At 29.5% G+C, this 72,089-nt stretch overlaps 8 protein-coding genes and 1 pseudogene across 9 annotated transcripts in view; 3 read left to right on the top strand and 6 right to left on the bottom strand.

Moving 5' to 3' along the window:
* Positions 1 to 7,871, bottom strand: part of LOC111039829 (cilia- and flagella-associated protein 20-like) — an 18,816-nt gene extending 10,945 nt beyond the window's left edge. The window contains exon 1 of the mRNA XM_022323474.1: positions 7,785 to 7,871. Coding sequence (XP_022179166.1) covers positions 7,785 to 7,871 — 87 coding nt within the window. The remainder of the gene's footprint in view (positions 1 to 7,784) is intronic.
* Positions 7,872 to 28,480: 20,609 nt separating this feature from the next.
* LOC111039832 lies at positions 28,481 to 29,414 on the top strand (annotated as a pseudogene).
* Positions 29,415 to 29,694: 280 nt separating this feature from the next.
* LOC111039826 lies at positions 29,695 to 33,268 on the top strand. 2 transcript variants are annotated; one of them, XR_002605135.1, is made up of 6 exons: positions 29,695 to 31,108; positions 31,214 to 31,396; positions 31,467 to 31,894; positions 31,975 to 32,501; positions 32,583 to 32,837; positions 32,982 to 33,268. XR_002605135.1 is itself a non-coding variant. In XM_022323472.1 (5 exons), exons 3-5 carry the CDS (start codon positions 32,424 to 32,426, stop codon positions 33,225 to 33,227), a joined length of 579 nt encoding a protein of 192 aa, XP_022179164.1. In that variant the 5' UTR covers positions 31,163 to 31,396; positions 31,467 to 31,894; positions 31,975 to 32,423; the 3' UTR covers positions 33,228 to 33,268. The 2 variants fall into 2 exon arrangements, 1 of the variants encoding a protein (XP_022179164.1); XM_022323472.1 differs by lacking the exon at positions 29,695 to 31,108 and having other exon boundaries at positions 31,163 to 31,396.
* Positions 33,269 to 34,817: 1,549 nt separating this feature from the next.
* LOC111039833 (small ubiquitin-related modifier 2-A-like) lies at positions 34,818 to 38,187 on the bottom strand. Its single transcript, XM_022323477.1, has 3 exons — positions 38,110 to 38,187; positions 36,497 to 36,646; positions 34,818 to 35,027 (listed from the first exon to the last, which is right to left on the bottom strand). Exons 1-3 carry the CDS (start codon positions 38,125 to 38,127, stop codon positions 34,908 to 34,910), a joined length of 288 nt encoding a protein of 95 aa, XP_022179169.1. The 5' UTR covers positions 38,128 to 38,187; the 3' UTR covers positions 34,818 to 34,907.
* Positions 38,188 to 42,971: 4,784 nt separating this feature from the next.
* LOC111039834 (small ubiquitin-related modifier 2-A-like) lies at positions 42,972 to 47,291 on the top strand. Its single transcript, XM_022323478.1, has 3 exons — positions 42,972 to 43,054; positions 45,463 to 45,612; positions 47,082 to 47,291. Exons 1-3 carry the CDS (start codon positions 42,986 to 42,988, stop codon positions 47,199 to 47,201), a joined length of 339 nt encoding a protein of 112 aa, XP_022179170.1. The 5' UTR covers positions 42,972 to 42,985; the 3' UTR covers positions 47,202 to 47,291.
* Positions 47,292 to 49,949: 2,658 nt separating this feature from the next.
* On the bottom strand, positions 49,950 to 51,803 carry LOC111039824. The gene is made up of 2 exons (XM_022323470.1): positions 50,307 to 51,803; positions 49,950 to 50,156 (listed from the first exon to the last, which is right to left on the bottom strand). Exons 1-2 carry the CDS (start codon positions 51,801 to 51,803, stop codon positions 49,950 to 49,952), a joined length of 1,704 nt encoding a protein of 567 aa, XP_022179162.1.
* Positions 51,804 to 52,195: 392 nt separating this feature from the next.
* On the bottom strand, positions 52,196 to 52,592 carry LOC111039823 (the record flags this gene model as incomplete). Its single annotated transcript, XM_022323469.1, has 2 exons — positions 52,196 to 52,352; positions 52,436 to 52,592. Coding segments are annotated over 2 exons (261 nt in total), but the record flags the coding sequence as incomplete, so codon positions are not given.
* Positions 52,586 to 54,993, bottom strand: LOC111039830. The gene is made up of 5 exons (XM_022323475.1): positions 54,514 to 54,993; positions 54,048 to 54,191; positions 53,509 to 53,640; positions 53,348 to 53,434; positions 52,586 to 52,912 (listed from the first exon to the last, which is right to left on the bottom strand). Exons 1-5 carry the CDS (start codon positions 54,626 to 54,628, stop codon positions 52,644 to 52,646), a joined length of 747 nt encoding a protein of 248 aa, XP_022179167.1. The 5' UTR covers positions 54,629 to 54,993; the 3' UTR covers positions 52,586 to 52,643.
* A 10,869-nt stretch (positions 54,994 to 65,862) lies between these two features.
* The window catches only part of LOC111039831 (CCR4-NOT transcription complex subunit 10-like), a 9,246-nt gene continuing 3,019 nt past the window's right edge, over positions 65,863 to 72,089 (bottom strand). Inside the window, exons 4-15 of the mRNA XM_022323476.1 lie at positions 69,190 to 69,884; positions 68,959 to 69,109; positions 68,705 to 68,889; positions 68,495 to 68,623; positions 68,316 to 68,419; positions 68,088 to 68,239; positions 67,811 to 68,016; positions 67,631 to 67,743; positions 67,298 to 67,564; positions 66,416 to 66,659; positions 66,075 to 66,153; positions 65,863 to 65,998 (exon numbers count right to left, since the gene is read on the bottom strand). Coding sequence (XP_022179168.1) covers positions 65,940 to 65,998; positions 66,075 to 66,153; positions 66,416 to 66,659; positions 67,298 to 67,564; positions 67,631 to 67,743; positions 67,811 to 68,016; positions 68,088 to 68,239; positions 68,316 to 68,419; positions 68,495 to 68,623; positions 68,705 to 68,889; positions 68,959 to 69,109; positions 69,190 to 69,447 — 1,947 coding nt within the window. The 5' untranslated portion in view covers positions 69,448 to 69,884 and the 3' untranslated portion in view covers positions 65,863 to 65,939. The remainder of the gene's footprint in view (positions 65,999 to 66,074; positions 66,154 to 66,415; positions 66,660 to 67,297; positions 67,565 to 67,630; positions 67,744 to 67,810; positions 68,017 to 68,087; positions 68,240 to 68,315; positions 68,420 to 68,494; positions 68,624 to 68,704; positions 68,890 to 68,958; positions 69,110 to 69,189; positions 69,885 to 72,089) is intronic.

Raw genomic sequence — 72,089 nt, 5'->3', positions numbered from 1 at the left:
CAAGATTAGTAATTTTTGACGACCACCAAATAGTATACGTTATCCAAATGGCATTTACATATTGATTTCTGGGACTCGGCGTGCCACTTAAAAGATTTGAACTAGTTCAGTTATTGTCGATATTGGCAATGCCGGACTATAGGACACATAGGCGCCGCCAAGAATTTTATCAGGGAATTAAGTATACACTGATTTCTAAATAATGCTTGTATACGTAATAATAATAATAATAGTAATAACAACAATAATAATTAGTAATAATAATAGTTTAATACGTAAAAATATTTTTTCAAGTTGTATAACGATACAAAGTTATTTTGGTTTTTTTTCAACGGCTACAATGTAACGCAGCCTAGTGGCACGATTTTACAATTTTAAATTCCAATGAAGAATTTGGAAAAAAATCTTTATATTATTTAAATTATATATTTATATTGTTTACCTTTATTATTTAAAAAATAAGTATTATAATACATAATATAAATAATATTTATAGACAATTATGTAAAATAAGTATAATAATAATTAATAGAAATAATGTAGGTAATTATGCAAAATAAAAGAGTTTCAATACCATGCAATTTTTTAAATTTAATTTAATTTTTATTTTTTTTTTTGGAGAGGCTAATTTTTTTTTTAAAGCCACCTCCTTGCACCCCCTCGTGGGGCCCATGTATGTGCATATAAAATATAGTAGTGGTACGTACATACCTACTGGACAATCGTTTTTTTAGTAGTATTTGTAGTCGCATTTACAACGTAATCCCGTGAACGTCTAGTTTTTAATTTTTAAAATGCCGAAAGTTGTGAAATCAAAATCGAAGTTTTATTTAAAAGTTTCCTAACGAGAAATTTTAAAGTGATGGAAAAATCTTATTCTGTTCATGCTGTGAAAAACAGTATCAATAAATCATCGTTTTTCAGTTAGGTACTCAACATATAATATCTATATCTAAGCACCAACAAAATAGAGATAATAAAAAAAAAATTATAAAAAAATTTCTTGAATTCAAAGCCATCTACGTCTTCCAATAATTTGTCTGCTTGTAATACCAATTTGCGTCGCATGTTAATTCAAGCAGATATTCCAATATTCAAACTAAAAAATCAAGAATTCACAGATTTTGTGGAGAAATATAAAGGGGAACAAATTCCAGATGAAAGTACCATCCTAAAGAATTATGATAATATAATTTACAAGGAAACATTCAAATCAATTAGACAGTTTACCTAATCATCGGTAAACTATGTTCTGAGCCATTTAATTCAAATCGTGTGAGAATACTAGAGTATTTTCCAGCCAAACCAATTTTTCATTTGCAAACCTTCAACAAAATGTTGTTTTTCATTACTTTGTCAGGATTAAGGGCGATTGTAAACTCGGCCTGAGGAAAAAAATTGTTTAAAAGGTCTATTGTAAACTAGGCCCGTGTTTTTTTCAGGTAAAAATTATTTAGGTGTAAACTCGGGCCGGATAAAATGTTTTTATATAATTTTCTTATAATATTTTTAAGAACCATTTAGCATTACCCACGAGGACACCACGAGGAGGCGATTCTCATTATCCTCCAAAAATTATTTTTATTTTCGTATTATTATTCATAGTATGAAAATTGTTATATAACTGTAAAATGTATTTATGTAAATTCGTAATTGTAAAAAGTGTAAAAATATAATGTATAAATCTATTTTTTTTAAGTAAAAAGCCATGTGTTTAACGTATTCACTTACTAATATTTATTTATTTTTATATTTTGTAAGTGTTCTTTCTAAGAGTTCTCTTTTTTTTAGTTTTCGTATTCTGAAATTGGAATGGTGCATCTAGGCTGTTGATTTTAATGTACGTTTCTGTTTGTATTTCTATTAATTTCGCAATGACGGAATACATATTGGGATGAATAGAATTGAAACTAGAATTAAAATGCGCATGAAACGATTCACATGCATTAGTTATTAAACACGTATCAACTGATGCACAGGCCCACAAATCAGATGGAAACATAGCATCTTCTCCTATGTATGTATTTTAAATATATAACGTGTGGTACTTATTATATTTTGTCGGTAAATATCATCGGGCCGAGATTACAACCGACCTTTTTTATTACCTAAAATTTTCGGGTCAAGTTTGCAACAAAAAAGGTAATCGCTTTTTCGATATCTACATTTTTAATTGTTTTTGTTACATTTTTTGATAAAAATGTTTACATATTAATGTACATATTTTTATTTGTTTATTACAATAAAATCAGTTTCCTACTTATAAATTAACTCATTATTATTATTCATTCGTACAATGCTTATATTCATATAAAATATAATTATAAAATATAAATTTGCATAATGATCCGTAATAAATATAGTATCAATATTGGTCAAAAATTCACCGATATCAATTATGATCTAAATTTTATGTACACAGAATATAACTATCATTGCATTATAATTATGTTTGTTACTAAAAGTTTGTACTCTACACTTAAGTGAATTTTTACAAATACCATTATTCCTTCATTTGGGTTTTTATTAAATGTTGAAAAATATAGTTCGTAACCAGAAATCTTATAATTACAGTAATCTAAATTATGCCAAGTTACAGTTAATACTATACATCAGGAGTATTGTAGTGAGAATCGCTATTAAAAAACAAATAAATTAATCAAAATGAGCATTCATGCTCCTAATATTACAGCAAAAAACACTTAAATACATATTAGACATAAAATTATACTCATTCAGAAATTCAGAGAGAATTTCAAAATGTTTCGTTTTTTAATCATTTAACAAGCTAAAATTATTAATAATGATGGGGGAAAATAGATTTACAATTAATAAGAAAAGATTATATTAGTTTACAAAAGTTTAGATAAATCACATTCCTCTTGTATTATTTATTTATTTATTATATATATGCGATCAATCTTAAAAAGATTTTAATAACTGTTGTACATGTTCAAAGTAATTCTAACACAATTAATATTAATACAATGATTTTATTAATTCTAAAGTCTTAAATCTTAATAGTGTATTCCTTGTGTTTCTCGTAGTCGTAGTGAATGAGGAAATGAAAAAAATCTTATTAACTATAACAAAAGCTATTGAAAAAAAAATTATTACCTCTATTAGTGCTATTATTAGGCACTACGCATAGATCTACATTTCTAGTGTTTTTACCTAGTAAACGGGAATCAAGTTCTGATAATAACTTGGGATATTCAATTAGGTTGTTCATAATATCGTAAATAAACACGATGTCTGATAATTTACGTCTGATATTAGGTGAGTCAAGGCTCAAAAAGTTTTCAACAACATCAGCAGTATCTTTTGTTATACATTGGATACATAAGAAATTCTCTTAAGAAATTTATATTGAACAATGTCAAGTTCATTGCTATATTTTGAATAATTAGTTGACCAAATGAATGAACCGAATTCAATGTTAGATCATACTCATGGCATATATAATGTTTTTAGACAAATTAGTTTTTTGAACTCTTTTGTGTTCCTATTGATAAAACCTAGCATTTTATATGATTTATTTATAATTATTCTATGTTTCAACTTAAATAATAAATCATTTTCGAAGTAAACACCTGAATCCTTAATAGAGTTAACTCTATCAAGAGAATAGTTATTAGTTTGATAAAGATATATTATTGGATTCTTACTACGTGAAAAAGCTTTTCATTTGTTTTTATATAGAGGAAGAAGATTTAGTTCTTTACATTGATAAAATGTACTGAGGCCGATTTGTAAAACATTGGTATCATTAATATTTTAAAATCAAAGAATAATGTTGCATAATCAGCGAACCACAAAATATTAACTTTGGTTAGGTTCTATAAGGAATGATAATAGTCCTAGGTGAGAGCCTCGAGGAACACCTGAGGTCATCGGGTAATCGCCAGAAGAGCTTAACAATATTTTTACTGATTGCGTAAGCTTAAGTCTCGTACGAGTAAAGCATGCTCAGAGAAGTTCCCTCAAATTCGAATGCTTTTAGTTTATAATATAAGTAAATAATAGTGTATGATTTACTTAATTGAGAGATTTTTAAAAATCAATAAAAATGGTATCTACTTGATATCCCTTATCTAAGAGTTCTGTTATTAAGTTTTGAAATAATAATACATTTGTTTGTATATAGTGTTTTGGTTAGAAACTATGCTGATGGAGAGTTATATTTTTAGAGAGTAAATTAGATATTTTTTTAGTGATTATCGCTTCAAATTCCTTAGGTATAATTGATAGTTTGAAGATATGTCTATAGTTATTGACGTTATTTTTATCACCGGCTTTAGGGGTGATTGTAGAGTATGATTTTTTCCAAACATTTGGAAACGAGGAAAACAACCAGCTAGAGAGTGATGGATTGAATAAGTAGTGTTAAGGTTTGATAAGTACAGAGAGACATGATTTTGAAAATACTGGTGGTAAACCGACCAGTCCAGCTGCAGCTGTTGCACTTAAGGAGTGAAATGTTTCCAGTTTTTCTGTTTCAGAAATAACACACGAATTTCATTTAAGGTCAGAATAATATTTAATATACGATATTTCATGTTTACCACTAATGATTTTGCTGTCAGAACACACGAGGGAAAAATAGTTGGAAATATTCTCTATATTATTAGCAATAATGCCATCCAGCATAACTAAAGACGAAATACCTGATTTATTGGACTTAAGTGTTTTTGAAGATTTTTAATTAAAGTTGATATTGTTTTCAATTTTTATAGTTCAATTTGCCTGAACACAGTAAGATAAATGTTATCATTTCGTTTGTAAATCCGAAAATTTTAAATAATCTGAATAAACATTAGTTATTTTATATTTAGTATGAGCCTTCTTTTTTAATCTAGTAAGATTTCTGAACTCTTTATTATACCAAACGATTTCATGTGATTTATTATGATTAAATTTTAGTTTTATGACAAATAGATAAGAATATGGTTTAGAATTTTGTAAAATTTTGTGATAGCTACATCTAACTTTAAATTATTCAAATTGAAGAATAGATCGAGATTAGCCAGAAACCTAAGAATATCATTAAAATCAAAAACAACGGGGATCAGTAAGTTGGTCATAAAGTAACTTTGGGTGAATTAACTGGATAAAAAAATTCCAAAGGTGGGTGATACGTATCAAAATAGAGTGTGTGAACTACCGGGGACTATTGTATCTAAATAGGAATCAGAAAAAATTAAATCTATGGTGTTTTCATTTCAGTAGTTCAGAATATTACTTCACTCATTTAAACCTATATAATTTATGTAAGAATTAATTACAATATTTGTTTATGGGTTATTAATTGAATAATTGTAATTGTTCAGAGAGAAGCCGTGCAAATGAAAATCGTTGATTATAAGAATATTATCAATAGAATAATTAGCTGCGATGTTCTCGACAACCTCACAATGCTCTAAATAAGTATTTAACTGTGTTTTGAGATTTGGGAGGTATGTAAACACATCCAATTAATACATTGAGCTCATTATATTTTATCAACATAAAAACTTGTTCAATACCAGGAATATATTTTACTTTTATTCTTGTACAATTAAAGTTTCTTTTAATAGCCAATAATACACCCCCATCACAACTAAGATTAGGATTTATATCAGATCTAAATGCAGTACAATTATCAAGACCTAACTCAAGGTCATTTATATTAAAACATAACCAAGTTTTGGATAAAAATAATAAATCACAATTAATATTTAATATAGAACTAAAAAAATAATTAGAGTTTGGTTCACTTAGGCCACGTTAATTTTGGTAAATAACATTTAATTTTTAAAAAAATTGAGAATCAACTTGGTTTTTATAAGAAAGTGGTACAATTTTAGGTGTACCTTTGAAAAACTTAATGGTGAAACTTGATTCTCCATTTGAGTCGCTAGTAGCCATTTCATCACGAAGTTTTCTCATGAAATATCTTTGGTATGGGGTTCGATCAGATCAGTACTTATGTTGATTGAAGAAAGAGGAGCGAGTTTAGACAATTTTTGTTTATTTTTAGAATTTCATAAATTTCAGATGTGGATGAAAATGTTGTATATGACGTGATTTATCTTTTTGGCAGCGACCAAAGCGGAAAGCATTAAACTGTGTTATTTAAGAATCAACTAAAATAGCATATTTTATAAAATGATTCACTTGAGCAATGTTAAACACGATCCGATCGTTAGACCGGTTTAACTCGAATTAGACTGTATTAAGGAAAATCAAATTACGTATGCGATATTACTCTCATTAATTTAATTAATAATGAAAACATAACCACTATTATTCAATTGTTTAAATGAAGAGTTTTTCAAGTTTTCCACTTCAATCAGCAATTTCTTTATAAATGCTTGTTTAGTTCAGGTATTTCTTTCAAACCTTCATCACAGCCTTCAAAAAGAATTTTAGATTTCGATTTTTCAAAGAGAGGCCTTTTAATTCCATCACCGAGAGAGACAAACGTTTAGCATGCATTGATAAAAGACAACTATCACATTTAACAGGTATGTCTAAGTCTGCAAATTTAGATTTACAAATGTGATAATTTAATTCTTGAATCATAGTAAATAGACATATAACTTAAAAACCATCAATTGGATCACAAGACACGATACACGTCAGCATTGTGCAACAGTCGACACAGTAATTGTGTAAATATTATACAAGCTTAGGGTTTTCATTCTTTTTTATAAATACTTTGCATTTATTGAACCATACAAATCTAAGTACATTATCTTTTGAAAACATCCTAGCCTTGTATAATAAATTTCTATTAAACGTTGAAAGTTAATTATTTATATAGATTTTTTCTTGTCTCCAGTTATCACTCAAATTGTTCGCATTTAATTTACTTTCCTTCATAATTGCCGTAAATTTTTCATTATTTTCTAAAGAGTTTATCTCAGCTATAATTTGTTTAGGGTTATTAGATGTTTTCTATTACAAATGGAAGCCTTGACTACTGATAACATGACATTTAATTTGGATGCAATTTATTCTTTTCATTCCACACAGTTTTCATTGGCTATCCCTGGTACCCCAGTAATTTTCACATTATTAATTTTCATTCAAATAAATTAATTGTTTTCGACAACATTTTAACATCATTATTCCGCTTACAGTTATTTTCTTTTAAGATATAAATCTTCGCTTTTAATTTTTTAATATAATTTAAAACTTCAGACAGTTGTTTTCCAAACCCATCAAATTGACTTCTCATAAAATGTACAGATTCAGTAGTTTAGAAAGGCTTTCACTGGACCCAGTGTTAGTTTTATTTAGTTTCCGAAAATTGATTTCTCTCATGCTTGTACATGAAAAATTTATGTAAATATTGTTTAAAATTTGAACATCTAATATTGTAGCTTTAAAAAATCTCATGGTCACCGACTGAACACAGCATTTTTAAATTAAATAAACTTAATTTTTATAAGAGATAAGAAAATTATCACTTTCACTTTACACTGCACAACCGTAACTGTTATAAGGATGTATTCTGTAATATTCTATTAGAAAAAAAGAAATTACAAAACTTTTAATTTAACTTAAGTTATTATTTTCCTGAAGATTTATAACTTAATTTAGTTACTGAAATTTATATTTTAATATTAACTTAGGACAGGTATGTTTTATTTTATGATAACTCAAATTAAACAAGTTAATAAAATTGGTTAGGTAACCCAGTTTCGAAAACTTTACCTATAGTGTTTTACTTATATTGAACGACTCACAGATTATGAAAATGCGTTGGAAAGTTATATCGGATGGATTGATACACTTACCTGATGAACGGCCCAATTATCCAGCGGACGGCTGCCGATGCTATAGTAGGCGGTGATTAATGGCTCTTGGAATTTCGTATGAAACATTATTCCTAGTAGATAGTCTGATGTCTATAATATTAAGAACGAGTACAATTATTGAAGTTATTGCAGCGATTATTGGTCCTCGATATTGTAGGGCACTTGAATGGAGACTGTCGAATAATCTTTATAAACATAAATAAAAGATAAATCACCTTGTTATTGTACGATCGTTGCTATAGGTACGCACGCAAAAATGTATTTCAGACACAAGAAAAAATATTACCCATACTATATATTTTGTTAAGATATTTTATCTTCTATTTTGTCGATCCATGATTCTAAGTCCAGATGGGATCTACAGGTTTTCAAAAATGCATTAATTGGTTAATTTTCTTTCAGCTGTCACTGTATTGTTTTTTGTTTGTTTAATTTACAGGGATTTTTTTTCACAAGCATATAATAATATGGAGATTAAAACAGGACTAGGTACTATCTAAAAATGTGACAAAAAGTGTCTCGTTTAAAGTTTGTAGGGCTAAGAGGACATGATTCTCATAAGAGGGATATATAGGTATATAATATTATGGTCAACTATTGTGTGTTTAAAGACAAATATTTGTAATAATTAATATACTGTTTTGATATTTCCTTTCCAAAAGTATAAGCTTTTGAAGTCGAAAAGTGTTTCTATTCATTATTATTAAGGAAGGTGTGTAAGATGAGTGCGACATTCAGTAACAAGCGGATACACAGCTAAAAACTATACCGCAATCATACAAAAAAATATTTCAGTCAATAGCGGAAAATATGTGTGTAAAATTTTTTTTATATTCTTTTACTTTCTAATGAAAATTCCATTAGACAATTTATTTTAAGTCTCCATATGTGCAAATAGCTTCATTTTTTAAGTGTACTTTAGAACCCAATTTCATAAATGATTCATGATATATTAAGTAATAACTTGTGAATAAGAGGAATTAGCATAGGTGTAACTGGTTGGGGGGGGGGGGTCAAACCACACCAACAATAATTTTAGCCCCTCTGTCATAGTTCCTAGTCCCACCAACGGTACCTACATATTTAAACTTCAATTTTAAATATAGTACCAATATCTTGGAATAATATTTATTTTTTTTTTTTATAAAACTATATTATGAAATTACCTTGTGTAAAACGTAATACGCATCATGTCGTTTAGTTTTTACTACATAAATACTACTTAAAAGTTCACCAAGTTGTCAAAAAACTAAACACAAAAGTAGTCGTAAAAGACATACGATTATTCATAATTAATAAATGGCGATAACGATTAACAAGTAACAACGACCGGACGACAATCGCTGTGCCTGCCAGCTGCACATAGGGGCTTTTTGCTAAAAATAGAATCAGATTTTATATTATCTACTCGATAAACGTCGTTAGTATTTTCATCGATATCCGCGTTTAGCTTAAATAATTAATTTTGTCCATCACGGATTTACATTTTATACGCTTGTTGTTTTCCTCGCTTGGTGGTAGTAACCTACTTAGACGTATTGAAAAAAACCATATTTATAACATTTTTGAAATTAAACTACAGGAATCAACTCCGGGTATTGTGAATCCACATGGTAAACACAATTTGTCTATTAATTAATAATAATTCATTAGTTAGGTAATAGTTAAATGTTCTAATTTTTCTATACCATTGGCTAACAGATGCTTCTAGTTTATATAGTACAATATTTGGCACAGTTACTAAACCGGTGGTACAGTCACATGAACTAAGTCATAATCCGATGAGCCCTAAAGATTTGGGTAACATAGAAACTGGACCATTTGAGCCAAAACATCAAGTAAGGAAATATTTTACTTTTCGTATTTATTTAAATATATACCACGGCAATGTTAAGGGTATTATAATTTATTGTGATATAAGAACATTTTATAATAATCATGCTTTAACTATGAGTCATTTCTAAGTTATTTTTACTATAGACATATCTAAAAAGTGTTATGGTTCCCAAAATCGTGAATTTTCTGCATCATACTTTGCTGAATATAATTGGTTGGATTATAGCTTAGAAATAGATTCAATGTATTGCTTTCCTTGTCGGATTTTTGGTACTAAACTTTCAGAAAAAAAACATTTGCCTCAAAAACTCCTCTATAAGGTACGTAATACCTTCGACAATAGCTACATGTGAGTATTATGCCTACTGTTTAAAGTAAACATGATATCTAGTATTAAACATAAATTATGTAACTTAATTTTTTTTTAGTGTCAAAAAGAAAAAAGCTAGAGCCTGTTGCATGAAGAGGACGCCACACCCGCATGTGTTGTCTCCGTCTTACAAACGCTTAACATACCAAATTTACGCTCAGCAGTTCACGTTTTATGCCGTTAGCTTAAAAATTAGAGTAAATCGACCTATTATGAAACTTGATGATAAGAACTTTATCCGTGTTTTGTTGGAAGTTTTTTTACGACAATTCAGTTTTTAAGTGAGGTATGCTTGTATAATAAATGTAAATTAAAAATGCTCATAACTCACGAAACTAACTACACCAATTAATGAAATAGAGAAAGAACTCTCAGCTCTCGGACACATGCCTCGTAACGTCACAAATGTTTTACATGGAATCACGAAACAACCTCTCCTGTTCTTTTTCGTTGATTTGGAGCCTGATATCAACAACAAAGATGTCTTTAAAATTGACCACCTTTACTATACTAAGGTAAAAATTGAAGAGCCCCGACCAAACAACCATCCAATCCAATGTCTCCGTTGCCAAGGCTTCGGCCATACAAAATCATACTGCAACCACCCGCCAAAGTGAGTTCGCTGTGGAGATTCTCAGAAAGCTGTGTAAAACCTGCTGATCAACCAGCAAATGCGCACTATGTAGTGGTGGCCACCCAGCCAATTACAGAGGATGCCCTGTGTTCAAAAAAATTCAAGCTGTCCACCATCTCAAGAGGTCAAACCCAACTCATACTAACCTGAAAGAAGTATCCTCTAATGTAAAATTCACTTATGTAAACTCTACTTCCAATATGAACACCCAACCCAAAAAATCTTATGCTCAAGCTACAACAACCGATTTACCGAGCCAAGACATTCTCACCAACGCATCCCAAAATCCCGACCACCTAGCCCACCAAATGGCGTTCTATCTCAAAAACTTCCAATCCACCATTAATCCACTGATCTCTCTACTTACTACTCTCATTGGAAACTAATTTTGTCTAATGTTAAATAGACAAAATAATATTCCTCACTCTATCTCAATCCTTCAATGGAATGCCAATGGACTAGTGCGTCAAAAAAACGAACTTCATGCCTTTCTCTCAATAAACTCCATTGATATTTTTCTCATCTGCGAAGCACACCTGACACCAAACTCTTCCTTTAATATTCCTGGTTATACTACATATCAATGTAACCATCCCGATGGTTCTTCCCACGCGGGTTCTGCAATTTTATTAAAGTCAAATATTAAACATACCATTCTTCCCCCATATCAAAATAACGTCATACAGTCCACTAACATCTCCCTAACACTAAATCATATTTTTACCACTATCTCATCGACCTACATCCGTCCAGGCACTAAATTAAATCCCAATGATTTTGAGCACTCCTTTAACTCCCTCGGTAATCACTTCCTGGTGGGTGGGGACTTCAACGCCGAACATCCCCAGTGGGGTTTTAGCCAACCTAATACTAGAGGTCGAACTCTCAACAAATTTATCCTCGAAAATAATATCTCCTCCTAACCCTACATATTGGGCCTCACATGCCAATAGACGTCCCGACGTTCTAGACTTTTTTATCACTACGCTCCCTAGCCACATAAAGTTTACTATTACCAATTCCTCAGACCTCTCTTCTGACCATACACCAATATTACTCATTCTAAACGATACTTCAACTGCTACAAAAAACTACCCAACTATCACTCACTAACAAACTGGAAAAAATTTAGTCAAACTATAGAAAATGCCATCCCTCTCAACATCTCCTCAAAGAACCCATCTGACTTAGATACCGCAGTACACTCTTTCGCAAATATCATTCAAGATTTGTTGACAACGTGTAACAGTAACATACCGCTCGCGTCCTTTGTTGTATTACTCTGGCAATAGTAGATCGTTTTTTCCGTTTTATGTTTAAACAGTAAGATAATAAGTGCGAGTGTATACCGGTGCGTTTTTGAGTCTGTCTGCCCAAAACTACTACTGTAATGGCAGTTTTTTCGATTTTTGATTAACTAGCGGCTGTCGTGCACTTCTTACCGTCTAGTCTTTAGTTTAGTTTACGTACTTTTATTTTAAATTTTATCGGTACAACGGTTACACCGACTGTGCTATCTCGTCGTCCTATAATCTTAATCACTTTTGTCGATAAGGTCCGCGCCGCACACGGTATATACATCGTGTGTTTATTGACTGACACTTCTCGGTCTTATATACACTGTGTGCCAAATAGTTATCATTTTTTTTTTCAATATGGGTTAACCAACTACTCCTAATAATACTACTACTACTACTTCAAATAAAGTCATCACAAGGTCTACTTCGTCCATACCTCCTTCAAATAGTGACATTATGGCTGCTCTTGATAAACTTCGTGGTGAAGTTTTATCTGCAAATAAAAATATTTCGTCTACTCAAACCTTATAATTTGAGGAATTGAAAAATGACCTAAAGAAACTATCTTTGCAATTTGTTGAATTAAAGGCTATACCACCTTACGCAGCGAACTAAATATTCTTAAGTCTAAAGTTACGTCTCTGGAGGATGCTGGTTCACCTAGCCAAGGCTCCCATGTTATCTTCCAGGTATTGCAGGAAAGCATTGAACGTCAAAGATGCTCTTTAAATACAATTATTTATGGTGTACCTGAGTCTTTTTCGGCTTCACCAGCCCAGCGGATTTCTGATGACATTTCTTTCATTCGCAATTTGCTCGAACCTCATAATATAGTTATTCCGGATAACTCTAAAGTTATTCGTCTTGGTAAAGTTGTTGCTGAAAAATCTCGTCCAATCAAACTGTTGTGTGGTAGCAGTGATTCCTCTAGTAAATTGATATCCAACTTTAGAGATTCGGTGAAAAATGGTGTTCAATTTCCTACGGGTTTCCGTATAGTCAGTGATAAAACATTGATGCAGCGTACTCTGCTCCGGTCCTGTCATGCTGAGCTTGAAAATCGTAAGTTAAATGGTGAAACAAATCTTGAGATTTCCTACGTCAATGGTGCACCTCAAGTACGTGTTGCCAAATCAAAAAACATTGGATCCATCATCACGCAGGTCATCGTTAACCAAGTCAGTTAGTGGTCAGCCAGTTCGTGGATTTTATCAAAATTGTCGTGGTCTCCGATCCAAATTAGTTAATTTTAGATGTAATGCTGCTGCGCTGGCCCACATTTTTATTATTTTATCTGAAACATGGCTAACTAATAGTATTTTTGGTAATGAACTTGGCTTATATAATTATAATATTTTTAGATGTGATAGATCCTCTCTTACTAGCAATTGTTCTCTCGGGGGAGGTGTCCTTATTGGCGTTCAAAAGGATATCCCTTCTTCTCTTATAACCGTCTCCGAATTAAATGTTGAACAAATATTTGTTCGGTTTTCCTTCAATAAAATTAACTTCCTAATAAGTCGTGTGTATATCCCTCCTCAATCCCCACTCAATGTCTATCAATCTCATATTAACTCTGTTGAACATGTCCTTAATCTTTACCCTAATTATAAATATTTGTTTTGTGGTGATTATAACTTACCTGAAGTCTTATGGGATAATGATGACTCTGGATTAATCTTCTCGTCCTCCCATTGTCGTGTTCCCTGTATCCCCGAGTTTTTTGCCTCTTATTGTTTTCTTCAAAATAACAGCAACCTTAATAAGCATGGATCCTTATTAGACTTAGTATTTAGTAATATTGATTCTCTTTCAGTCACTGAATCTTTGGATTCGTTAGTGCCACCTGATCCCTTCCACCCTCCTCTATCTATCAATTATTATAATAACATCCATGTTCCTGGTTTCAATAGCTCTCATTCCTTCTTCGATCTTGATAATGCAGACTATATTAATATATATAATTTTATTTCTAATTTTGATTGGCCTTCTACTTTATCTGCTCTCAGTCTTGATTCAGCTTTTAGTACCTTGTACGATGCTTTTCACCAGTCTGTACTATGTTTTGTCCCAATACGCCACTTTAAGCAGTCTACCTTCCCTATCTGGTTCACGAGTGAGTTAAAACAAATTTTATTTATGAAAAAAAGGCTCATGCAAAATTCAAATCCACTTTTAACCCTGACGATTACAGACACTTTTCACTTCTTAGGGCCCGTTATAAGTACGTATGGAAAAAATTGTATCGTGAATTTGTTGATCGAACTGAACTATCAATTAATGCCAATCCTTCCAATTTTTGGAAGTTTATAAAGAGACAACGCCAAAATTCTGATATTCCTAAAACACTAACGCTTAATGGTGCTTCCAGTTCTAATGAACAAGATGCAGCTGACATGTTCGCCTCATACTTTAAATCTGTATACTCATGTGAAGTCGTTAATGATAATGTAAATGATTTCAATATTCAATCTTTTGACCTACCTAATAATGCATACTTCACTGTTGATGACGTTTTTCATAGTCTTTCTACGTTGTCTGGTGCTAAAAATGTAGGTCCTGATGGTCTCTCCTGCGTTTTTCTATTTCAGTTGCGTTCTATTATAGCCTATCCTTTATTTTTGCTGTTCAGACGTTCTCTTGATGAGAGTATTTTTCCCTCAATTCTTAAACTCAGTTCGGTCACGCCAGTACATAAATCAGGTATCAAATCCGATATATCTAATTATAGGCCTATATCTATTCAGTCTCACCTATCAAAACTATTTTAATCTTTGGTTTTAAACAGTATTAAACCATCAGTAAATAATATTCTTATTGAAGCTCAGCATGGGTTTCGTCCAGGAAGATCAACTACTACATGCAACTTAGTTTTTTCCAATTTTGTATTTGAGTCTTTTAAAAAACGGTCTCAAGTTGATGTAGTTTATACTGACTTAGCCAAAGCGTTTGACACTGTTAATCATAAAGTCTTACTGAGAATTCTTGAAGCGTTTGGTTTTGGTGAACCTCTGCTCTCTTGGTTTGGTTCTTTTTTAACGAACAGACATCAATGGGTAAAATTATTTGGTGTCAAGTCAAACATCTATTCGTCTACGTCTGGTGTTCCCCAGGGTGGACATTTATCACCGATTCTATTTTTACTGTTTATCAATAGTGTACATAACGCCTTGCCTTTGTGTCAGCTTTTGTGTTTCGCAGATGATATGAAGCTCTTTATGGAAATCAACTCAGCTGCTGATTGTGTGAATCTCCAAAGTAGCCTTGATTGTTTTGTTAGTTGGTGTTTTAATATAGGCCTTAAAGTCAATGCTTCAAAATGCCGAGTCATGACGTTTACTCGTTCCCGTTCTACTATCCCTTTTGACTACAATATCTCTGGTTTGACAATTGCACTCGTTGATAATCTAATCGACCTGGGTTTTAAACTAGCTAGAAACCTTAGCCCAAGTCCTCATATTGCGATGATTACTAGCAGAGCATTTAAAGTTTTAGGGTTCATTATGCGTCTATCTAAAGACTTTAAATTGTCAAAATCATTAAAATCATTATATTGTGCTTTAGTTCGTTTTATTTTAGAGTACTTTTTGGTTGTTTGGGATCCGTACACTGTCTCTGATATTAATCAACTCGAACGTGTTCAACATAGATTTTTGAGATTTTGTTGTTTTGTGTTAGGCATTCCCCACTTAGCTCACGACTATACCAATATCGCAAACGTACTTGATCTGCCTACTCTTGCTGAACGAAGAAGAACTCTAAATATAAAGTTTATTCGTGGTCTAATTACTAACCATATTGATTCCCCTTGCTTGCTTTCCCAAGTTAACTTCGAAGTCCCATCGCATGTATCTCGTTCTCATGTGACATTCCATATTCCTAACGCCAACACAAATTATCTGCAAAATGAGCCTTTAAGACGAATCATGTCACTTGCAAATGAGGACCCCTCATTTGATGATAATTTGTTCTTATGTTCTTAACCACTGTTAATAACTCTTAAGTTTAATATATGCGTTTTATTGCTGACTAATAACTGTTAAATAAATTGTAATTCTGTTATTTACATTTAATATTTTATATTTCTCAATTTTCTACTATTCTAATACATTGTACTGTACATCTTAATGTTATAGGGGCAACCCGTATATTTTTGTAATAAATAAATAAATAAATAAAGATGCTGCACTCGACGCTTCTAAAAACAACTCTTCCACCACTCACACAACCAATGTTTTACCCTCACACATAACACAACTCATTACAGAAAAGCGTCGAGCCTGCCGTATATGGCAAAGAACACACTTGCCGATTGATAAAAGGCATTTCAACATTCTCAATACCTCCTTAAAAAATATTCTCCGAAAATAAAATTCTGATAAATTTCACAACTACTTGGAATCTCTCTCTAATACAGACAACTCTCTTTGGAAGACCACTAAAAATATCCTAAAGGAAAAAAGTAAAATACCTCCCCTACGGTACCCCGACAACTCCCTAGTTTCGTCAAATCTCGACAAAGCAAACTTATTCGCATCAGATCTTGAAAAAAGATTCTCAGTTCTCACCACATCCAAACTTACTCACTAGAAGTTACTACTCTAATATTGAAGCCTCACTTCTAAACACTCTCCCAATGTGCCTCCCTACAAAACATACCTCCCCTTCTGAAGTCCTAAATATCATCAAAAACTTAAAAAAATAATAAATCTCCAGGCCACGACCTGATAACCAATTCTATTGCTAAATACCTGCCCAAGGAAGCAATCTTACTTCTCACTTATATTTACAATAGCATTCTTCGTCTATCCCATATCCCCCCCACCTAGAAACACTCAGTTATCATCCTGATCTACAAGCCAGGAAAACCTCCTGCTCAACCCTCATATAGGCCTATTAGCTTACTTCCTACTTTCTCAAAAATTTTAGAAAAAATCATACTAAAAAGAATTTATCCGATTCTTAACGAGAAACAAATTATTCTAAACGCTCAATTCGGCTTTAGGAGTGAGCACTCCTCCCTACACCAACTACACAGACTAGTTGACACTATTGCTTCATCTCTTGAACAAAAAAATTTTTGTTCTGGGGTTATTCTTGATGTTGCTCAGGCGTTTGATCGGGTCTGGTTTGAAGGGCTACTGTTCAAATTATTATTTATACCCACTCCGTTATTCCTCTTACTCAAATCTTTCCAATCAAACCGTACTTTTTCAGTAAGATGTGAAGACGAAACTTCTGACCCACATCCTATTAAAGCAGGCGTCCCTCAAGGCAGTATTCTTTCCCCGACTCTCTATAATATATATACAGCAGATCTACCACAATCTATTAACACTACTCTGGTTACCTTCGCCGATGACACAGCCATAATATCAACCAACTCCGAAATAGCCACCACTACAAACAACTCCAAGACCACCTAAGTTAGGTTTTAATTGTGTGTTTAATTAATATAATTCAAGAGCATTGTTAAAGATTTTCCCACAGAATGTAAATTATCATTTGCTGCATTACATAAAACATTAATTACATCTTCTTTAGAAACATCGTTTCCAAATATAGAGATTATTTTAAGAATTATTTGTACTCTTCCTTCTTCAAATGCAAGTGGTGAAAGATCTTTTTCTGTATTAAAACGTGTAAAAAATTATTTGCGATCATCTCTTATACATGAAAAAATGTCAAACTTGTCGATATTGTGCATTGAATCAGATTTGGTGAAAAACATGAAGTGGGAAGAACTGATTCATCAATTTGCCACAATGAAATCCAGAAAAAAAGATATTTAAATTCAGAATTATTTTATTTTAACTATTTACCATAAATATGAAATGTAAAATATTTTGATATAAATACTTAGATAATAAATAAATAAATACTTACATATTACTTCATGTTTTTTTATGGTTTTTTTGGTGGTGGTGGAGGGGGGGGGTGGCTGGAGGAGCGGCAAAAAATGTTTGCTCCATGGCGGCATTGGGCCTTAATCCAGCCCTGCACCTAACCCAACTACAAGATTGGTTCAGCTTATGGAAAATTAAAATTAATGAAAATAAATCCACTCACATCACTTTTACCCTCAGGCCTACAACAATTTCTCCAGTTTACATAAATAACCAAACAATTCCCATTGTCGATTCCGTTAAATACCTAGGATTCCTTCTCGACAAAAGACTAACTTGGGCTAATCACATTAAAGCTAAAAGAACTTCACTTAATCTCAGGCTTCACTAATTAAGACCACTTCTTCGATCTAAAATCTCTTTAAATAATAAAACACTAATATATAAACAAATATTAATTCCAGCTTTGACTTACGGAATTCAACTGTGGGAATTCAACTAAAAACTCAAACCTAAACAAATTCCAAGCGTTCCAATCAATATCTCTGCGTGTCCTCTCTAATGCTCCCTGGTCAGCAACCGCACCCTACATCATGATGTCAACATACCATCAATATCCACACTTGCCTCTTATCATTATAACAAATTTCATAAAAATACCTTTAACCAAACCCACTCATATCTAAACTTTCTTCTTGTACAATTCCTGATAACCCCTCTCGTCGCCTCAAACGCAAATGGCCGAGTGATTTATTAAAAAAATGCCTAGTGCTACTTATTAAAGTTACCTCCCCCCTAAGTTTAAATTGGAAGTAGTATCACTGGACACTCCCTTCCCTCATGATTTTCGAGTCCTGTAATATTGTTCATCATATTTACTCATTATATAAATTGTATATAGATTGTAAATTTTCTTAAATAAAAAAAAATAAATAACTCACTTCAAAACTGAATTATTGTAAAAAAACTTACAACAAAACAAGTCGATAGACTATTGGAAAAAGCATGCTTTTTATCCTGTGATTGATAGTATTTTAGTTAACATGAAACACAAATGTTCACCAGAAAGTCTTAAACTGGTCATATCAATTGAAAACTTCATTAATCTAGACTGTTCGAACGCGGACCGTTTGACCACCGCCAACCCGACCGCCAGCCGCGCCGTCGGCGTCGAACTTCTGTTTGAAGCCGCCTGGTTTTGCGCGCTTCGGTCGTACGACGACGCCGAGCCAGCTTCGGGCGCTCCGGCTATCTTGTTGTCGTTCTCTGACCGTTGGCACGACAGCGCGACGCGTTCTCCGCGTCGTCGCGCCCTCCAATTGTGTGTATACTGTATCGCCTCCACGTTTGCGACGTGTGGTCTTTCCCGTTGTCGCCGCCATTAATATAATTGCGTGCCGCCGCTATATATGACGCGTCGCCTGTTGTGGGCTGCTGAGAGGATCGGTGTGTCGCCGCTGAGATAATTGCGTGCCGCCAGCTGTGTGTCGTCGTCAACCATTCGACGTTGGGGTTGTAGTCGACCAGGAGGACCTTTTCACTTCACCAGCGGATCAGGTCAATTCTATATATCGTGTGTCTATAATTTTGATTACTTGTAGTAATTTATATTAGGTATTATATTGGGGCGCCCTTTTGCGATTATCTTATGTGTGTTCAGTCTCTGAATATATTGATTTTCTTTTTTTGGCGTTTAATACGCCGCTAATGGTATATCCAGCGTTATATTTTTTGTTCACCAGTATTATTTCACCGGCGAGTCACCTTCTGTCCTCTCTACCTATTAGTCTGTACATCGCAAGTCGATACAGCCAACCACCTAAGTCGTAGGAGCATATCGGCGTCAAAATAAGACTATAAGCAATGTGACATTTTTGTAAACCAGCATAAGGTAAATTATTAAATCATGTAGCCGTATAGGTAATATTATTCATTGATATTATAATTAGTCAGATTTTGTTTTCTTATGTTTTCAGGCTTTATTAAATATTAATGAAACTCACTTAAAATCCGAAATTTTGAACATTTGAACAATTGAAAAAAGATTTTTCAAACGTTCTAAACAAAGAAGACATTTTAAATAAATTTGCCAATACTGAGTGAAGGCTTAAGATGAAATAGTAATCTATAAAATTCCTTTAACTTTCACTTACATTTTAAGAATTATTTTGTATCTAAAATAATTAGTTGGTAATATGTTAATATTTTAATTTTTACTTCAATACTTTTATTATTTGTTTTACACATGCCACACACAGTGTATAATAATAAAATAATATTATAATTGAATAATGAATGTTATTTGAGGAACGAGTATGGGGGGGGGGCTTAATTATTTATGTTGAATATGTTAGGACTGAAGCCCACCCCCCTAACTAGGTCTAGTTAAGCCTATGAATTAGACCCCCCCAACTTGCACCTTATTCATGTATTAGAAATAGAAAATACTTAACAGATAATTGATATACAGACAGGCAAGACAAAATTATAAATACCAAAATTATCCAATTCCAAATATTGAAATGAAACAAAATCTTCAAGAAACTCTGAATTGCTAAATTTAACATTTATAATTAAATAAAATGTTGAATCGAAAAAAATTGTCTGAACAGGAAATTTTAAGATCTGTTATTTAAATTATGACAATTGTTTAGTATTATTTATTAACTTCAAAGTGTTCATCTGCATAATTATTAGATTTACCAAAATTCCATAAAATAAAAAAACTGGTGAGGTTTATGATATTGATTTTTTTTATTATTAATTACAACTCTACTAACATTTTTGTCAAAAATTAATGAAAAATAAAAACTTTCTTCAAGATTTATTAAAAAGATTTATAATTTTAAAACATTTTATTGTTTTAAATCTATAAAATACTTATTTATACTATTTATTCTGTTACTGTTCAGTGATGTTGGACGCTATATGTTTTATAATACTAATACAGATGAAATTGCTGGGTTTGTGAATAATTCTAATTTAAAATCTCAAAAACTTGTCGACTATGCTTTATTTTTCATGTTAAGAGGAACAAAAAAAAAATCATGCAACCCATTTCTTATACTCTTTACAAAGGAAAGTTAAATTTGAAGTTGTATGCCAATTAAAAGAAGTAATAATACTTAAATATTTGGAAGTTCTTATCTCAAATTATTTTCTTATATTTTTTTTTTTTGAATTTGAAAGATTTTTCTATTATTTGAGAAACACAAATTGTACAAAGTATTTAGAAATAATAAAAAAATTACCTACACCTTTAAGCTAAGCTTGTGGTGGTGTAAGGAGTAACAATAAACGTCATTTCTATTATTTTAATTTGAATAACATAACAAAAAAAAAAAGAAACAACAAACATTGTATTATAAAAAACAAAAATACTCTATATTAATACTGTACTTAAAATAAACAAAGACTTAGTTGGCTAAATATAACATCGTTTACACATTTTTTAATGTTAATTGCATCGTTAATATTTTTTTTTTTATATCAATCGACAGAGAGTTAAATATGACAGGACCCAGATAATAATTACATTTTTGACCAAAACTTGTATTTGTGAATATCACTTTAATATTATATAATCTATCTTCCCCTATTGGCTTGTTATTCTGTTTGATAAAGAAAAAGCTAGAATTTTTATAAACAAACATTATAGCAGTTTTTTTGTACAGTAATTCGATCGGAAGCACATTAAACTCTCTATAGTTTGAAAAGGAAGACCCAATGAGATTTTCCTTTCTCAAACATGTACGAACTATACTATTTTGTTGTACCCTTAATGGTTGTAGAACATTTTTAGATGCACCACCCCAAATTACCATACCATATTGTAATATAGATTGGTATAAAGAAAGATAAACTATCCTCATAGTATGCGAAGAAATTAAATATTTTAATTTATGAAATTTAAACATTAAATATCGCAATTTTACTAACAAACTATTTATATGAAAGTTCCATTTGAGATTACAGTCGAATATTAATCTTAAATATTTTATTCTATTCACTATATTGATTTTTGGGCAGTTACAAATTGGTGCATTTAAACATTCATGAAAAGAAAATTCTTCAAAAGGCGGTAAAATATTTTGTATTGAAAAAACCATAAACATAATTTTGTTAAAATTCAAAGACAGTTTTTTGGAATTTAACCACTTAATTACTTTCTTAAAATTTATTTCCGTTTTTTGTCTTAGATTTTCCCAATTTGACTCTGATACTAACAAACAGGTATCATCCTCATATACGACTATTTTACCGTCGACATTCATATCACATAGACTATTTATATACATAATAAATAAAATTGGACCAAGAATTCTTCCCTAAGGTACACCATATACAACTTCACTTTCCTGCCCTAAGAACCCATTTATATTTGTAATTTGTTTCTTCTTATTAAGGTAACTTTTAAACCAGTTTAAACAAATATTATTTATACCATAACTACTGGAAGCTTTAAATAATATACTGTGATCTACAGTATCAAAAGCTTTCATCAAATCTAAAAATATGGCTAATGCTTTATCATCTTTATCGAGTGCGTTAGATAAAAATTCTGTCACAGTGTATAACGCATCTTCGGTACTTCTATTTGGTCTGAATCCATACTGGTTTTTAGAGAGAAAATTGTCTTTCTCTAGATAATCTATCAAACGAGCTTTAATTATTTTTTCAAAAATTTTTGAAAAACTACTCAACATAGAGATCGGTCGGTAATTGTTCATATTCTCTTTATCACCACCTTTATGAAGAGATTTGATTATTGCTTATATATTAAGTACCTAGTTAAACAAATCAACAAAGTTGGATTGTATGTTTCAGCATCAATTTCAGACTTAGAACGAGCAAATAAAGTTCTTATACATTTTTGAAAAAATTATGTTCTCGATATGAAATTTAAATTAATAATGATGGACATAATACAACTAGTTTATTTATTTGACATGCTGCAGTTAACGAGATTAGTACTAAATAATGTATTAACAAAAGATTCACCCTTGATGGCCAACAATTAGTCAAATTTAGTTAAAAGGTCAATTTATTATGTTTCTTTCAAGCTGTGTATTGAAATTAAATTTTTTACAATTAAAACCCTATGTATTTTATTTTCAGAAGTGTTGAAATTGATATGAAATATTAATTTTTTAATAAGTTTAAATTAAATTGTATTTAAATCATAAGTTATCAATATTGTATCAACTGGTACCCGCTCTTCAATATATTGTGTTCTACTCAAAATTGAGTCCTTAAAGCTACAATTTTTACCTTTATTTCTTGCCATGTTGTGTTGGGCCTGTATGATTCAATAATAATATTTTACAATGCTTTTTACAGGGGGGTAAACCACTAGTCAATTTTTTGTACACCAGACTTCCAACCATGTGTACTTCCATGTATTTCCGTATACTTCCAAGTACTTCCATATATTTCTGTATACTTCCAAGTACTTCCATATAATTCCAAGTATTTCCATACATTACTTTCTAATACTTCTATGTATATTTCTAAATATTTTAATTTACCTATAATTACTTCTATAAATACTTTCAACATGTTATACATAACATGTTAAAATATTTTAGTACAATTTAATTTATTAGAAGCTTAAGTAACTGTTTGAAGTATCTATAATTTCACATCAGATAATCCAAAAAACTCTTTTCATATATTATGTAATTAAAAAAAGTATTATACTTGATAGGGCAAAAAGCCAAAGAATATTAGTATATAGAATATTTTTATACAAGTACTACTATACTACAAATACATTAAACCAATGTTCATGTATAGTTAATCAAAATGTATTTTTATCAGGTTTGAACCAATAAGTTTATTAGTGTTAAATGCAAGTTTTAAGTAAGTCCAGGTTTAACACTTATATTAAAATGAATAAAATGTAGTTCTTTAAATATTAACATTTACATACTTGTGCTATAACTATAACAAAAAAAAAATGTTGAATACAAATTTAGATTCTACGATTCTACTTATAACTGAAATAAAAGTAAACAATATGTGCTAATTAAAATAATAATTATTATTATTATAGAAGAAAGAAATGTATTTTGCCTTTAGTTGTATTTTTAAATTTGTTTTTTTAATACAAAATATAAAAATTCATTACTTGTAACTATATTACTTAATATTATGTTTAGAACTAGGTATTGATTAATAATTAAATAATTTATAAAAAGAGAAAAATCAAAAACTATTTAAATGAAATAAAAATTATAAATACATATCTTATCAGTTTAAAACAAATTAAAAACATTGTAACTAACAATAATAATTACTTAAATTTTTTGTATAGTTTCATTTTATTATATTTATCTGATCTTTTAATATCGAATGGATTACAACCTATCAAAGAAATTGGTCCACAAAATATGTATTTTTGAGGTACTAATTGTAAATCGTCGACTTTAGGCCATTTAAACTTATCCAAGGTTTTAAAAAATTTTATTTTACAATTATTTTCTGTTATTTCGAGAATACGACCAAAATACCATCCACTGTCGTATATGATAGCATAATATTTTTCAGTTAGAAGTGATATTATACTATCATTTTGACTGCTTTCAGAAGATTCAGTGTCTGGAGAATCGGCATATTTTATTATTTCATTTCGTGAATCTTCCTCAGTAGTAACTTTTTTCTTTTTGGTCAGTGTATAGGCAGGTGGTATTTTATTTTCAGGGCTAGTTTTCGATGATTTTTTGTTCATTCTACATTCGTAATTACTTATAAACCGCTGCAACTGATCACTACTGACTCGATCTCTTGGTTTTTCTAAAAGCCAACAAAGTGAAGATTTTTTTATAATAGTTGACTTATTATTTGTTAAACTTATTTTCACAAAAGGTGAATCTATAGGAATATCGTTTTTGTTGTCACTACGTGAATATTTGTTTAAAATTTGTTCACTGAAATCTTGAAGATTTAGGGAATTACCACAATTCAATATCTCGCTAATATTATTAACATCTTCAGCAAAATCTAAGTAGTCTGTTTCATTAATTAAATTGCTATGTGATAAATCTGCATTAAGTTCTTCTTCAATAACTTTATCTTTTTCTCTGTTAGTTTTGCTAAAAAATAATGGCTTTTCAAAAACTAAATCTTTGTTTACGATCATTCCAATATGAGTTTCAGCGATTTCCTTTGCATCATTGGAACTTCTATGTTTAATATTTAAAATAGTATTATTAGAAAAATATGAGAAATCTGTTTCTACTGTTTTAGTTGATGTTTTCTCTCGAGTAAATTTAATGTCTATTTTTGAATTTAATAATTCAGCTTTAATCTCGTTTATTGATTCAACAGTTTAAGTCTTGACATAATGTCTTTCATAGAAAAGTTAACAACAGTTGAGTAAGTACTTGTAAGTGACCGAGTTGCTCTGAAAAATCGCTCACACGTTTGGCTGCTAAAATTCCATATCGTATACATTTCTGGACTTAAGTTTTTATCTTCTCGAAATTTTATAACAAGGCGTATCAGTGAATGGGCATTTATTTCTATGAAATTCAGACAATTAGTAGTTATAAAATTATTTCCCGCATTAAATTCACTTTTATTTTTCAGCCAAATTTTCCAAATTCGTAGAAAAAATACACTGAACCACATTTTATAAATTCGTTCTTCAGTACTTACTTCTTTATTTAAAAAAGCTGTTAAAATATAATTCATAATTTTTAGGTAGGCAATTGTTGCATGTGTATTTGGAATATTTTCTAAAATAGTCAATACGTTAGTAGAACACATTTTTTCTGCAGATGAAAAATTCATTTTGTCCTCAGGCTGAAGATCGGAAACTGTCAACAAATGCTTGTATTTGGAAAATGTTCTAGTTAACTCCATTAGATGATCTACCGTTGCAAAATAATTACCCATTGGTATGATAATATTTGATTTAAGAAATCGCGTTCGTAATTTTGTCAAAATATGAACTGTATCTTGAATGTATATTTCTTTATTTTGTTCTTGGTTAAGAATAATTGGTGGCTCTCCAATTATAAACCAAGACCAACTGCTCACCTTCGCATTCTTCTCTAACATTTCATCATTCATTGTACTAATACTTGTACCAATGCTTTGGAGTAGCATTGCTTTAAGTAATCTAGGATCACCATCTGATGAAAATCCTAATATTTCAATCCCTTGTTCAGAAGCAACAGTTTTCATGAATACCCATCTATTTATTACGTCTTCGTTAGAAAAACGGTTGTTAGTTCCAAAAATAGACAAACAAAAGGGCGCGGCAGTGTCGTTTAATGGTTTAGCCATTATTACATAAGCATAGTTGACTCTACTTTCAGAATTGAAATACTGTGCAATAGTTTTTGCAGAGATTGCTATTAATGCATTAGGCACTGGACAACCATTCATAAGAGGTAAAACAAAACCTACTATTTTATTTGATTTTACATCGTATTCAATTTTTCCCGTAATCCTAGTAGTATCTTCACTTATCCATATCTTAAGTGGTGGATTCTTCTTTATTAGATGAACTCTTAGTTCATTGAATCTAAAACTGCCTTCTATTACTTTACTTTGAGTATTGTCAAGATAACGGAATATTGTTGTTATTGATGGTAAAACTCGATCCATATTTGCATGTAAAGTTTCATACAACAGTCTACCTCCAACAATAAATATATAATCTTTAACTCTTCATCAAATCTGTTGCGGTGTTTATATTTACTGGACTTTTTATTTTTTTCAGCACATTCGTATAAACATTTTAACAAAGAATTTGATTCAAGTACGGCTGATTGAACCGACAAAACATTATCACCCTCAGTTTCCTCTATGTTATGCACTAACATATTACGCAAGTTTTCATTATTTTCCATTTATTTACTAACTTCGTCAAGCACAGGAATGTAATTTGTAATAAGTGTTTGTTTAAATTCTCCAGTAACCAATGATCGCTCTCTTCGACGTTTTTCTCTTTCACTTCTCTGGTATTTTGTACTCTTCCACTTATTTTCATTTGTATTTGACAATACTTGAGACGTTTGAAAATTTAAATCGCAAAAGTTATTCGTCTCAAACATAACTTTGCTATTCTGAAAATCTGGCTGACAATTGAGGTCTTCTTGGTCGGCAGTTTTAGTAGGGGTTTTAGTTATCGTTTCTTTAAGGATCTCTATACTTGGAGATGTTGAAGGTCCCCGAGTGTTTGTTGTGATGTTACACCCTGTGTTATTTGTATATAATTATCAAGTGTAAGTGTTTGTTTATTTTTAATTTTATTAGGAACAGATTGAGCAGATTTCTTTTTGTGTATTTTTACATGTTCGTAATAATTGGAAAATGACCATCTTTTTGAATGTCCAGGACTAAATACTTTGCATATATTAACTCGTACATTGCATTCAAAACATACAACTTTCAAAAATTCATAATTAAGTCAAAAAAGGAAACGTAGATAAGTATGTTATTTTGTCGTATAAAATTGGTCGCTAAATAGTTGTAATAGTTGCTTTTAACAGACGGCTATAATTTATAATATTAATATATATTTTTTGATATAATAATACCAGAGTTGTGCAAAATGTTGTCAACATAATAATTTAAAAAAAAATAATTCGAATAATTTGAAAACATAATTATTAATAAATTTATATAAATGTATTTATAATTGATTAATTATTCATCCAAATATTAATCATATCATAGATTCTGAGCGAAGCAATGATATGTATTGATTCTACAATGATGTGTGTTTTTTTTTTATTTGTATCTGTATACACAATAAAAGTATAGTCGAAATAAAAATTTGATTAAGTTAAAATTTAAAATTCTCAGTCGTTTTTAAAAGCACAACAGAAAAATAAGGAAAAACTGAAATTTTACACAAATTTAGATTTTGACAAAATCGATTTTGGTATTTAATTCTAAAACAAATTACCCTAAATACATGATATTTAACACTAAATGTTTATAATAACATTTTATATACACCATAAATATTTCAAAATATGTTGACTTGGTTTGAGCTGTTAACGAATATTTTAAATTAAAAATGTTTCTGTTTTTTAATACAAATGTCAATACAATTTATTTTTTCATGGACTTAAAATTTATTTATTCGTTGTGTTAAAATGCTTGAAGATTGAGATGATATTCTATAACAATTACGGTCGAACAATATTTGAAAGGTGGGTAAGTGGATGTCGCTTTGCTATACAGTAGGTTGCAAGTGGGTAACTGTTTTATGGATGGTGGTGGTATTTAATATGAACTTAATGATGTAATGTCATTGTATACGAAAAACGATTCTGAGCTGAGACGGTTTGTCATGTGGATATTTTATATTATATTTATATTGTTATTACGTATTAGTTATTATAAATACGGTAGCCAGTAAGTTTATTTAATATTATAAGATTACCTACATCAAAATAACTAAAATCGTTTTTCTTGGTTATTTAATATGTAATTCATCCAAATTTGAACGTAAAATAACTAAAAATCTAAAAAAGTTGAAAACGAAGTATATCCGTAAACAGCTCAAAACAAGTCAAAATATTTTAAAAATTGTATCATATATATAAAATACTAATAAAAACAACCAGTGAAAATTTCATGTATCTAGGAACAATTTTTTTAGAATTGCACAAGCAATTACATAAGTATATTTTATAAGACTGGATGCAGATGTTGCATTCAATTTTCAAGTTTTTTTACTAAATGGAAAAATAAATTCTACTTTTTAGTCATAGAATGCAAAAAAAAGATGGACCAGTCTTCGCGACCAATTTTGGCGAAATATTTTAAAGAAGAAAACAGTAAGTGGTCAGAGTGCAGACACACGTGTGAAATGGAGGTATGAAGACAAATTATCTTTTTTACTACCACACATGAGGGAGAGGGCTCAAAAATCAAATTTAGCTCCTGAAAATAATTCAACAGATTCGATCAACAACGAAACTTTTATTCAAGATGATGAAATAAATATATCTTTTGGAAATTTAGATCAGTTATCAGTCCCAAATAGTTCTACGAATTCGAACACATTTCCCTCATCATCTTCGTCTTCAACTGCAGCCACAACGCCTGTTTCTAGTATAACCGATTATAGAGACACTATTCCGAGTAGTAACAAAAAAAGTAATAAAGCACTTCATCCACAGCCAACGACTGCTCAAGTTCTGGAAAAATACTTAGCTTCAAAAAAAAAGCCAAATTAGAATCACCTAGTGATCATATTGTGGCATTTTTTGTTGCCATGGAAGCAACCACTAGGAGACTGCCTCCAATTCTTCAAAATTGAATCAAAGGCCAAAATAAGTGCGCTACTCTCGGATTTGGAGATGAAAGCTTATCTTTCCAATGAAAATAAAAATAATATTGCTTCGTCACTTCAAAGCACCTCTACCAACGAATATCAAGTAGGTATTACGCCAACTGCTTCTTCCAGTAGACCAGTTGATTTTTCCAATCATGGACATCGTGTTAGTTATGAAAACGTGACTGGTTATTTAACAGCCTCTTCGGTAACAGAAAATCCTAGTAGTGGCCATGAAGATTTTTTTGAAGTTAACAGCGTAGAAAATAATTACTACAACCTCTAAAATGTCACATATTAGACTTTTATTTAAATATTTTATTTTAGGTATTTTTCATAATTAAAAATGTCTCATTATTATATTAATTGTTTAAATAACTGTACCTACATTTATACTATATAATTAATAAACTTCTAAATTGTATACATCTTTTTTAATAAAATATTTTAATTAGGTTTTATAATTTTTAAAATAAATAAATTCTTTGCAGGTTATATTACAAAAAAAAATGTATAGTAATTTTTAAAACCTATCTTAATTTTTAATAGTGCTTAACACTGTTTAATAAATAGTAATATATTAATTGCTTTTGTTTAATAAATTAAAACTATGTTTACTTACTTTAGGGTGATTGCTAATCTTTCATCCGGAGGAATACAACGTCTAAAATTTGTATCTTGCTTTTGCAGTTGCGGCAGCATTTTAAGCAGTTCAAAAAATTTTTGCGAACTCATCCGGAAATATTTAAAAAAATTGGCTTCATCCTGAAGTAGGTCTAGAAATAATGTATGGAATTCTCCGTGCTCGTCACTAACTCTACAGCAGAGTGACACCCACTTAACAGCTTTTTTTTTATACATTTGAACTTTTTCAGAAGGTAGTGTATGCCTATTAAGGATTTATAACATGTAAATTTGTTATTTATTTAATTGGATTTTTAGTAATTTTATTTACTATGATATGCATCAGGAAGACGTAATATGCACTACTCCGGTAGAAACGATTCGGTTTATAATTCATTAAAAATCGAAATATTGTACTGCGACTTAGCCAATCATATCCCAGGATTCGTTAGGATGTCATCTTTTTGGGAAATGCATTTTGGATACTAACAATTTGCATAAAGTGGTGGTGAAGTCGAGTTGTCCAGAAAACGGTATATTGGTGCAGGATTACTACGGTGAAATACCACGTTTAGCTAACACTACAAGTCCAATTCGCTTACCAGGGGACTTAAAACTATTTGGGGGTATTGAGTAAGTCATGTAGAATCGAGGGATATAAGTGCCGGGCGGACACAAAATGCACTATGCCGGTAGATATCTATAGGTTTATAATCCTGTTATATATGTAATCCTGGGTATGTAGTAATCCTGTTATATATGTAATCCTGAGTATATGGTAATCCTGGGTATATAGTAATCCTGTTAAATATGTAATCCTGGGTATCATGCGGCAACTGTACGCTAAACTATAGCTTTGCACAATTATTTAAAAATAACCATCCACCCTACAGCTATAAAAAATATCTTTCCTTGGAAAGAGGAGGTAGTCTGCTATCCTGTGAATATATTTTGAGGGATAACATTTGAACTGGTTAGCGATGAGGAGATGATTACCGCAGAAAGTACGAATATCTTGCATCATACGGCAACCGTATGCTAAACTATAGTTTTGCAAAATTATTAAAAAATAACCGAAGTTCCTTAGTAAATCATCGGTTGTTAAAATAGTCGAATTTCTTCATCGCACTCTGTGCTAATCTACTACGAACCACTACTGCCTACTGTACAGCAGAGCGATATGTACTTATCAGAATTGTTTGTTTTATTTTTTTTAGTTAATTTGCTAGAGGGGATTGAAAGAAATTATGATGAACAAGAGAAGAAGTATAAATTTATTACCATGAAGTGTTTATTCTGTGTTAAAAGTTTTATGCATGAACAAACTCTTTTATCACATTTAAGTTTTGTTCATTTCAAAAAGGGTTCGGATATACCCAGGGAACGTCCAACGGTAAGCTATTCATGACTTTTTTAGATAATCCGACACTTAAATTTTACTTTACAAATTTGTTTGTAATATTATCAATACAAAATGGTATTCATTTATTTTTAATAGAATGTAATAATGGCGATTGCTTCTTCAATGTTGCACTTTCCCAGCACCACACTAATGACTTCAACTAGTTTGTACCATTACCTCAAAAGTTATGGTTCAAACATGGAAAGCGTTACTTCATTAAACGTTTTAATGATAAAAAATTGTGATTCAATTCAGTATTTTATCAATAAAAAAGTAAATGTATGTAACAATTTTTATAATATATTTACAATCACACAAATAACAATAATTACACAATATTTAATAACAGGTACTTTCAAGATACACCAACGTTGGTAATATTGTAAAATATATAAAAGATGAGGGGCTTGAAAAAAAAAATTATAACTTCACATCCTAACTCAATAAACAAAATAGCAACCGATTATGTAAATTCTAAATACGACAAAAAAATAGGGGGAAAAAAATAGCACTACTCAAAAAACAATCGAAAGATATTTTAAAAAGTCAAACAATTAAACATTACTCACAATTCTTAATAACAGTAAAACTCCCTATTCAAAAACATTCAGACACTATTTCCATAGACACAATAAATTTTTTCAATAACAGCCAACCTACATCATTCTCCCCATCTGAAACGTTTGAAGAAAATCTCAAGTACATGAACAGTATACAAGATATAGATTATATGATATCGGCTATGATATTCTATAACTCAACTCATATGCTCTATAGGTAAGTGAAATTGCGTAATATATCGCTTATATAATGACTATAATTTGAGCAAACTAATTATATTGCATCCCATTTTTCAGTGGCCAAGTCTGCGAAGTTGGCGTATTAAAAGCTCTTTGTATAAAAAAAAAATAGTTGGTGCAATTGTATATAATTGTGAATTATATTAACACCTACTCTAAACAAATCCATGGTTTTATTGATTCCTACGGCAGAAAACTGAATACTAAAACTTCAATACTGAATAACACATCGTTCATAACAACGAACAATATCTATGCTGTGGACAAGGAATTCAAGTCGTTTATATCCACTTTGGAAAGATGGTGGACCCAACCATTCATTGACATGGGATATAGTCAACCACATAAAAAACAATATTCTATCACTAAAATAATTAATTCTTCTTTAAACATTATAATTTTATATTAATTTATAAAAAAATAGATTGCCAACAACACTTGGAAATGTCAGTATTGTTGTTGATGATGAATCCATAGTTCAATTTTTCATTCCAATTAGGGTTGATATGGATTTTAACAAAAATTTGGTTTTGGCGTGCATTTATATGTACTATGAAAATGCATTAATGACAAATAAACACACAGTATGTTATAATGTTTAGAAATTTACTTACTATATAATTATTTAAAGTGTATTAATGAAATTACAATTATTTTCCTTATAGTTGTCCAATATATTTAAACACATTGAAATAGTTATGTGTATTATAAGACATAGATTCATAAACAAGTCTGGAACAAAACAAGTACTATTGCACTTAGTAAAAGAAAATTACTTAACCAGAATAAATACAAATAAATACAAAGCAGATTTATCTATGATTGATGAAGAAATTAAAAAATATAAAAATATATACATAATAAAAGACATTTTTAACATTAAAGAAGACGTGTACATGAGAACGGCAGTCTTTTACAATGTAATTATATTCGTTTGTTTTAACCTAGACTGCAATTTTTAGTATATAAATATTATTATAATATTATCATTACAAAATGCTTTCTGGGAAGGCACCAATGGTTCACAAATTTATATCATCTTTCTAATTGTGTGTTTGTTTCAGCTTCCAACAACTTTATTTTCAAAACACATTCCCAAATTTCAAGCCCCAATCAACAGAACACAACTATTTCAAAAATTCACGAAAAAAATCAACTTAATCAAAATTTTTTTAAATAATATAACTAAAATCCATAACACAAATTTCGATACAATCCATGCAACTTATGTACAAAAAACTGAAAACTACAGGCAAGATTTACAAAACCTACTGGCTACTATCAACACATCCAAAAATTACAATAAATAATTATATCACCTGTCAATTATTAGTTAATATACCTAACTACTTATCAGTCATTTAAAATAAATTATAATTTATGACGTACTTTACATAATATGTATTATATTTAAATATTGTACCAACCCATTAGTCAAATTAATAAATTCTACGTAACATTAAATGTGTCTTGATTAAATAATTATTATTACAATACTAATTTAAATAAAATATTACTTAGAACACGAATTATTAATTTTAATTTATACCTTGTCTAAAGGTAAATTTCACTATGTGCGATCGCGATCTTGTGTTCTTGGTTTAATTGGACAACACTACTTTGTGATCAATAGATTTATAATTCATACTGCACATTTGCATCGTTCTAAATTATAGTTTTGCATGTATAAAAATAAAAGACAATAGTACAGTACAGTGGAGAGTAGGGTTCTAGGGTTCTGACCCCCCTGAAATATCTTCTTTCTACAAAAAATTCTTATTTACCACCATTTCGATACACAGAGTAGATCAATTATTGTTCATTTTTAATAGATATAAAATAAATTGTTAAATATGACTAAGACATCGATAATCATGGTTTCGGTTTTTTTTTGTTGATGATATAATTGTCGTATAATATATGATTATGTTTCATCGTTCTTTGAATTCTTACCACGTTTATTACGGCCCGGAGAAGCGACCAGGTTAAACCACTTTATTAAATTACTAAATGTAGACTAAATTTGATATAACTAATTATATAAAAACTGTTAAGCAAAAAATAATGTAAATTATTTACCTGCTCAGTTAAAGCACTAATCGAACTAAAATCCTGCGTTACCTTCTGGTACAGAATAGAAGTTTTTTTACCAATGCAACTAGTATTATCAAGTCTTAAATATTAATTTTTTTTTATATCAAAATATTTTTTGTTTAAAAAATGCCTTACTCAAAATTTAGTTTAGGGAAATTTTGTAATTATTTATTATTAGCACTGTAAATTTGAAGGACAGTCCATTTTTTTTTTGGTGATTGTGAAACGTAGCTTTGTAAGTACATAATTTGAATTATTATTTTTAAAAAATGTTTCAGGTAAATAGCATTAAGTTTAGTAAATTGAAATTCATTCAACATTTTTATAAATTTTTTTTATGAAATAAATACTTTTTTATGCGTGTAATGTACTAATGTATAATATCTTGTACCTAATATTAATATAAATATTAAAATTAAATTAAAAATCATTTTAAATTAATTTTATACGGTTTAGCATTTTATTGCCATTTTTAATGCATTTTTTAAAGTCCTTTAGTGCATTAAATTCATAACCTTATTTATTATATATCTTGTGTACATTCTTTATAAGTTAAATTTGTTTAAAAGTTATAATCAATTATTGTTTATAGGTTATTAATATGTACGTAAATTTACTTATATATTTAAAATATGTAATATTTTAAAAATATTATCTTTTTTTATATAACCATAAGAACTCTTACCTCCATCTCAAGCATGGTTAAAGAAGCAGAGCAAATTTATTGTGCTAATTATGTATCTTATATATGTCCAATGATAAAGTTGCAAATAAATAAGTAAATATGAATCATTATATTATTTTCAATGAATTTATAAAAAATTACATTTTGAAATAAAATAAGGTAATTTACATAAGTAGGATGTACAAATGAAGTATAAATTAATAAGTAGTAATTAATTCGAGTGAATGGCATCGATCATGTCACCATCTATAATTGAAAATGACAAAGCAGTATCGGTACTAGAAATTCTTCTCCCATCAAACCGGAACACCACATCTGTCTCACGAATGTTCTAAAATATTAAAATTTTGAATGAATTAAAAAAATATATTGTAGTTATAAACCATTAAGCAGGCCCATAGGTATAGTTATAATACTAGCCATACAGAAAAACAAAAAATATCAATATCAAATTCAAATAATATTATTTTTTTAAATTTAATAATTATTCATCATTGACGAATCTTACACATACAATGCTCACCGTATTTTTATACTATTTAAAAGGATGCCACATCCTGTTGACAACACACACTGTTGAAAGTTATCAAGCTTATGTGTCAAGATTTATTTTTGTGACTTTTTACTTGTAGAACGGTGTATGGCAGAAGCACAAATACGTCATTTTAACATTAATACTATGTTATAGTAATACTAATAAAATAAAAGGTCTCGGTTACCCATGGAAAAATTTACTTGCTACTCCGTTCTACCAAATGTCCTTTATGTACTAGCATAGGCCAACGGGTACACATCAAGAATTGATGATCAGCAGACTTTTTTCTCTGCGTGTTGGAAATTGTACTCTCTGGAGAGTGAAATGTTTTGGTTATCATTATTGGTATAAAAATGCTAACGACTAATACTTGTCACAACTGTGCGAGTTTCATATCTCAAACGAAGTAACACTAGTTACTCATGTTAGGGCTTGGAAGTTGATGCATATTGCATTTTTTTTTTTTTGGAACTTTTTAGACGATATTGTCTTGGCTACAAATGTGTTTCATTAGCATGTTAATCTGAGCAACTAATTTTTTTTTGCACTTTCTGCATTTTTTGGCGGAAAAAATTTACTATTGAACAATATATTTCCCTTATAAAAAATAAAAATGGTATAGAACGCAAACATTTAAAACAAAGCAAAGTTTTCTTACTACGACGTCAAAAAAATCTACTTTTAATTACGATTTATGTCGAGCTCTTTTATTAGCCAATATTCCTCTACACAAAATATCAAATGAATTATTCCGTACATTTTTGGAAAAATATTATTAATTATTCCTAACGAATCACGCAAGAAAAACCTATGTTGCTGAATGTTACGATTTGTCAAAATCACTTCAGTGAACGTGAAGAGAAGTTTTTCAAAATATAAATATTTATTAGCAGATAATATTCGTAAAGTAAATCTTTTGATAACATCAAAAAAGCTCTAATTGCAATGATTTTAAATTTTAAGTAATTTGTTTTTATTTCATTTTTAAAGACATCATTTGTCATTTGTAGGTCATATTTTGAGTAATTTCAAATGTGTAAGCTTTGACAAATATATAATATACAATTGTATAGTAAAATATTTAAAATAAATATTTGCATTTTTTAATGTTTTTAAGGTGAAATACATCCTTTTTAAAAATAATTTATTATTACAAATAGACAAAATTACATGGGCATTTAGTCTATAATTCAGTGACTATAATTTTAATAATTCCAATTGCTAATACTTTTTGATAAAAAAATATTATAAAATACTATACTTACATTTATTTCACAATATGCTGTCATTATTCTTCCAAGTGGGGTTGTCATTTTAACACGGGCCAAAAATCTACTTGCATCAGGACTCAGAACTGTAATACAGATTATCCTATTCATGATGGAAGAAGGAGCATCGACATTTGTTGGAGTTTTCTATAAAATAAAACATTATTTTAGTATTTATTGGGATTTAACAATGAACACAATTAAAATTTATACCAAATAATTCACAATCAAATGTTCTAATTTTCAATAGACTCTAGTAACATTAAATTACTTAAATAAGAAGTAAGTAACACCTTTTTGTACATAATCCATATTTGATTTCTATGATTCACACAATTATTAACTAATAAAATAGGTTAGTCTTCAGAAGTCAGTCAACTTATTGTGCCAAACATAATAAACCTTAAAGGAGCACACAACACAAAAAATAAGTTTTTTTTATTTGAAAGAATGTTCAATTCTAAGGATAATGGTATAGGTTTTACGTTTCTACTCACATTATTCAATAAATTATGAGCAATTGAAAAAAGACGTGTGACGTCACTGGGCCGGAGTCATTGCAATTGCCTATCTTATACGTGTTATATATTTTTGCAATTTAATTGACGTATAAATGTGTGATTTTATGTGTTTAAGACGATGCAAGTATCAGAATTGCAATACGATGTTTAGTTTTTTAAATATTAAAAATCTTAAAAGAGACATTTTGGTTAAACCGCACGTCATGGCGAGCGGCGCATGGCGTTCGAACGGGTCCGCCATTTAACCAAAATGTCTGTTTTAAGATTTTTAATACTTAAAAAACTAAACGTCTTATTGAAATTCTGATTCTTGCATCGTCTTAAACACATAAAACCACACATTTATACGTCAATTAAATTTCAAAAAGAAAATATTTAGGTTGATAAATCGTTGTGTGAAGCAAGGAACTTTTACACGTATAAGATAGGTAATTACGATGACTCCGGCCTAGTGACGTCACGCGGCTATTCTACATCTCTTAATATCTCTTAAAGTAATATTTTTTTTTACATCGTATCTTCACAAAATCATTTCATATAACCATAACTACAATAATTTAACATTTAAAAAAAATTTAAAGAATTTTTTTATTTGTGTTGTGTGCTCCTTTAATGATGATCATAATTATCACACTATTGAGGTGGGTCCATGATGGTGACAAATTTCAGGTTCGAGGTAAATAGTCTTATGAAATGTATCACCACTTCTGGTACTTTCTACATAACGACCGTGATGTATACGTAATCCTAATGCTATTTTGAAAATGCCGAATGTTGTACGAAACGTAGGTAGGGATTTATGAAGCCAACGATCGCGTTCAAGATTGAAATAAAACACGGTAACAGACCGGATTGAAGCAGACGCCGTGAAATTCTAAATTTACCCTGAAAGAAACGGAAAATGTATTGGGAAAATTACACCAACTAGGGACGCTACTGCGAATTTCAATAAAACAATTTTATTTCGTTTCCGTAGTTTTTTCCGTTAGTATATTTCACAAATAAGTTATGTTCTCAGTTATATCAAATTATAATATTTGTAGTTTATTAATTTGCTGAATTTTATAAAATAATAGTGATAATACTTACCTTTTCAAGGATAGTCATTTTGGATTTTTTTTTCGTTTTTAATATTCTTAACACGCACAACTCGCTCACACAAAGCGCAAGAGAGAAATGACCATTGATAAGTATTATACATTTGTAACAGTTACCAATAGTGGGACAACTCTCGTGCAGTGTTGCCAGATACCTATGGTCAAAATCTCGTATCAAGCTTCCCAAAATTCTGGTATTTGAACTTCAATTCTCGTACACAAAAAAAAAAGCTCACTTGAACTTTTATCCCCATACCCAGTGTTGCGAAATTATTTATTACAAATTAATTAATTTCTCATACATTTGATAATTAAGAAATAATATTTATTAATTCATTATTATCTATGCTGCATCACAATACCTCCATATTATCATAGTTATCTAGAATGCTTTAAACACACTTTATCTTGAAAGGGATTAGTTAAGAACATGAAAAAATATAAGTATCTAAATCACTGTTTTATTGCTTAAATAAACATAATTAAACATAATATAACAAATATACAATAAAATATAAAGATTAACTGATTTTAAATATTTTTAACAATGTAATTGCAAAATAGCTGTATTAACTTAAACATAAAAACAAAAAAAGAACATAATATTTCTTCTTTAATCAATAACAATTCGAACTTAACATTTTAATATTAAAAATAAAATTGTAACAAATAATACTTATTTGTTCTGTTGGTAGGTATAGTTAACAAATTGCACATAAATAATACTTTTAACTTAGAAATAAAAATATATAGTTGCCAGTAATTAAAATAATTTTATTCGTCAGCTGAATAAAATATATCAGCAGAAATACTATCAGACGAGATTTCGTTTTTAGTATATAATGTTTTACTGGTCATTCTATTAATCATTAACTTACTAGGAACAAAGTTCACACAATTTTTTGTTTGAGATCTTCCGCCCTTTATACACTCTTTTGTTAGTATAGTACCATTTATAGTTTCGGTTATTAACTTGTTACGATGCTTTGTTTTTATAGCATTAACGCTGGAAAAAATTCGCTCACAGTCTGCGTTTGAGTGTGGTAGGCAAAGAACTGATAATGCAAAATTTGGAAGTTCTTGTCCTATTGCTTCAGTTTTCAAATCATAATCCTTGATGCTAGACCTGAAATAACGTTTTTAAAATTATTAAATATACCTACTTTACTTTAAAAAATTAAATAATTTACCAAAACATATCAGGAGATCCATTGGCATACTGTAAATCAGTAATGGAGTCAGGCATGTGCATCATTTTTAATGGAAGACTACGCCACTGGTCATCTATCTTATGAATTAATCCAACACTATTTTCTGGCACTATTCTTGTCATTAATGATATTAATGGAACTAGAGTTGGATGCAAATCATGGTACTCAATGGATAGGGCATTTTTTGCACTCAATGATGGCAGCTTACTCAATACAGAATCGTCCATGTTATACCGTTTCTTTAGTTCTAAAGCAGCGGTTTGCAAAAAATGTCTACAACTCTTGAAAAAGTGTTTTTTCTCTTCATTCTTGTTTGCTAATTCAGGTGCATTTATATATTTGAGAACTTGAGCACCTAAATACAACTGATTATCAGGAAGATGATGTTTTGTCAGGTCTCACACTACTGAGATCATTTTGTAGTACATAATTTCTTTTTAAAAAGGATAACAAAATTTCCTGATATAAAATTCGAATTTTATCATGTAGATCATTGATGACAACTTTTTGAGTTTGGAAATATTTATTAAATTCATTAAATTTGGGTAGTATCCACGCTAAAAAAAAGTAGTATAATCTTATGAATTTATCATTTAAAGAATTATAAATCTGTTTTGTTGAAAGAAGTTTTTGGTCCAAATATGTATCGTTGGAATATAGTCTTAAGGCTTCCCATAGTTCCAAAATTCTGTTTACTACAGCTTCTAAAGAATGTCATCTTGTTTGTGAAGGGTGTAAAATTTTTTTTGGTTTAAGATCCATAAACAATTGGAACTGTTTTAAACTACTTTGCCGTTTAGCACTGCTGTGTAAAAAGTTAAAAATATTCCGAGCCATATCCTCACATGATCTTGGTATTTTTTTACACGCTTCTGATGCACATCAATGTGCACTATGGCATATTCATTTTAGTATAAAAATACCTGGACACATCTGACGAAATCGAGTTGCCACTGAATTCTTAGAGCCCATCATCACGTTGCAACCGTCAGAGCCGAATCCAATTATATTGTCTAATGGAATTTTAAAACGATTCAATGTTTCAATCAGGCAATTAAATAAATGTTCAGCTGTCGCTGCTGGTTGTTGGTCATTTGGGATATCAAATACATCATGCAATTCCCAAAATTTTGATTCTACATGTTTTGTTGATTCATCATACAATCTGAAAATAGTATATTTAAAAGATTATTTAAATACTACATTATTTGTCTATTATTTTAAATTTTTTACCTCACTACCACACAAGTTGTTTTCATTGTACCACTGTCTGTAGATTCATCAGTCAGAATGCTAAATTTAGTTTTCTTTAGTTGTGTAGCTAGATCATCTTTAAAAAAAATTTAACATAACCATGTTCCTGATATCACGAAAATAGAAGTTAAACTTCCTTCTAACTTCAATAAACTAGTAATGTGACTTGCAATATTTATTACTATAATCATTTTTTTTAATAATTGTTAGGGTTTTGAATTTTGTATGACTCTAAAAATTGTTTTACTATGAAAAGTTTTATAAGTTAGTATAACTAAGTTTATAAAATGTCTGTATTTTGATTTGCTGACAATATTCCTATGCTGATAAATAGTGTGAAAAATAAGACATGTTCGATTATGTCAAATATCCAGTATAATAGGATTCCTTTAACTAGTATATTATATTATACTATTAACTATATAAATAATTATTAACAAGGACCTAAAAATTATTTCACAATTTAACACACTAGTGACAGCACAATAACTCAAAATGATGGTGTGAATCGGGCATCTGGGATGAACCGGGGTCCATTTAGCTCCTTTTTATGAAAGTAATTCAGCACTAAGCTATTACAAACTTAACTTTTGACTTTTGGATACTCACAACTGACCGTAACAATGGGTAGGCGATAAATGTTTTTAAAATTTCAATTTATTTGAGGTAGATAATATTCGTTGTTTGTTATTTTCATTTTACTTTAAATCATAAATCATAGGTAAAATATAGAGTATAATTAAGGTGATGGAGTGATTACAGATGAGTTATTTCATTTAGGTTGTAGGTGCATAATAATTGAACAGTCACGATCAGACTACCCGAGCCACGTTCTGTTTAGTTGGGTTGGGTTTGATTAGGCTTAGTGAGGTTTAATCCAATAACCTAACGTTGCCAATATTAATATTTAGCATATTAATTATTACGCCGGTATTATTATTAAGATTAAAATAAATTCGATAACAGCAGCTCTATCTATTGCCGTAAACTCTTACGCGTACGTGAAGAAGGGGCCAGCACAGCTGCTCAAATTACTAGTTAGATAGCGCTGCCATATACGATATACAATCATGATGTGAATGTGAGCGAAGCTCCATTGGATTAATTTTTAGGAAAACCCTAAAATGTTTGGGCTAGTTGAGTCACTAAATATGATAAATGGTCGGAACAAATTTTTTTAATTATTCCTAAGTAAAATGTATATAATGAATAATCAAAATCATAAAAACGACAAATAGCTGTATCTGACGAATGATAAGGATTTTTTACTTGAAAAACATGGGACTTTTTAAAAAAAATACTGCATTTTGTATTCAAATCCGAGCCCTAGTTATAAGTGTTTAAAGTGTAGTTGAGCAGAGTGGATCATGTTTGTTCATGGTTACGTATGTTATAAAATTTAAATATAATCGATATGGTTAATAGTAGAATTACTGGATATACGTCAATAGATAACGGATAATTGATAGCGCGACCACTGATAAGGTGCAATTTGTAGCGCGTAAATTGATCGCAAGCGACTTTTCACAGTTAAACAATTTTTAGCGTCATACAAAATTCAATAACCTAACAATTATTAAAAAAAATGATTATGGTAATAAATATTGCAAGTCACATTACTAGTTTATTGAAGTTAGAAGGAAGTTTAACTTCTATTTGCGTGATATCAGGAACATGGTTATGTTCAATATTTTTTGAAATGTTCTCATTATTGAGATTACTAATAACATGCAGACGGCCCTTACATTTATTTTTAAAATTTATTAATCTCCATTTTTTTTTTTTTTTTAATGGTACATAAAACCTTCATCAACTAATATATTTGATCACCTTTCACTCTTAATATATTTTAAAGACATTTTAAAATTTTAACTGCTAGGTAACTGTTAGGCGTAACACTGTTATACGGTGTTACACCGCTACTGAGCAACTAAGTCTAATATACTATACTACAATAGTAAATATATAGTATATACTATTTAAGTACATTTTATGTTAGTTTAATGATGAATAGTCTCATTATTTTAATTGCCTATTATTTAAGATAGTAATATTGAAATATTGAGTGTCCGATACGACGATACTCTATATAGGTAACATATTTTATCGGTTTTTGGTTTGTCAGTTTTATTCAGTACGCTATAATACATTTTGTCTTACTATGAAAAGTCGCTCGCCATCAATTTACGCGCTATAAATTGACCACTATCAACTGTCGCGCTATCAACAATCCGCTATCTATTAACTGGACAAAAGAATTACTATCGATTTATTAGTGTATCCCGCCATAGCGGGGAGCGCTATTTTCTGCGTCCCGTATCATTACACGTGAGTTGTCCCACTATTGGTAACTGTTACAAATGTATAATACTTATCAATGGTCATTTCTCTCTTGCGCTTTGTATGAGCGAGTTGTGCGTGTTAAGAATATTAAAAACGAAAAAAAAATCCAAAATGACTGTTCTGGAAAAAGTAAGTATTATCACCATTATTTTATAAAATTCAGCAAATTAATAAACTACAAATATTATAATTTGATATAACTAAGAACATAACTTATTTGTGTAATATACTAACGGAAAAAACTACGGAAACGAAATAAAATTGTTTTATTGAAATTCGCGGTAGCGTCCCTAGTTGGTGTAATTTTCCCAATACATTTTCCGTTTCTTTCAGGGTAAATTTAGAATTTCACGGCGTCATCCTACCTACGTTTCGTACAACATTCGGCATTTTCAAAATAGCATTAGGATTACGTATCCATCACGGTCGTTATCGAGCGATCGCTGTCGGTGCCTCTCACGTCTAGGTGTATTTAATATTACTAAATAATCCGAACCCGCACGCACACGCACCGTACGCATTGCACACGCACTCCATAGGCGACGGTTGAGGCGGCATGTAACCATTGGCTCGGCCGAAGAAAATATTAATGTACAATATAATTATTGAATTAGTGTTGGTGACACTGCGTACAAATCAGCAAAACGACGTACAATCACGGCTATATCTTAGTCCATGATTACAATACTGCAGTTATCTTCTTTTCGTACAATTTCGTCTATCTGTTGTCACTAATTCACATTTCCACTAATCACTTTTATCTCTATTATCTTTTAAGCGGAGTTAGAAGTGTTATACAGTGATACTAACTATCAAAATCCAAATCATATTTATGATCTAGTGAAAATATTTGAGCTTGAAGGGATAAACACAGTTTTACCTGAAGCATATAACCTTTTTTCTTTAATATTGACCCTACCATCTACTAGCGTCTCGGCCGAGAGAAGTTTTTCTTGTTTAAAGAGAGTTAAGACATATCTGCGTAATACTATTTCTCAAGAAAGATTGAATTCTCTTTCAATAATTTCTATCGAAAAAGAATTAATCGAAACTCTAAAAAACAAAGATGCATTTTACGATGAAATTATAAATATTTATGCAAATAAAAAAAATAGAAATATTGATCTTATATAAATCATAATATTTTAAAATGTTTGATTAAAAAATTATTTAAACTAACAGTTCAGTTGAAGCAAAAATGTAAATAAATAAAATGTAAATATCTATTCCGTGTAAAAACATGTAAATTTGTAAATATGAATAGTGTAAATAATAAATAAAAGTATGTACAGTATCAAGAAATGTACGGAAAGAACCTCTAAGTGGTACATTCTAGGCAACAGTGGGCAGTAGCTATATTTTCAAGTAACTAGTAACTAGCTACTGGCTAATCTTTTCTAGTCAAATTTTTGTATCTATAATTAGTTTGTGTTTTTATTTTTTAATTTTTCATACATAAATGACAAATGTATGTAAATTTTTAGTCGCCTCAGTCAAAATTGAATCCCAAAACCGCCACTGCTCGAACCTGAAATTTGTCACCATCATGGACCCACCTCAATAGTGTGACAATTATGATCATCATTAAAGGAGCACACAACACAAATAAAAAAATTCTTTAAATTTTTTTTAAATGTTAAATTATTGTAGTTATGGTTATATGAAATGATTTTGTGAAGATACGATGTAAAAAAAAATATTACTTTAAGAGATATTAAGAGATGTAGAATAGCCGCGTGACGTCACTAGGCCGGAGTCATCGTAATTACCTATCTTATACGTGTAAAAGTTCCTTGCTTCACACAACGATTTATCAACCTAAATATTTTCTTTTTGAAATTTAATTGACGTATAAATGTGTGGTTTTATGTGTTTAAGACGATGCAAGAATCAGAATTTCAATAAGACGTTTAGTTTTTTAAGTATTAAAAATCTTAAAACAGACATTTTGGTTAAATGGCGGACCCGTTCGAACGCCATGCGCCGCTCGCCATGACGTGCGGTTTAACCAAAATGTCTCTTTTAAGATTTTTAATATTTAAAAAACTAAACATCGTATTGCAATTCTGATACTTGCATCGTCTTAAACACATAAAATCACACATTTATACGTCAATTAAATTGCAAAAATATATAACACGTATAAGATAGGCAATTGCAATGACTCCGGCCCAGTGACGTCACACGTCTTTTTTCAATTGCTCATAATTTATTGAATAATGTGAGTTGAACATTCTTTCAAATAAAAAAAACTTATTTTTTGTGTTGTGTGCTCCTTTAAGGTTTATTATGTTTGGCACAATAAGTTGACTGACTTCTGAAGACTAACCTATTTTATTAGTTAATAATTGTGTGAATCATAGAAATCAAATATGGATTATGTACAAAAAGGTGTTACTTACTTCTTATTTAAGTAATTTAATGTTACTAGAGTCTATTGAAAATTAGAACATTTGATTGTGAATTATTTGGTATAAATTTTAATTGTGTTCATTGTTAAATCCCAATAAATACTAAAATAATGTTTTATTTTATAGAAAACTCCAACAAATGTCGATGCTCCTTCTTCCATCATGAATAGGATAATCTGTATTACAGTTCTGAGTCCTGATGCAAGTAGATTTTTGGCCCGTGTTAAAATGACAACCCCACTTGGAAGAATAATGACAGCATATTGTGAAATAAATGTAAGTATAGTATTTTATAATATTTTTTTATCAAAAAGTATTAGCAATTGGAATTATTAAATGTATAGTCACTGAATTATAGACTAAATGCCCATGTAATTTTGTCTATTTGTAATAATAAATTATTTTTAAAAAGGATGTATTTCACCTTAAAAACATTAAAAAATGCAAATATTTATTTTAAATATTTTACTATACAATTGTATATTATATATTTGTCAAAGCTTACACATTTGAAATTACTCAAAATATGACCTACAAATGACAAATGATGTCTTTAAAAATGAAATAAAAACAAATTACTTAAAATTTAAAATCATTGCAATTAGAGCTTTTTTGATGTTATCAAAAGATTTACTTTACGAATATTATCTGCTAATAAATATTTATATTTTGAAAAACTTCTCTTCACGTTCACTGAAGTGATTTTGACAAATCGTAACATTCAGCAACATAGGTTTTTCTTGCGTGATTCGTTAGGAATAATTAATAATATTTTTCCAAAAATGTACGGAATAATTCATTTGATATTTTGTGTAGAGGAATATTGGCTAATAAAAGAGCTCGACATAAATCGTAATTAAAAGTAGATTTTTTTGACGTCGTAGTAAGAAAACTTTGCTTTGTTTTAAATGTTTGCGTTCTATACCATTTTTATTTTTTATAAGGGAAATATATTGTTCAATAGTAAATTTTTTCCGCCAAAAAATGCAGAAAGTGCAAAAAAAAATTAGTTGCTCAGATTAACATGCTAATGAAACACATTTGTAGCCAAGACAATATCGTCTAAAAAGTTCCAAAAAAAAAAAAATGCAATATGCATCAACTTCCAAGCCCTAACATGAGTAACTAGTGTTACTTCGTTTGAGATATGAAACTCGCACAGTTGTGACAAGTATTAGTCGTTAGCATTTTTATACCAATAATGATAACCAAAACATTTCACTCTCCAGAGAGTACAATTTCCAACACGCAGAGAAAAAAGTCTGCTGATCATCAATTCTTGATGTGTACCCGTTGGCCTATGCTAGTACATAAAGGACATTTGGTAGAACGGAGTAGCAAGTAAATTTTTCCATGGGTAACCGAGACCTTTTATTTTATTAGTATTACTATAACATAGTATTAATGTTAAAATGACGTATTTGTGCTTCTGCCATACACCGTTCTACAAGTAAAAAGTCACAAAAATAAATCTTGACACATAAGCTTGATAACTTTCAACAGTGTGTGTTGTCAACAGGATGTGGCATCCTTTTAAATAGTATAAAAATACGGTGAGCATTGTATGTGTAAGATTCGTCAATGATGAATAATTATTAAATTTAAAAAAATAATATTATTTGAATTTGATATTGATATTTTTTGTTTTTCTGTATGGCTAGTATTATAACTATACCTATGGGCCTGCTTAATGGTTTATAACTACAATATATTTTTTTAATTCATTCAAAATTTTAATATTTTAGAACATTCGTGAGACAGATGTGGTGTTCCGGTTTGATGGGAGAAGAATTTCTAGTACCGATACTGCTTTGTCATTTTCAATTATAGATGGTGACATGATCGATGCCATTCACTCGAATTAATTACTACTTATTAATTTATACTTCATTTGTACATCCTACTTATGTAAATTACCTTATTTTATTTCAAAATGTAATTTTTTATAAATTCATTGAAAATAATATAATGATTCATATTTACTTATTTATTTGCAACTTTATCATTGGACATATATAAGATACATAATTAGCACAATAAATTTGCTCTGCTTCTTTAACCATGCTTGAGATGGAGGTAAGAGTTCTTATGGTTATATAAAAAAAGATAATGTTTTTAAAATATTACATATTTTAAATATATAAGTAAATTTACGTACATATTAATAACCTATAAACAATAATTGATTATAACTTTTAAACAAATTTAACTTATAAAGAATGTACACAAGATATATAATAAATAAGGTTATGAATTTAATGCACTAAAGGACTTTAAAAAATGCATTAAAAATGGCAATAAAATGCTAAACCGTATAAAATTAATTTAAAATGATTTTTAATTTAATTTTAATATTTATATTAATATTAGGTACAAGATATTATACATTAGTACATTACACGCATAAAAAAGTATTTATTTCATAAAAAAAATTTATAAAAATGTTGAATGAATTTCAATTTACTAAACTTAATGCTATTTACCTGAAACATTTTTTAAAAATTTTTATATATAAATAACTAACAAATAACTAATTAAGTTGTGCACATCCCGTGTTCAAAAACAAATTTTTTTCTAACATTTTTCGCCTTTTCGGTCAATAAACGGAATTTGATTAAAAATACTGGAAAATGAACGAAAAAAGGAAAATATGACCTAAAAATGGCCTAAGCAATTAAAAATGTCAACAAATGCAAAATAAAAGTCGCATAAATGGATTTGAAGGTACATAATTCAAATTATGTACTTACAAAGCTACGTTTCACAATCACCAAAAAAAAAATGGACTGTCCTTCAAATTTACAGTGCTAATAATAAATAATTACAAAATTTCCCTAAACTAAATTTTGAGTAAGGCATTTTTTAAACAAAAAATATTTTGATATAAAAAAAAATTAATATTTAAGACTTGATAATACTAGTTGCATTGGTAAAAAAACTTCTATTCTGTACCAGAAGGTAACGCAGGATTTTAGTTCGATTAGTGCTTTAACTGAGCAGGTAAATAATTTACATTATTTTTTGCTTAACAGTTTTTATATAATTAGTTATATCAAATTATATTTAGTATCAAATTTAGTCTACATTTAGTAATTTAATAAAGTGGTTTAACCTGGTCGCTTCTCCGGGCCGTAATAAACGTGGTAAAAATTCAAAGAACGATGAAACATAATCATATATTATACGACAATTATAGCATCAACAAAAAAAACCGAAACCATGATTATCGATGTCTTAGTCATATTTAACAATTTATTTTATATCTATTAAAAATGAACAATAATTGATCTACTCTGTGTATCGAAATGGTGGTAAATAAGAATTTTTTGTAGAAAGAAGATATTTCAGGGGGGTCAGAACCCTAGAACCCTACTCTCCACTGTACTGTACTATTGTCTTTTATTTTTATACATGCAAAACTATAATTTAGAACGATGCAAATGTGCAGTATGAATTATAAATCTATTGATCACAAAGTAGTGTTGTCCAATTAAACCAAGAACACAAGATCGCGATCGCACATAGTGAAACTTACCTTTAGACAAGGTAAAAATTAAAATTAATCCCTGTGTGCAAAATTTAGTTGCATAGCTTTAACTTAGTAGTCACACCGAGACATGTGAAGTTCAATATTTGAGCTCAGAGACGACACTGAGATAACCCAGAGACGCTTAATGCCCAATCTTGTGAAGTTACTGCATGCGATGTCGCAAAATAATGGTCTATGTTACGTCACATTGTAACATTCATAAGCAATCAGGTTGAGATATATGGGACTAGCCAGTTACATCGCACTGACTACGCATAGAGTACACAGCCAAAGTGGATGCTAGGAAAAAAATAAAAAAAAGCGCATTCCACATTTCTTGATGACGGATTTGAACCCGATACCCCTAACCTAATGGACCTACGCCTAACCTACAGGGACACGCTACTGAGATGTGTAATATGTAGCAGTTTGGTGTATATAAACATTATAAACAGAGATTAAAAATGTAACCCACAGTTATTGTTGGCAAAATTAAGTCACTATGCCACTGTTGACCTTAATAATAATGCAGGTTTATACTATATAATATATAGTACCTATATTATAGTATTAACCTATTCAAATATTACCTGTTAATAAGACATTAAATTAGTAGGTAGATATCTAATATTACAGCTTAAAATTATATTTTAAATAAAATAACTAATTATTTTACTTTAAAACTTATAATAACAATATTATTGAACGATCGTTAAAAACATAAAAAGTATAACTTTATTTAAAACTATTATATACATTTTACAGTTTTAATGTATATTAATATACTATAATAAATAACATAAAATTAAATTTCCATCATACAATTTAGAGAAAATAATTCAAATGTATAAAATAATAAATGTAGGCATGATAATAAAATAAAATAAAGTGGGTAGGACGGGTAGGTACACAAAAACGAATGTTTACAAGAATAATATAAATTTTAACTGATGGTACCTAGCATACCTACTTTAATTGAATATATTAAAAAAAAAAACTAGGTAACTATATTAATTTATAGACATAAGTACTCAATACTGTATAAGCAAAAGCAAACAAAAACTTATACAGATTGAAACAACAATTATGTAGAATGCAGTAATGCTAAAACAATTGACTTATGGTCATTTATTGGAAATGAAAAACACTTATATTCTATAGAGTCAACATCAATTGAAGTTAAAGGAGGCTTTGGAATAATTTCATGAGTATAAAATATTTTTATAATATCTGACGAAATGGGATTTTGAAATACTATAGATGTATTATACTTCATTACTTCAATTTTAATCTTACCATTTAAGAATTTAATTATATTGATAACTTTTACAATACCATGATCTTTAGTGCAAATTAAATTATCTTTTGAATTACTCATATTTATAGTAAAATTTTCTAAAACAATTTCTTTATAAAATGTTTCATTAATTGATTTATTTACTGAAGGATCATAATCTATTTCATTTTTGAGGATAGGATATTTTTTTACAGTACAAGTTGACGTAGTATTGATTTGTTCTATTATACGGTTATACGTATCTTGAAGAGGATATCTAGCATTTTTGCAACTTTTTTTTACAAACTGTAAATAATTTTCGTACTTGAATGCAGAAAAAGCATCCAAGTTTCCATGCAGTAACACAAAATCACAAATATGAATAAGGCCATGTACATTGTAACCTACATATTCTTTACCGTAGAGTACAGAATATTCAGTTACAAATTGTCTTAATAACATTTTAGCAAAATTATTATAAGTATATGCAGTTTTAAAGGAAATTAACAATCTTATGGCACAACTTAAAAGCATAAAATGTTTATAAAAAGAGTTTTTTATTCGTCCTTTTAAGACAATTGGTCCTGTATAAATAAGGAATGTTCTAAATTCACTAGCTTTCCAGTACTCAAATTCTTCTAAAGTCCTTGGTAAACGGTTAAACTCAACAGGAAAAAATGATTTTATTTTATTTAATTCATCAGAAATAACTTCAGGATTGTCAAGACGCACTGATTTGTTACCTTTTACCCAAAATGCCAATAACCTCTTCATAACACCCAAACAAACATTGTGCATATATTCTAATACAACAGAAGAAGTCATATCAATGGGCAAGTATTCAAGTGGGCTAACATCTTTATGATAAAATTCATCTATTTTTGTACGAAATGACTGATCTGTCCTTAAAGGTGCGTTCATATCTAAATATGCCATTCGATTATGAATAAAATCTCCTTCGACTGTACATGAATTACATCCATGATATGCATTATGGCCTTTAACGTTTAAAACAAAAGCTTTCGCTGGGGCATCACATACAACCTGAACTAATTCAAATTTAAAAATGTTATTATTTATAGTTATACCAGTAGATAAAAAGTGTTTCATCTCATCTATAAACGGTCTAAGGTAATCATTACTTGAAGTTGGCTTTTTATATTTTCCATGGTACAGTCCTACTGGAATTACAGTTTGTGATACATTTTGTACATTTACAAATGATATAAGAATGGGCCAAAGGCTTGATTTTGAACTAGACGTTAGAGGCAAACCATCAACATTCATTGCTAGTTGTATTTGGTCATTTTTAAAATGTTCCAGATGTGCAGTTATGAATTTAGACAACATAAATTCGATACCAAGATGTATATACGATCCTGGATGAATACTTATAATAGTATGATCATTTGGTTTAGGAGTTTTTATTAAAGTTCGAGTATCTTTAGGGAGATCAAGGCCTTCTGATCTTAAAATTAATAAGAGAGCATTTACACAGTTATGTGAAACATGAAAATCAACTATCCATTTACATAGTTTAACATCTAGAGAAGTTTTTTCTATTCTTTCATGGTTCAATAAAATATAATCATCAAAAAAATCTTTGCTATTAACTGTTATACTAGAATTATTGACAAATTGTTGATCTAATGGTTGTAACATACTACTTGTTGAAGTTAAATTTAAATGAACATTAGGTTGACTTGATGGTATTGGATCGGCCTGTACTTGAGGTTCCACAACCTGATGATTAGTTGATCTTGATAGCTTGTCAGTTATTTCATTTTGTACACATCTTAATAAATGTCTTCTAGATAATGAGTTTACATTTTTTTTTCTCCTAATCTAATATTACAAAAAAAAAAAACTTGTTTAATGACTAGGAACATTAAATAAAAATATGCAATCTGATATAAATGTGTAATTTATTTGTTAATCATGAATTAATGTGTTTATACTTTTTACACCAAGGTTAAAATTGTTTAATAATTAATTAAAAAATGTATTTCATATTATTATAACTTATATAATATCAATATAAAAGGAATCGGATAATTATGATAAAATAAAGCATATATTGATTATTGAATAATAATGTTAAATCAAATCATTGTTTTTCTCGTGATAGACGTAGGCTAGCATGCCTAAACCAATTTTTTGTATGGGTTTCAAAATCTACGTCGGTTCCATTGAATGTCTTCATGCACACCCCTGCAAATTGTCACTAGTTATTTTACACTGCACAGTGTACACAGACATATAAGATATAATACATATACAAAAACTATAACTACCTTTTATAATTTTAATAATCTCTAAGTTTTCTAACTTATTGTTATTTCTGAAACCTGTCCATGAGTACTTGGTCGCTAATTCGTTGGTAAAAAATCTAGCTAGAACTCTTTTGATAAAATTTTGGGCATTCAATCCACCTATTTGGATCACACAATTAACCTATAACACAAGTTGTAATTCAAGTAAAAATTAATACTATTAACTATATTAATAAATATATGTAGTACTTGCCACTTTTTTTTCAAAATCATTATCAGATTTAATTTTGCTTTCTATTTCATTAAGACTCTCAATTGTTTTCATTGGTATGAAACTGAAAAAATCATTTTCATTGATTCCCATTGAAGACCCAGAATTTAATTTTGATTCTATCAAGTCTAACTGTGCATCGATTCGTTTTACATAAGTAAGAGTAGTTGAAATTTTTTCAATCAAAATATTAAGCAAATTATTTTGTTCACTGGGAATTTGGTCAACTGTAAAAATATTAAGTGTAGAAAATTAATGGGAAGTAAATAACTTAATAATTAGAAGTGTGGTTTTATAAAGTAAAATGTATGTCTTCCATGTTTTTATTTTATTTATCAAAATGCACCATAGTAAATAAAAATTAAGATAGAATAATTATATTTAGAATAAATTTGAAAACAATGTAAGTGAATTTTAGTTTAGTTTTATCTAAAATAAAAAACCTGGGAGTTAAATAAATTTTTTTCAAGAATTCCAACATCAAAAATGTTATCATATTGTCTTAAAATATTTAGTTTTAGAAAAATATAATCAATTAATAATAAATGAATTAAAATTAAAATTAATTTTATAATTTTGTATGGTAAACAGTAATATTGATAATTGTAGATTTAAAAACTTTACACGTTATGAACAGTGATAAGTTAAAAGTATATACTTACATGACAAAACACCATTATCTGATTCTTGCAGTGGCATTAGTTCATGACATTGATCTTCTTGCGGTTCATAACAACCACTTATAGCATCTAAACATTTTAATTTATTTATTACAACATAAATAGGACACTATTGACTATTAATTTAGAATTTTGGTACATACTTGATATGGATTGATAGAATGTTTCCGGACTCGTTTTAGTAGACTCTACGTTAAAGTTTACAATGGAATTATTATTTTTTTTTTTTATTGGTGTTTTTATTTTTATTGGACTCATTGGAGTACTGCTGCATGCTACAACAATAAAAAGTACAAATGAGCATACCACAATAATACCAAGTATCATGTAGGTTTTAACTATTTAAATATTTTGAACAGTTCAATATTTAAATATAAGAGATAAGATTTAAAACATTGGAATTTGTTTGAATCCTTAGATCATTCTTTATTATATGCGACTAATCAGACATCAGTTATATACTTTTATGGATTATTCATGTCTTTAAATCATTTATAATTTAGTATTTACCAATGTCTGTTGTTTGTCAATACAATTATTATAATATAAGTTCAACATACATTATAGTAGTAACTACAGCTTATTTTATTAATACCTATGGTAATAACCAATATTAACTGTTTTATTAGTTAGTTCATATTTATCGTTAATATATATATTTTGTGATTAAGTGATAACTTACTACTGTCACTCTCATCTTGAGTATTGTTATTACTACATATTTTTTGTTTCTTAAGACGTCTGTAACCTCCATCACATTCAGACTCCGAGGCTGAAGCTGATATAAAAATTTCTTTCTCTTTTATAGCGGCATCATCATAAGTGTCTAAGTAAATATAAAATACCAAACATTGATTATTGATTAGATAAATAAAACATTAAAAATTCATAAAATATATTTTATTGTGATCTTGTATCTTTTAAAAAATAGCTAAGGCACCCACGTCCCACATTAAGATAAAATATTCTTATTATTTGGAAAATTTATAATACTGCATACCTTTTTTGGGTGTCTAAAAATGTATAGGTACAAAAAAAAATTAGGAAGGATTTAAATGTAACAGATGTTTTCAAATCTCTGGATTTACTTATAATTTTTTGAAGTCTCAATATTATTAAATTGATTTAAATAAATTAAATTTGCTTACTGTAAAACTGTGAAACAATTTTAACAGGGTACGTTGGCCAATCGTTTCCTATGTCAGCATAGTCGGCAATCATACTTTTGACATTACCAATTTTTGGCCATCTAGAAATCCACATTGTACCACATTGAATGAGCCAGTTGTGTGGAATAACTGAATACTTGTTCTCATCGTTAAAATAACCAACAACCCACTAAATAACAATTATAGTAGGTAGTTAAACTATTGTAAATTTATCTTCTTGTATAAACAAAAGACTAGAGTGTTTTGTAATTTTAAATTAAAATAAAATAAAATTATAGTCAATACATCACTTAACAAATTTTCCATTTTCTGTGTTAGGTACCTAGGTGACTAAAATGAAAATCTCCAATATATGAGTAAAAAACAATACCTAATTAGATTATATTTGTTGATAGATATTAACCATTGATAGCCTAAAGGTTAACCTTTAACATAATTATTTGCAATATAGGTACTAAAAAAGTTAAATTATTAATAGCTCTAATAAGTATCATAAATATGAATATAAGGTAGGTACCTATATATTGTATTAAATAATTTTAATACCTAGGGTAAAATTGTATAAACACATTAATATCTTCATAATATATTATGGGTACCAAATTATTTAGTAAAAAATGCTTTTTACATTGGCACTATGTCACCAATTTGAAATTAAATATAATTACTTGATTTAATCATAAAATAATTACCTGTTTTGAAGACATATTTTAATATTTAACAATATATAGGTAGCGATGGAAACGCCGAACACGAAACAGCGATGTTCAATAAAATTGATAGGTATATTTAACTTGAACTGCCAAAGTGCCAAACAGGTAAATTTAATGTTGTTGGTCACTTACTACTTAGCAGTAAAACTTCAAAAACACAAGGTAACACAAGTAAATAGCTGTAAACAGTGCGCGCGAGCGAATAGCAATTAAGACGCGGGAAAAAATAGGACAATAAACTAAAAAATGATCACACACGTTATCTAGATGTTATTATAATATATATAATGTACAATATTACATATTATCATATTATAACTATATGTATATAAATATATCGTGCAGTACGTATGTCGTATGTGATGACTATGAGACATCACTATCTATTTATAGAATAAAAACGCATTTTACCCAAATTAATGTTTTAAATGTCACTATTGTAACTTCTATGTTACATTACATAGTGATTTCTCATACACCACTGGGCCACGATATTTCATAGATATCGCTATTTAACTTTTTTTTACATTACATCGATTAGCCCGAACATAGATATTACAATGTGTCGTTACATTTGAGACTTAAAACGGTCATCTCATAGACTTCAACATCTTCTTTTTGCACACAGGGATAATTCGTGTTCTAAGTAATATTTTATTTAAATTAGTATTGTAATAATAATTATTTAATCAAGACACATTTAATGTTACGTAGAATTTATTAATTTGACTAATGGGTTGGTACAATATTTAAATATAATACATATTATGTAAAGTACGTCATAAATTATAATTTATTTTAAATGACTGATAAGTAGTTAGGTATATTAACTAATAATTGACAGGTGATATAATTATTTATTGTAATATTTGGTGAACTTGATACTGATATGTGCCATTCAATTTCATTAATAAAAAACGGTGCCTTGGAAATACTATAATGTGTAATTTCACATACATGCAGTTGTAGGTCTATAAAAGAAAGTATGCAGAATGTCAAGACTTTATTGCATTGGTTTTATTTTTTTTTTATTGCCCGTTCATACACATGCAAATCGGTGAATTATATCATTATTATTATTACATTTATATTAAATTGGTTATTTCTCCTATTATACCTCTCATATATAAAATGTATTTATATATATTTGTACAGGTATGTATATATATTATATATATATGTATACGGCACGGCATGTACCTATATGTTTCTGCGAAAAATATACATTAATTCCATACGAGTATGCGACCATATATAAACATTATTTACTGTTCAAATCATATTTTTGAGTTTTGGAAATTGTCATTATTCATCTAGACTTTAAGGAGGATCGGTGTAGATAATTTAAAATTTTTAACGTTATTATTTCATTATATTTGCTCAACTATACTCAGTTCTACAACTAATAAGTATGATAGATACCAATATGATAACATTGTTAAAAAAAAAATAGAATCACATAAATACTTAGTCACACTTCACATTATAATAAAAATATATTATATTATTCATTGCTTCCAAGCTATAACTGTCTATAACGTATTTTTTAGTCAAGTTAAATCCCGTAGGTCTGTCCTACTTGTTACTTTTACCAGTATATTTGAAGTACATTTTTTTTTTAAGCGGGGAAGCACGAGGTGACTTTTAAAATATTTTAAAATTCGTTTCACTGCTGTCCAGTGTTTTTCTTTTGGATCCTCGATGTATTTACTAACTAGATTTTTTTTTGAAAAAGTTAAGTCTTGTCTAGTTTTCTGCTTGAGATATAATACAATCCGACTGCATTAAATTGTATTGTAATATTGTAACTATTTTGTAAAATATTTAATTGTTGAAAATAAAAATAATTATATTATAGAAAGGTTTTATCAGAACTGCAGACAATTATAAGACTGTAGGTTGTTCGTTATAAATATTTGAATTGGTAGGTATAAGTACATCATATACCACCGTTTAGATTTCAAAATATCTATATAACTATGTAGAGTATAGACCGGCGTTTATTAATGTTTTTTTTTATCATCGGAAACATTGTTATAGATTGTATACATTTAATAATGTTTACTTGTATCGCGGAACCCCGATTTTTCTTGCTTGAGGATGAAACTGTTTTGTTCCATGCAACTGAGATAGAAATCACTACTGTATTACTTCCACGGCACTACGGCAGTCGCAATGTTTATTGAACAATAATAAAAGAAAATTATTCTAAGTACAAAAAAAAAAATATTTAGGTATTTTTCTACGATAAATATACAAATATAATACATACTCCACGGTGGCCACTAAATATTCATGTTTAAAAAATATCACTATTAAAAAATAAAATTGTCTTTAACTGTGTGCCACAGAACCATAGGGTTCCATGAAGGTCATATTATTAAAAGGTTCCAAGAAGCTAAGTGCTATTTTTTCAAACTATCAATGGAATTACCAAAAAAAATAAAATAACATAATTTTATATTTATTGTGTATTAACTAGTTTTTAAGTGTATTATAGCCATATTGCGTTCGGTTGTCGATCGTTGTCGATGGTAAACAATTTCCAAAGTACCTACATAAAGCTGGTTACACACTGAGCGATTTGTCCGCGCGCGGTCGCGGTTTTTATCCGCGGCGGATAACCGCTTACAATTAAACATGGGTTATTTGCCTATTAGGCATATTCATACATGTAAAACCATGCCGCCGAGCGTCGCGGACAACCGCCTGCAACCACTCATGTCAATTCCTGAGCGAACAAATCGCTCAGTGTGTAACCAGTTTAATGGTTTTAATCAATATTTCTTATAATAAAATCGTGAGAAAGAATATATGTTTGATAGATCCATACTATTAGTATAGACGTACAGGTTTATCTAAACTGTGTATCTATAACTGTGTCGTTTGTCGTTAACAATAACTATTTCCTGAGAAAAAAACACATACTAGTTTCGCAAATAAAAAGGACGAAACCCGAAACCAAAATGTCATTATTATTGCACCACTATAAATTAATATAACTATCGATATGGCTTGTCGTAAGAAATTTATAGTAAAAAGAACGTTATACAAATATATAATAATTTAAAACCGACCATCAATCGTCATCCGTTATACACGTCTTATACATCATCCGATTTGTGGATACAGCATTGCATTAATGTGCAATGGGTGGTTTGTGCACTGTACATAGACTAGAAGCATTGTTTAAGGTGGGAAAAATGTCCAGAGGGGACTAATGTCTTCATTTAGTTTTAAGCGTTCCATATATGATTTTATGTATAATGTCTAATGTACAAAATCCTAATTTGTTTAAGGGATGCTTTTTAACCACCGTCAGAGGCAAGGGGACTGAGTCCTCCTGCATGCTCCCTCCTCACTTTAACCCCTAACTAGAGGTACCTACTCTGTCTATAATTTTACGAATCACGTACTCTTACTACGTACTGAAGTACCCAATACTCGAGTCGTAGAATTTGTGATATCAATTGTCATTAAAAAAACTGTTTTTAATTTTTTTTTTTTGATACTGTGTATTGATTTTACTTATTATGACCATACTATTCAGCAGCTTATTCAAGGGTCAGCATTAAAACGCGCCATTGACATTCGTTATATTTTTTACTTTATTCAAAAGAATTTCAATATTTATCGCTCGTTCCAACAATACGCGTAAGGATTTCCAAATGTGCTATTGCAGGTTTTATGGCACGGATGGCTGCGCCAGGTGGCTTATCGACGCGACGTTAGCATTTTTTTCCAGACAACTGCAAACGCATTTTGAACACTCACGCATGCGCAAGAACACGCTCACCTGTTCGACTGGTAGGTTTTCTTCCCTCGGAATATTCTTCTTTGTTAGTCAAGTACACACGTAGTTTTAACAATAATACAACTTCAGCAGACATCTCTGTGTAGACCGGTTGTGGGGTTGGATGGGGTGAGGTGGCAAGTGGTTCGTAACAATTTACACAGTTTACCTACCTACTATCCTCATCCTGTTTCGTTAGTAAATAACATTACAAGATTTCGATTAATCGAATTTATTTAATCGCTTAAAAAATATGTGAAAATTGCAATTAAAATAAATCGAAATCGCAGTATAAATAATATGCTAGATTTAAAAACACTCCTAACCACACCCAACTGCACCTATTAAGTATATTTTAAAACATATAATACTGCAGTACATTTATAATATTACAGCCAATATAATATCATAAATTTTCAAACATAATAATAAACAATATATATTTTGCAATTATACAGATTTTACAATATCGCACGACGTTACAATAAAACCACGACACACAGTTTTAATTTCCCTGTTTTTAACTGAACTCGAAGACTCACGCACGCACACATGCATGACATTAGAAAGATAATTTTTCCCTGCAGAATATACTTCTCTCTTACTGAAGGAGCGAACAAAACCTTTACTGTGAACATTTTTATGTCGACCGGTGGTGAGCGTCGATGGGGTGTAGCAGATGGACGGTAATAAATAACTAAGTAATCCCTTTTATCCTGTGCCGTAGAACGTACAATATTTATTTGTTTATTACTAACATTTTAACAACCGGTTATTGGTGGTCACAAACAAAACGTATATATTTTTTTTAAATCATATCGTATATTTGACTAGAGCTAGTATAGGTATACTTGATTATTATTATTATTACAAACAAATAACATTTAAAAAAAAATGTTCATTGTTTTTTCTTCTTCCGTGTTACGGCTCCCCTGACAAATATTCGAGACAGTCCTTGGAGTAACAGTTTGAGTACCACTAAAAAAATACGTTTCGGAGACTATAACTACCACACAAAAACACGAACTCACGGAAGGCTGAGAGATTTTTCCCCCCTCTGAATATTCTTCACTATTACGTAGTCGCAAATCAAACATTTTTGTGTGGGCAGATGGGGGTGGAGGGCAACTGCTAATAAATTACTAGATTTCTATTACCAGTTTTTATCGTGTTTCGTAAATGTACAATATTTGTTGTAAGCATTCAAATAAAAGATTATTGAGGGAAAATAAAATGTATGTAAACCATAGTAGACACACATTACTTGTATAAATGATAGACCTATCATTTCAGGCTTTCAAAAAACCGTGAATGCAATTATTAGTTACCAAAGTATTCTTGAAAATATACAGGTAAAATTGGTATAATTAAAATAATTGATAATATAAGAAATATTATTGCTTAACCAGCTGACCATGAGTATATTATTATAGATTATTATTTGATATTTTAATCATAATAAAACAATGTCGATAAGTAGGTAGTAAACTTTAAAATTGTCTTACACTAACTATTAACTACTAAATAATTGAAGGTAAATCTTATTTTTAAAGATAATCGTTATATGAGTTTTAGCTTAATTAAAAATAATGCACCACCGATCACCAGCAATATTTGTCAATACATTCGTTACTATACGCGAATGTGTTAAACCAATAAATTATTATTACTATTTTGTGATCACTGATCAGTAACAAATGGTTCGGAATGTTGGATAAAAGCAAGCCGGTAAAAATATCTAGCATTCCTAAATGTTCATCATATATTATGGGGTGGAGTATGGAATTCAGGGGCGGGGGCAGGTTTACGATTTTGCACCTGCACAAAACCACACCGGCCAGAAAATACCAACATGATTTATTATAAGTATTATTTTTTTTCTTTTTCAAATCTTCAAGGACAGCGATATATGCAGAATGTGATACGTACTGGCAATGTTGTCATGAAGGGGTGAAAAGGAATTCCAAACGGGCCTGGCGTTTTAAGAAACGATTAAAAATTATTTAAAAGTAAAATGGTGAAAAATAGAGGGATCCTCAAGGTATTGCCCCCCGAGGACGGGGTTCTCTTTCCATGACCAAGCGGATAACAATAGGCTTATAATCATATTTAAAAAAAAGGTGCAAGATATTTTAATTATCAACCAGCGTGTATTTTTTTTATATAGAATATAATTATTTTTATGACCCGAACGTACGATGGGTACACAGTGGTACCTGTACCTACCCGCACACACAGTTCACACCTACTTATAACGGATTTATAACATTATGTAAATTCAACAGATTTTTACACCCCAAAAAATGTACAACTCCACCGGTACGTTCTTTTGACCTGAAAAACACATTCACTCCACCTATGACAAAATCCACAGATTAAAAGACAATTTAATATACCTACATATTAACAAGATTACTGCTTTTTATTTATTTTATTTTAACTAGCTAGTGATCGTTATTGATAGTTATTCATTGTAAATTTAATTTTAATTAACTAGGTAGTGATTATTTTTGATTATTAACTATTCTATATTTTTTTTTAATAATTAAAAAAAATATTTATGTTTCTCAGTATAATATAATATATATATATAATACAACTGTACATAAATAATGTATGAATGTCATTTTGTATCAGATTAAAAAAACAGATCAAATTTACATTTATGCTGCATGGTAGTAAAAAAATTTAGATGGAATTAACGTGAAAAAATGTTTGAAATGGTCTAAAACTATGGTTTTTACATGCACCTACCCATAAGCTTTGAAGTAGGGCTTAGCGTTAGCGCCCTCTAAAAACATCTGAAGCACACCAAAATATTTCATAATTTCACCTCGTAAGTATAATAAATTATGTTAATACATGATGATAGATATTTCTTGACCCTCTGATTTTTAACAAAATTTACACCTATGAGCTTTTGTATATTGGCGTGATCTGGTGAATATTATATTATTATTAATATTTTTATTGGGGCAAGTGTATTTTAATTTTTACATGTAAACATCTTATCGAGGGTTTGTGACTTATTTTACGAAAATTTGTTAAGAGACGCTAAACGGACATTCGTTATCTCCGTCTTTATGAAGTAGCACGTTTAGTTTCGTTAGTTTAAAAATTATAGTAAACCCTCCTATTATGAAACTTGATTTTAAGATTTTTTTTTATATTTCAATTTTGAAGCTAGTTATGAGCATTTTAAGTTAAATTAATTATTCAGAGCATACAATGTGCTATGTTATGAGTTTGTAAGACTGAAATAAAGCATGCCGGTATATGGCGTTCTCTTAATAACAATATTAAAAAATATGTTTATGAATAATATATCGAAATTCTCCCGTCATTAACTTCAGCTTTTGTTCCTAGTAGTAAATTTGATCTTGTTTCTACTTAAGTTTCTCAGGACTTTTTACAATAATGGGAGGGAAAAAACACACATATTTTTTTTAAAAACCAATGCATTCTTCAGAATCTTTAATTATTAAGTGCACTGACATAGTTACATATTTTTAAATACGACCAACACACACAAAAACATGCGAATTCAAAAACTAATAAGCCTAGAGTTAAAAAAAATACATGAGTATTTTTGTGTCACGAACGTGTACTATACGTCATGCTCACTCGGACAAGTACGGCGTATATAATAATAAAATATATTATTATATTATTATGTATGTATAGGATGTGGGTGATTGTGTATATTTGGGCGGACAAGAATGTTTTTTTATTTTCATACTTACAGACTACTGAAAGACAATATAATATGTATATATGGCCATGATAATGTATAACATAATGTAACAAATAGTTCTCCTTCGGTGGCTGGTAGCCGTAATGGACTTGCAGCTGGATCGTGTCGACCGAAATATCAACAAAAGCAAGTACCTAAAAGAACCCAAACAATAACTGTTTAAATATCAGACAAGAAAAAACGCATGTACCACAACTATATACAAATATATACACAATAGTATTTATATATAGTACAAATAACATACCCAAAACGTCACAGTCGTGTAATACATTAGGATTGGGTATAATGTATATTACAACAACCCTCACCAATAAAAACACATATACTACCTATAATCCATATATGTGTAATATGTATTATGTATATGATGTAACTGGAGTAAATTGTGTTTTGTACAAAAGAAATTCAAAGGCGAAGACTACAATATTCATTATTTAATATAATGTTGTACTACATTTTTTCATGAATCTAGAGTGCAGAGTAGACCTGCAATAACGTTTGAATAACATCTTTAAGGCAATGAGCGCCCTTTTGTGGTGGGGGGGGGGGCGGTAGAGCACTTCCTCCCCCCGTGGAAAAAAAAGAACTATTGCTGTAATTCAATAAATATGAGCATGAGATTACCTTATTAATACCAATTAATTTTTTGAAATCACTTTTATGATACGTAACAAGCATATAAGACTACACAATATTTTTTCTATTCTTATTAAAATTAATATTATTATAGTATGTAACAACACAAATAAAACACGCTTATTATGTGAAAATAACATTAAATCTAAATAACAAAATTGATATTAGTAATCACTGGTGCGACAGACAACAATATACAAAATATTTAAAATTAAAAATTAATAAAATATTACCTAGACATATTATGACGTACAGCCAGGCGCAGATCCAGTCGGGGCGACGGTCTCAAATGTATTGTCTGTTCGGTCATGCATTATATAAATAATGGTATATTCGAACGACGATAGCAAAAGCGGACACATGATCAGCGGGACGTCGGCATCGGTCGGTTACTACATATTATTATACACAGTATACAAAAATATAATATAAAGAAGTGCATTTGAAATCTGCCACTCTCCACCCTCTCTACCCTAACCTACGACCCGGATGTTGTCCATATTATATTGTATACGTGTAAACGAAAAAGAAGATAATCGTCGGTTCGGTTGCTTATTGTATTTTCCAAGTATTGCGACGACAAAAAAAAAGCGGACTTACAATCCAAGGGTGTCGGCGTCAGACGGTTACCACACATACGATATTATATATTTATACCAACCTAATATAACATAATATGAACCATTCGAAAATGGTCATGTTTTACCCTCGTCTATGTCACGACCCTGCGTTATCTATTATATCTCTGGAGATATTCTGTATTAAAGTGAACGGATCCAACGACAATTCTGTTCGATTGTTTATTATATTTCCCAAAGTATGTACGAAATCGGATTTATAATCTGCAGGTTTTCGAGTTCGGTGGGTACCTACACAAAATATTATATTATACACAACATAATGCTTTAAAAATCTGTCACTTTCCAACCCTCGTTCATGCCGTGACTCGGTAATATGATAATTATCTGATTGGTAGATACGTACTTGTAGATACCATACAAGTTACATTATTGTTACATTTATATAACTATCAGTGTAGGTACAAATCACAAAATACAAAAACGAATTATACAAATCATTTTAAATAGGAACAACGTACTTATCACCAAAATCAAATACAAATTCACTGTTTTTTAAACATGTTACGAGCATACGAGAGTTATTGTTAATTATTGTTATCACAAAATTACATATATTATTGAGTGATTATATTGATATCTAAGAATATTTTTATTTCATAATTTAGCTCTACATACTACCAAAATCAAATATAAAGTCACATAAGTCACTATGTATTCGTCAAATTTTCGTCATGATTTTCATAATTCGTAAACTGCGTTTGTCATTAATTTTCCGATTGAATTGACTGTGAAATTTGCACTAAGAAATTATAAATTAACTATTTTATATCATAAATGGATCTGTTTAAAACGATAAGCGATGTCTTGACTAAGGAAAATAGGAATTTATTTTTATATACATAGATAGGTTGTATAATTTTGCAATTGCACAGTGGCACAGTGGCAAAGTCTACGCCTGCTGAAATGTATGTATATTCTGTATTCAATGTGTAATCAAATATGCTAAACCTGATGTCCTGAGACCCTGCAGTCACATTTTGTGCTTCAAGTTATTGCATCTGGTTGGGCGACAACTTAATGGGTCGTCCCAAATTTGCACTGTCTCAATTGTTATACAAGTGGTGATGGTACATCTTGTTTGTTAAATGTTACTTAAACCTAATTTTAATATATTTGTAAAAGTGGTAACCGTGATTTTAATATTTTAACATTGACGTGTTTGCAGAAGTAAAATTAAATTGTGAATAGCCGTGTAGGAAATAAGTTAAGATGACGCTACACCCATATGTGGTGTTTCCATCTTACAAATGTACAACATACCACAAACTGTTTTGCACAGGGGAGAACCGAGAACGCTACAGCTATAACTAAAAAAAGAAATTTTCATCGCATCAAAAGGAGAACTTTGGCTGTGAAATATCAATTTTATTTTTTCGATCACAAAACATTCAAAACTGCAAAAATGTTATTCAAGTATGAAACGCACAAAAATAATGGATTTCGAAACAATAAAAACTTTTTGGTAGAAGCGACATCAAAAAATTATAAACGATACTTCACAGTTAATGTTCTCAACTATATTATGTATCAATTTGGAGTCTTAACTATAAACGGAGTGGTTTTATCCCACAAAAAACAGTTTTTGCTATGTTGTATATTTAAAAGACTGGGATTAAAAAATGCAAATTCAAGGGTTCAATTTTGAAAAATATTTTATTTATGTATAATATAATATTAAATAATATTATAAACAGAAAGAATTTTGTCCCTTTTATTTAGATAATATAAACAATTTAATTTTTAATTTTTATTGATATTTGTATTTGCATACATAAAATAAAGTATAATAATGCAAGTATAGTATTGTTGTTCTTATAAATAATATAATATAATTGCATAGGTAGTAAATTAAAATTTAGTTTTACCTATTGTTTTGCTTGAGGACAATTTCGTTTTATTAGGGTTATTGCAATATCTTTTTGGCCTGAAACAGCAATTAAGAAAATATTTAAGAACAAACTTTACAGGCATTCACTTTGAACAGTTTTTAATTGTCTTACCTAATCGTAAGTGAATGTATAGAGCCAATATAACTACATGAACAGGTACTGAAACATTTACGATTTTTGACAGCCATATCTGAAAAGGCCACAATTTCATACTTGTTGATCAAATAATAATTACGCATAATAATAATATTTGAATGGATTGTATTCAAAATGCCAGATTTTAATAATAAAAATATTTTTATGGTTAGGTACATTTGTGTAAATGAATTACTTTACTTGTAATTTATGTGACTGACATTAATTAAAAATAATTAAAATTAAAATATGCCACCCACCGTATAATGTAGTTTAATTAGAAAATAGAAAACATATCATCTTAATACTGATCTTACTTGTTTAATTAACTCTCCAGCTTTATCAAAGTCACCCCTTAGTGTCAATGCTACTGCTAAGTTATAATAAAGAACAGCTTTTGCAGATTTTTTTTTGTCTGGCTTCCATTGTTCAATTCTAAGCTGTTCGTGTATTTCAGGTTCAATATCATCAAGAGCATTGGAATCTTTTAGCATATCTATTGCTTCATTTGGTTTATCTAACAATATCAGTGCTTCGGCTGCATATAAATGCCCTAAAAATCTATAAAAAAAAAATTAAATGATATAATAGTTAGTGTTGTAACAGACCTACATGTAGTGGCAAATTTCTTGGTCATGCTTAAGAATAAGAACACAAGTTGTTAAAAGCAAAAATTATTTTATCATCAATGTATAGCATATATTTAGAAAAAAAATATCATAATGTAAGTAAAATATGTCATCTATTATGTTTTTATAATAAATTTTACAGACAGAGCAAGTGATAGCATTGTGAGCAAATCCAAAGCATGTCATAGCTGTGAAAAAAGGATATTCTGGAATTCACTCCTGTAAAAGCCGCTGTAAGCATTCAGTTGCACTATGTCAATGATTTGTATAAATTATGTTCAACTGTATCGCTTACTAATCCTAGACTAAAATTGTTAAAGTATTGTATTTTGTAAAAAGTATAAAAGTATAAAATTAAAGTCTAATTATAGAATTCAATAATAAATTGAAAGTAAACTTTTCATTAATATTTAATCTTGGGATAAATGTGTATTTCTATAATTTATAATGATAAACGAGCATACCCACACTCAGGAGTCAGCAATCACCACTGACCATATATTATTATAAGCTACCTATTACTCTAATATATTATTCTTAATAGAAAATAATCACACAAAACAGACTTACTTGTGAACTTTATTGATTTTGTCAGACTTAAGTAACAACTCTTGTGAATACTTTAATGCAACCACTGGATCTCCTAGACATAAGGCTATATATGCTCCAGCTGATTGAATGCAGGCAAAAAGATAGTCTTTGTCTGGTATTTTGATGGGTGTGTGTGAAGGTGAACAGTCAATAGTATCGCCTTTAAGTAATAAAACTGCATTGCGAACACATAATGAACCAAATACTAGACTTGGCATTGGGATGGATGCAGAAACTGCTTCACTACTGCACGGTTTGAAAAATAATTACATTTCCACAGTTTTGAAACACATAATTTATTTTTAAACTAACCTGTATTTTGTGTCTGCAAACAACTGTGACTTCAAAATAATTTTCCTGTGTTCACCAGAGCCAACAACATCTTCAACAAAAGGATTCTCGGAATCAAAGTCTCTGTCGTTGCTCTAAAATCAAAATATACATGTGAATTTTTGTACATGAAGTATGGTTGAAGCAAACGTCTCTAATTACTTTTTTGTGTGTCATAATACAGCATTCCACTAATCTTAACCATAGTCTAGGGTTCATGTAATAGGTTTGTACAGCTTCAATTAGACAGTCAAATGCTTCTTCGGGTTTTCGAGCATGTAAGAGATTTATGCCCAAGTTGAACATAAGCTCAGTTTTAATGCTTGCACCAATTATATGAAGTGGTTGACCTGATAAACTACCTTCAGCTACTCAAAATCCAACATTTATCATTGAATAGATAATTTATCATTTAAAACATTTACAATTTACTTCATACCTTGATTAGGCTTTGTTACATCCATGACATTCTTTTGATGTTGAACAATTGCTTTGTAAATAGACGTGAATGACAAGGTAGGTTTTTTAGCATAATGGTACAAACAAGATAAGTTATTATTCATTAAAACTGAATAACTCTCTCCAGTCTCTCTGTAACAGAACAGAAATGTTGATAATTGCTGAACTGTAAAATTAGATTGAAATCTACAATGTAAAACGTCCTTACATAAAATCGTTTTCCACGGGAATTTCTTTCAAAATTGCTAGTGCTTCTTCATGATTGCCACGAAGGTATTCTAATTTTCCCCTTAAAAACATTGTTGTCGAGTCCTGGAAAATTATACAAGGATATGTAATAACAAAACTGATTTACTTAACTATAGAAATAGTAAGCGAATACTCTACCTGTTGTTCTTTGATTGTATTTAACTGTTGACAACACTCGTCAAATGAATTTAGCTCCATTAGTGACCTAACACGATACTGAACAAGACTGACTCGAAATGCATCAGTAGCAGCATCTAAATTACCTTTCTACAAAATTGGAAAAAAACAAAACACATAATTCTTTGAAAATTTGATCAATTACAAATCTAGTCATATTATATACTTTACTTTTTTTGTTTTTATGTGTATATAACCCCCTTGATCTGCGCTACTAGTCAATGTATTAGTGACATAATCTGTTGATACAAATTGACTTTCAATGTAAGCAATTAATTTTAGTGCTTCTGCAGGTTTATTAGTATCTATATGTAATTGAACTATCAGTAGGCACACTTTATGCGCCAAACTTTCCTCTATAACAAGTTTAATAATTAAAATAATATTTAAACAATAATTAAATGGCCCATACAATATTTAATTACCCAAAGATTCTATAAGTGCGTAGACTTTGTCTATCATAGCCAATGCTTTAGTGAAGTGTTTCAAGTGGTACAAAAACACGGCATAGTTATAATAGTAAATACAGTTTTCAACATCTTTTAAAGAATCCAACGGTTCTAGATTTAATTCCACCTGTAAAAATTGCATAATTCAAAAAGAAAATGAGCAATCTTATACCAATTAAATGTTGAATGTTTGAAATGCCAAATTACCTGATTACAGACATCTACAAGCGACTTATGAAACTTGTCGGCTGTGCACAGGCCGTTATCGTAGAACTCAACGATAGCCTTATTAAGTTTTACTTTGGGGTCGTTGGGCCTCATATGTTCGATTCGCTGCAGATGTTCCAGGCAAGATTTGTAATTTTTCTGTTCATATTCAGCTAATGCTTGCTGAGCCAAATTACGTTCTTGGTCGGTTATTTTGGCAGCGGTCTCTTTACAATTTGGTTTCTGTTTGTCGGACATTCTTTCCGCGTGTCATGTAACTAAGTACTATGTAAAAAAAGTATACACTCACGATGTAGACTTCAAAAGTTCAAGACAGTAGGCCGTACGTTTTCGTGTAACTTCGGAACTGCATTTAAATATGAAAACGGGTATTCGTGCACTTTTTATTTAAAAGTTTCAAATAATTTCGATCACAGATCGTCGATTGGTAATTGTTATTTGTTTCGTCTTTAATCAGTTTAGTCAGACATTTCTCTTATCACAACGATGTAAGCAACTTTTTTAACGAACGTCCGTCTCGGCGGCAAACTTAAGCGACCAATCAGAAGCGTTCACATTTGTCAGTGAAAATCAAATTTCTTATCACCCTTTATAAAAATATTATCATCTATCATCGTTCATCAATCATACCTGATGTCCTGAATACATCTGCCCTTGGACACTGATTTCAATTCCTAGCTCACGTCACGAAAAACAGTTAAAATAGCATAAATATATATGTCATATGAATACATTAATGATAGTACTATTTGATCGATTTTACCAACTATGCCTTGTAAGCTATAGCTTATAAATACCATTAAACCAGTTAACTCCAATATGTAAGCTAGTTTTTAATTATCAGTATAAATATCTAGGGACTTGATAGATTCAAAGAACAACTATATTAACAATCATTTACAATTAATTTAAGTGCCTGTGATCTTACTATCTTATAACATAATATAATGTATAGTTTTTTGATATCAGCTCCAAATAAATTCCGAAACTATTCCTGAGAATTCTCTTCGCAGGTTAAGTACTAAATTTGTGTTATTATCAAAATTATCCAAATCCCCAAGTAAAGTGTTTTATAGCCTTATTGGGTGGCTACTTATCTCACGATGTCTGATGTCTTAAATATAAGCATATATTCGCATACAAGTTATTGTAAAAATTTAATTGCAGTTTGTTTGTTTTAAAATAAAGTTCTTAAAAAAATATATAGTGCTTATATCTGAACATTTATTTAATAAAAAAAATTATTTGTACACATACTTTTTATTTATAAAACACTTAAATCAATGATCAAGCTACCTACTTATCTCGTTGCTTAAAAAGTTTACTGAGTGACCTCTAGAAGTCTGTAAAAAATGTTGATTAAAATTGTTTGAAAAAGGTGACGAGTACCAATTTAAACAACTTTATTTTATTCTATTTCAGTGCCTTAATCCAATACTTCATGAGGACGAATATTTTCCAAGGTAAACCTTATTAAAACGATTCAGATAAATTGTTTGAAAACATCATTAAAATTGAATTGTCTCTTGAGTCCAGATTATCAGATAAATTCAATACCATGAATTCATCCTATCAAAACCATGGTTAATGCAATGAATGCTTCTATGTTTGACCATATGAATGGAAATGATGAAACTGATATTATTAATTTACAGAAAAATATTAGGTAGGTAGTAATTTATAATTATTTATCAAAAAATGTCTTTTATGTTATTGTGATAACATGAATTTTATACTTTTAGTATTTTCATTTATTAAAAATAAATAAATAGTAGTAGAATAAATAAAAATATTTTATGGATATATGTAAGTTCTCATAATTTAAGTAATGGTGTAAAATACATGGTGTATTTTGCATATTTTTAAATATTTGCATTAAAATTAATGTTTAATCATAATACCTACTATAATACATTATACAATAATTTGCCTAACTCATAATTCCACCGTTAACTGGGTAAAACTAGTAAGTGCCAAGTACCAACTGGAGTGGTAATAATTTTGTTATGAAATATATGATTTAAAAATTCAAATGACCATTTTTCAGCCCTCTTATCATATATTGGATACATTTTTCTTGGTAACATATTTTTGTAAACATACCTAATTGTAATATTATTTATTATAAATTTTATATTTTATAACCAAGGGTAATATACTAATATGTAAGCTATTTATTCTTAGTTTAACAGGTCTCACAAATGTTATAATGTATTTAAAATAAAAATGTTAGTAACTATTTATAAATTATTATTTAATTATTTTAAATAATTTTAACCATTTTGACTGTACATAACAATTTTATTAATGGAAAGAAATGTGTCCTTTAATTGACCATATTTTGACCAAAAATTGAATGAAGATAATATAAATAATTAAAACTCGCAGATATGCTGTGAGTAGTATTTTTGTTTATTGAAACACCAGATGCAACGATCTTTATCATTATTTTCCAAAATGTGTCCAAACCAATAATTTATGGGCAATGGTCAATAATGATTCCAGTTAGGAAAAAATTGGCATTGAGTAGTTTTACGCAGCTGATCAATTTTTTTTATTATTAATCAATAAAAATTTTAAATTACAATGCACAATTTGATAACTACAATACTATGATTATGCATCTCTTTTAAGAAGAGCTTGAGTTAGAGATACAAAGTGTAAATATATTATATTAAAAAATCTAAAAATAATACAAATTTACAATTATATAAATTATGTACAGTATTATTAATTATTTAAATAATATAATTAGAGTATAGAAAAATCAAAATTAGAAGAGAAATAACAGATTTCATTTTTAAACATATTTACAATTTAAAATTAAGAATTATAATAAAAACAATACAAAATATTATTCTCACATAATTAAGTTAAAT

This window comes from Myzus persicae, unplaced genomic scaffold (assembly GCF_001856785.1).
Source record: "Myzus persicae strain clone G006 unplaced genomic scaffold, MPER_G0061.0, whole genome shotgun sequence".
Lineage (NCBI taxonomy): Eukaryota > Metazoa > Arthropoda > Insecta > Hemiptera > Aphididae > Myzus > Myzus persicae.
This window is presented reverse-complemented; position numbering and strand designations above follow the sequence as displayed.

Coding starts and splice junctions, on each gene's coding strand:
- LOC111039826 (XM_022323472.1), top strand. CDS start 32,424: ATGGATTTTAACAAAAATTTGGTTTTGGCGTGCATTTATATGTACTAT. Junction 32,502..32,582: donor TAATGACAAATAAACACACA/GTATGTTATAAT, acceptor TTTTCCTTATAG/TTGTCCAATATATTTAAACA. Junction 32,838..32,981: donor GAACGGCAGTCTTTTACAAT/GTAATTATATTC, acceptor TGTTTGTTTCAG/CTTCCAACAACTTTATTTTC.
- LOC111039824 (XM_022323470.1), bottom strand. CDS start 51,803: ATGTTACAACCATTAGATCAACAATTTGTCAATAATTCTAGTATAACA. Junction 50,157..50,306: donor AAATAGATTATGATCCTTCA/GTAAATAAATCA, acceptor TTAAATGGTAAG/ATTAAAATTGAAGTAATGAA.
- LOC111039833 (XM_022323477.1), bottom strand. Junction 35,028..36,496: donor CAGCATATTGTGAAATAAAT/GTAAGTATAGTA, acceptor TTAATATTTTAG/AACATTCGTGAGACAGATGT.
- LOC111039834 (XM_022323478.1), top strand. CDS start 42,986: ATGAGCGAGTTGTGCGTGTTAAGAATATTAAAAACGAAAAAAAAATCC. Junction 43,055..45,462: donor AAATGACTGTTCTGGAAAAA/GTAAGTATTATC, acceptor TTTATTTTATAG/AAAACTCCAACAAATGTCGA. Junction 45,613..47,081: donor CAGCATATTGTGAAATAAAT/GTAAGTATAGTA, acceptor TTAATATTTTAG/AACATTCGTGAGACAGATGT.
- LOC111039830 (XM_022323475.1), bottom strand. CDS start 54,628: ATGTGGATTTCTAGATGGCCAAAAATTGGTAATGTCAAAAGTATGATT. Junction 53,641..54,047: donor TCAAGATGAGAGTGACAGTA/GTAAGTTATCAC, acceptor TTATTGTTGTAG/CATGCAGCAGTACTCCAATG. Junction 52,913..53,347: donor AGATAATGGTGTTTTGTCAT/GTAAGTATATAC, acceptor ATATTTTTACAG/TTGACCAAATTCCCAGTGAA.